Source organism: Babylonia areolata, chromosome 14 (assembly GCF_041734735.1).
Source record: "Babylonia areolata isolate BAREFJ2019XMU chromosome 14, ASM4173473v1, whole genome shotgun sequence".
Classification (NCBI taxonomy): domain Eukaryota; kingdom Metazoa; phylum Mollusca; class Gastropoda; order Neogastropoda; family Buccinidae; genus Babylonia; species Babylonia areolata.
In genome coordinates, this window is record NC_134889.1 from 1,613,290 (window position 1) to 1,670,789 (window position 57,500).

Below are 57,500 nucleotides of genomic sequence, written 5' to 3' on the forward strand. Positions count from 1 at the left end.
TGTGGGTGGATTGCACTGTTCTGTGTGGCTAGAATGTACTGTTTTCTGTGGGTGGAATGTACTGTTTTATTTGGGTGGACTGTACTGTTTGTGGATGTTTTACTGTTTGTGAATGGATTGTACTGTTGATGGATTGATAACACTGTTCTAAGTGGGTGTAATGCACTGTTCTGTGTGGGTGGACTGCACTGTTCTGTGTGGGTGGAATGTACTGTGCAAAGCTTTGCAGCGAGAGAAAATGGAGACTGGCTTGCTTTGACTGTTGGCTGGCTTTCTTTGATGTGCCGTGCTGGTATTGATTCTAGCTGTGTGTGTTGGGAACAGTGAGTGATGCTTCAGGCTTTCCTTTGTTTTCTCTAATTCCTTAGTACAGGACAAACCCAAATAGATTTGACGGAAGAAAAGTTAGTTGTGTGTATTTACACTCTGCACCTCCCAGTGCTTGGGAAATGTGTGTGTGCATACATGTATAATTCACATAATGCACTCTCCCCACCCCCTCCACACACACATCCCCCACCCCAGTCCGCCCATAACCCACCTGACCACCACTTCCTCCTAGTGCCCTGAGGCATGTGTCCTGCACTGGGCTTGTTTTGAAGTGGCCCTGAATTGCGGCCTTCATTCCATTGAAGTCGGTGCTTGTTTTGGCTTGGTTTTGTTTGCCGGTCAAGCGTGTTTTGTTGTTAAGGAAAGTACACTGGTAGATTTGTGGTCATCATGTTTTGATTGTTATTGAGAAACTTGATGAGAGAAACTTGTAAAAGTTGTTTGTGTACGTTTTCAAGTGGGGGAAAAAAGTATATTGTATTCTGAGAAAGGCAAGGGAAGACAGAAAGAACCCATGTGTTGTACATTCTGTTTGAGTTATTGTGACCTGGGTTCAGACCCATCTCAGTCTGTTCAGCGCTGGGGGTGAAAATGGCAAACAGTTCCATAGTGTGGACCGAGTTTCTTTTTCTTGTGGAGGGTTGGCCAAGTGTCAAAGCGCTTGACAAAGAGTAGGAAGTCATTCTCCATGGGTTCAACAGGGATGTAAATAATCCATCCTCTTGTCAGTCTCCACCAAGTCAAGTGGTCTTCAAGTACATTCCCACACACAACATGGATGAAGTAGTAGCAGTAGTGGCCTAGCGGTAACGTGTCCAAGAAGCGAGTGTCCATGAGTTTGAGTCTCATGTACGATCCGGGATTTTGACTCCCCACTCCACTGGTCTGGGTGCTAGTTATTTGGATGAGACAATAAACCCAGGTTTAAACAGAGCATGAACTTAATAAATGTAAAAGAACCCATGGCAACAGAGGGGTTGTCTTTGGCAAAATTGTCCAAAAATCCTCTGATAGTTGACTCTTTCACCACCATAGGCGACCTTAGTTGACGTGACAGTGCACTGTCACAGGAAACGTAAGTCGACATTGAGGGGTCATATTATTCTAAGCTCACCAATGAAACAATGAATAACCTTTGCCTCTTGGTCAAGTTTGAAGTGAACAAGTGCATTGTATCGCTTTGACATGAACGGACTGAGAGCGTTGTATCCAAAATATTTGGCACTGGGGAGCATTTTCACACAGGAACGTGACAGTGAAAGAGTTAAATGATTACCGGTACATAGATTTGCAAATAGGAAGAAGCGGTGTGGAGGGGAGGAGGGGGGTGAGGGGGGGGGGGGGGTTCGTCCTCCACAGTGGTGTACTGTCCCCTGAGAGATATGCCCAATTTTGATAGATATTGTTAGGCCAGGAATTATGATAATGCAGTACAATACAGCAGCACAACACAGCACAACAATGAAATTCAGTGACACAATCCCACACAGAGCACATAGTACACACAGAACTGTGTAGGCCTTTTTTCCTGGCAATGCTCCGTGTTTTTCATTGTGTAACTTGGGCATCACTCTGCTTCACAGTCCACTCTGCTTCACAGTCCACCCTGCTTCACAGTCCACTCTGCTTCACAGTCCACTCTGCTTCACAGTCCACTCTGCTTCACAGTCCACTCTGCTTCACAGTTCACTCCTCCCCTCTCCCCCTGGGCTCTGCGTCTTTCTCTGCCTTTCTCATTGGCTGTTTAGATGTATATGGCCATATATGGTCGCAAGGACGAGGGGTGGGAGGTCACAGACTTGTTTTGTGTGCTCCTAGTGTTCTGTCAAAGTGAATGTTTATTTCAAGTGAAAAGAGCATTGTAATTATTGAGTGTAATTAAATAGTTTTGATTCTTTCTTCATTCCATGAATTGGTGATACCTGTGATCATGTGTGTTAAACCTTTCACTCGATGTCACGCAGTAAAGCTGAGAATTGTTCATGTTTTGGTTACGTAAAGATAATAATCATTTAGTAATGTTGTTCTCTTCTCTGGTTGTGTACATGTACTAATGTAGTGCTGCGCTGCAAGCTTTACTGCTCTAAACTGTGTTTTTAGCATTGCTGCTGTAAACAGGTTGAACTGTAAACTTTGCTGATGTTAACAGATAGAGTTAACAGATTGTTTTGAAAACTTTGCTGCTGTAACCAGGTTGAACTGTAAACTTTGCTGATGTTAACAGATAGAGTTAACAGATTGTTTTGAAAACTTTGCTGCTGTAACCAGGTTGAACTGTAAACTTTGCTGATGTTAACAGATAGAGTTAACAGATTGTTTTGAAAACTTTGCTGCTGTAAACAGGTAGAACTGTAAACTTTGCTGATGTTAACAGATAGAACTGTAAACTTTGCTGATGTTAACAGATAGAACTGTAAACTTTGCTGATGTTAACAGATAGAACTGTAAACTTTGCTGATGTTAACAGATTGTACTGAAAACTTTACTGCTGTAAACAAGTACCACTGTAAGCTTTACTGCTGTAAAGAGATTGCACTGTGTATAGATTGAGATCCATACAGACAGACAGGCACAGAGATAGAGGAATATGATACTGGAGGAAAACAAGCCCAAGTAAGCAAAAACAAAGTAAGTTAGTTGAGGTAAACGAGTCTTCTGCCTGATGTTTCTTTATCAGTGCTTGCATTATGATATATTGACCAGTGATTCTGTGCACTGTCATTCTGTGATGCTTGCTGTTCGGTGAATGTGCACTTTGGCGATCATTTCTGTTCAGTGCATGTGCACTGGGCCGTGTGATTCTCTGTGTTCAACAAATGTGAACCCTGTTCTTTTCTGATGTTGGTCATAATGTGATTTCATGTGATGTTGACCTGTCATTCACACAGACGTTATGACTGTGTGCTGTTAACATGATTGTATTCACGCTGACATTGATCATTGTCATTCACACTGACACAACACACTGACCTGACTGTCATTCACACTGACGTGATGGCTGTGTTCAGTTGACATAATTCTCATATACACTGACATGACTGTCATTCACACTGATGTGATGGATGTGTTCAGTTGACATAATTCTCATGCACACTGACGTGACTGTCATTCACACTTACTCTGATGTGACTTTAGTCATTTACACTGACACTGTCATTCACACTGAGACTGACTGTCATTTACACTGACACTGTCATTCACACTGAGACTGACTGTCATTCACACTGAAATGATGTGACTGTCATTCACACTGACTCTGACATGACTGTCATCCACACTGACTCTGATGTGTCTGACTCTGACGTGATTGTCATTCACACTGACTCTGACGTGTCTGACTCTGACGTGACTGTCATTCACACTGACTCTGACATGACTGTCATTCACACTGACTCTGACATGACTGTCATTCACACTGACTCTGATGTGACTGTCATTCACACTGACATGATTGTCAATCACACTGACTCTGATGTGACTGTCATTCACACTGACTCTGACGTGACTGTCATTCACACTGACTCTGATGTGACTGTCATTCACACTGACATGACTGTCATTCACACTGACTCTGATGTGACTGTCATTCACACTGACATGACTGTCAATCACACTGACTCTGATGTGACTGTCATTCACACTGACTCTGATGTGACTGTCATTCACACTGACTCTGATGTGACTGTCATTCACACTGACATGACTGTCAATCGCACAGACTCTGATGTGACTGTCATTCACACTGATATATCTGTCATTCACATCGAAGTTACTGTCGTTCACACACTCTCGTGACTCTCATCAGGGTTCAAATTTAACCTTTTTGTTTGAGCGCCAGTCAAGCACTGTGGACAAAACATTTGAGTGCCCAGTTGTGGTTTTGGGTGCCAGCATAATAAGATGAAATAAAATGTGCCAAGGAAAGTCTTTCTGCCAGGCTTCATTGTACACGCGCTGGCGCTTTGATTCCTACTCCTGCTGTGTATTCTTTTTGTCATCCTGAGCCCTCGTCTCTGTTTTGGGAGTCTTTCTTTTAACTCTCTCCATACGAACGGCGAAAGAGACGACGTTAACAGCATTTCAGCCCAATTACCATCATCAAAATATTGCAAGCGGAAGGCTCTTATAGTGAAGAGGTGAATGTTGACAAAGAATACTACAATTCTGACGACGGAAGCTAAAGGTTGGGTCATTCAGACACCCACTGGACATCTGAGGGGTCTGTGTAGAGGAGAAGAGAGGACTGGCCGTACTGAGTGAGTTAACATTGAAGATGGGAAACATTGTTTGTCACTAAAGCGCCATATATGTCACCATCTGATCGCGCATGCGCCCAGGTGCTGCTCCGCAAAGTGAGCTGCAGCAGACGACACTTTACATTTCAATCGACCGCATTCGAGCTTGCTTTCTTGATGTGTCTTATATAATTTTCTTTCACCTCTATCAATTTCTGAGTGCCAGCTGGGCACTCTCCACAGAAAATTTGCGTGCCCGAGCCAGCTTCTTGTAGCATTTGCACACGGGCACCTGCTGAATTGGAACCCTGATCATACACACTGACGTGAGTGTTGTGGACCTGACTGTCATCTTGACCATGCCATGTTACACACACACACACACACACACACACACACACACACACACACACACACACACACACACACACACACACACACACACACACACAGTGTGTTGACAAAGCGGTGATGACGCCGCATGTGGTCTGATCCATGTTCCCACCCGGCGGCAGTGCGGCTGGCATGCAGTGTGTGGTGTTTTGCAGCTGAAGCAGTTCCAGCAGAGGTCAGGACGCACACCCAGCCGGTCCCCAGCCCCCTCCGCTCGCTCCAACAAGTCAGGGGGGTCCCAAGACTGTGAGGAGCACGACTCCCGTCGCAGCATTTCCCCTGTACCTGAACAGGTGGGTGAGAGTGCAGGTGTACCTGAACAAGTGGGTGAGAGTGCAGGTGTACCTGAACAAGTGGGTGAGAGTGCAGGTGTACCTGAGAGTGTGGGTGTACCTGAACAGGTGGGTGAGAGGGCATGTGTATTTGAACAGGTAGGTGAGAGTGCAGGTGTACCTGAACAGGTGGGTGACGGTGCAGGTGTACTGTGCAGGTTGGTGAGAGTGTAGGTGTACCTGAACAGATGAGAGACTCAAGAGTGTAGGTGTACCTGAACAGGTGGGTGAGGGTGCAAGTGTACCTGAACAGGTGGTTGACAGTGCAGGTGTACCGGAACAGGTGGTTGAGAATGCTGGCGGTGAAGAGAGTGTGCACAGGGGGTGAGAGAAAAGAGGATGACTGCGGGAGGGGGGTGCGGGTGCAGGGGCCATGAAAGAAAGTCCACAGTGGTGTGTACGTCACAACCCATACTGTTGTGTTCACTGTTGTACATCACTATAAATACTGAAAGAGAAAGAATAAGTATACACACTGTGTGTTGTGCTGTGTCGTCAGTGAAAAAGAAAACACGTGTGATGTACACGTCCCATGTTGTGCTGTGTTACAGACAAGTGGGGAAACGGGCAGCAGAGGCCGAGCGGTCAGCAGGAAGGGGGAGGTGTTGGACGGTGCCAGAAACAACAGCCGTGAGGAGCCAGCACAAGATCACACTGAATGGAGGTACGGTACAGTGGTGGATGGAGGTATGGTACAGTGGTGGATGGAGGTATGGTACAGTGGTGAATGGAGGTATGGTACAGTGGTGGATGGAGGTAGAGTACCATAGTGGATGGAGGTATGGTACAGTGGTGAATGGAGGTATGGTACAGTGGTGGATGGAGGTAGAGTATCATAGTGAATGGAGGTATGGTACAGTGGTGAATGGAGGTAGAGTACCATAGTGAATGGAGGTATGGTACAGTGGTGGATGGAGGTAGAGTACCATAGTGAATGGAGGTATGGTACAGTGGTGAATGGAGGTATGGTACAGTGGTGGATGGAGGTAGAGTACCATAGTGAATGGAGGTATGGTACAGTGGTGGATGGAGGTAGAGTACCATAGTGAATGGAGGTATGGTACAGTGGTGGATGGAGTATAGTACCATAGTGAATAGAGGTATGGTACAGTGGTGGATGGAGGTAGAGTACCATAGTGAATGGAGGTATGGTACAGTGGTGGATGGAGGTAGAGTACCATAGTGAATGGAGGTATGGTACAGTGGTGGATGGAGGTAGAGTACCATAGTGAATGGAGGTAGAGTACCATAGTGAATGGAGGTATGGTACAGTGGTGAATGGAGGTATGGTACAGTGGTGGATGGAGGTAGAGTACCATAGTGAATGGAGATGTGGTATAGAAGTATAGTAACATAGTAGATGGAGCTGACATAGTGAAAGGGATGATATGGTTTCTTTTGTTGATGGTGTGAGAGAGATATGTGTTGGTCGTTTAGATGCTGACAACTTTGAGCTGTCAGTACACGGATGTCTGTAGTGTGAACTGTGTTGGTCGTTTAGATTCTGACAACTTTGAGCCGTCAGTACACGGATGCCTGAAGTGTGAACTGTGTTGGTCGTTTAGATTCTGACAACTTTGAGCTGTCAGTACACGGATGCCTGTAGTGTGAACTGTGTTGGTCGTTTCGATGCTGACAACTTTGAGCCGTCAGTACACGGATGCCTGTAGTGTGAACTTTATTGGTCGTTTAGATTCTGACAACTTGAGCCATCAGTACACGGATGTCTGTAGTGTGAACTGTGTTGGTCGTTTAGATGCTGACAACTTTGAGCCGTCAGTACACGGATGTCTGTAGTGTGAACTGTGTTGGTCGTTTAGATTCTGACAACTTTGAGCTGTCAGTACACGGGTGCCTGTAGTGTAAACTGTGTTGGTCGTTTCGATGCTGACAACTTTGAGCCGTCAGTACACGGATGCCTGTAGTGTGAACTTTCTTGGTCGTTTAGATTCTGACAACTTGAGCCGTCAGTACATGGATGTCTGTAGTGTGAACTGTGTTGGTCGTTTAGATGCTGACAACTTTGAGCTGTCAGTACATGGATGTCTGTAGTGTGAACTGTGTTGGTCGTTTCGATGCTGACAACTTTGAGCCGTCAGTACACGGATGTCTGTAGTGTGAACTGTGTTGGTCGTTTAGATGCTGACATCTTTGAGCTGCCAGTACACGGATGTCTGTAGTGTGAACTGTGTTGGTCGTTTAGATTCTGACAACTTTGAGCCGTCAGTACACGGATGTCTGTAGTGTGAACTGTGTTGGTCGTTTAGATTCTGACAACTTTGAGCCGTCAGTACACGGATGTCTGTAGTGTGAACTGTGTTGGTCGTTTAGATGCTGACTGCTTTGAGCCGTCAGTACACGGATGTCTGTAGTGTGAACTGTGTTGGTCGTTTAGATTCTGACAACTTTGAGCTGTCAGTACACGGGTGCCTGTAGTGTGAACTGTGTTGGTCGTTTCGATGCTGACAACTTTGAGCCGTCAGTACACTGATGTCTGTAGTGTGAACTGTGTTGGTCGTTTCGATGCTGACAACTTTGAGCTGTCAGTACATGGATGCCTGTAGTGTGAACTTTATTGGTCATTTAGATTCTGACAACTTTGAGCTGTCAGTACACGGATGTCTGTAGTGTGAACTGTGTTGGTCGTTTAGATGCTGACAACTTTGAGCCGTCAGTACATGGATGTCTGTAGTGTGAACTGTTGTGGGCTTTCTTCTTCTTCTTCTTCTTTGTTCGTGGGCTGCAACTCCCACGTTCACTCGTATATACACGAGTGGGCTTTTACATGTATGACCGTTTTTACCCCGCCATGTAGGCAGCCATACTCCGTTTTCGGGCTTTGAGTTGTGGCCTTTCTGTTACAGGACCACTGCCTCCACGGAAAGTCTACAACAGCTTTCACAGCAGCTGAATGGCTTGTTGGCTGAGGTTTGTGCTTTGCTTCTCAACATGTGTTTGTTGACGTCTGTGTGTGTGTGTGTGTGTGTGTTAACACATCTGTTTTAATGTGCAGACATATATGTGAGTATTCATATTTGTGTGTGTGTGTGTGTGCATGCACATGTTTTTTGTGTGCAAATATATATATATGAGTATGCATATGCTTGTTAGAAGGTTTGACTGGATGTTATGTGGGAATGTTCACACTCCTGCACAGAACTTTCATGACAAAAAAAGATTCTCACTGTCAGAAGAAAAGCATAATTTGGCAGTTGGATCAATTGATGCAGTTTGACACAATCTTTTTGCCGTAATTCTATTGATTTGAAAAAAAATTAATGTCTCATTTAATGGTTTATGGATGTAATTAACTAATTTATAATAAACTATTTGGTCCGCTATTTGGAATGCCCCCATATATGTTTCTATCACATGTTTAACAAGCATTTTGGAGTTTTTGTGTGAATTGTCCAAGTAGGAAAATGTTAAAGTGTTGATAAAATTAGTCTGGATTTTACAGTAGTATGCTGATGGATTTGGGTTTGCCCAAGTGCAAATGTTCGCATTCTAGTACACAAGTTGTGGTGTCAGTTGCCCTTTCCTTGTATGTCTCACCAGGATTTCTGTCTCTTGTCCACTGCTGTCCTGTCCTTGTATGTCTCACCAGGATTTCTGTCTCTTGTCCACTGCTGTCCTTTCCTTGTATGTCTCACCAGGATTTCTGTCTCTTGTCCACTGCTGTCCTGTCCTTGTATGTCTCACCAGGATTTCTGTCTCTTGTCCACTGCTGTCCTGTCCTTGTATGTCTCACCAGGATTTCTGTCTCTTGTCCACTGCTGACATAGTGTTCATTGCATCACAGCCAAGGTCTTTTTCTGTAGGTTAATGGTTTTTATTTACTTTGCCTGTGTTTTGTTTTAATGTGTGTATGTGTGTGTTGACAGTCGGCAGACGACCCTGGTATATCTGATGAATCAGAGAACTCCACTTTGGAAGAATTAAAGGTTTGTGTGAGTGTTTGGTTTGTGTGTGTGTGTGTGTGTGCGGGCGCATGTGTGTTTGTGTTTCTGCATGTATTTATTTATCTGTTTGTGTATAAATCAGAATCATGTTTATTTGTTGTGAACACACACACACACACACACACACACGCACACACGCACACACACACACACACAGACATGCACATAGTCTCCATGTTTTTTTGGGGCGGGGGAGGTTGTTATTATTGTTATTATTATTGTTGTTGTTGTTGTTATTATTGTGTTGGTTATTTTGTTTTTATTTTTGGGTATAATATCACCAACGAGTCATGGCCAGATCAGAGCAAGGGCATTGACTGACAATTCATTACCTGCTTAACAGTAACACTTCCACATTTGTTTGTTATATTGACTGATTTATTCATGGATTTTCAGGTTGTTGCCACGTTTGTATATGTATAGACTTTGTGATTTTCAGAGTCGAAACAGAGATCTAGCAGCGTTATTAGAGAAACATTCTCAGGCCAGTGAACAACTCAACACACAGAATCAACAGCTGGTAAGCCAACTCTCACTGCCTCTTTCAACTAGATATATGTGTGTGTGTGAGAGAGAGAGAACAGGGGGGGGGGGAGGGGAAGGGTTGGAGGAAATGAAAGTGAAGTGATAGTGAAATGCGTCTTAGGTCTTGGCTTATGCGGCAGTGTTGTAAAAGTGTTAGTTATTAATAGGGGGATGCTTATGCACTTTGTCTTGGCAATAAAGTGATTGTAGCTGTGAGCAGCGGGCTTGCTAGGTGTTGAATCAGAACAGGCACTGCGGAACACCACCAAAACGACTTTCAGTGCAGCATCTCTTCCGGTGTGTGGCCTCCTGGCGACCTAACATTGATAGTTCCTTGTGGTCTGCCAGTGCTGAGACTGCAGCAGACAAACCTGGTGTGGTTGTGCGTGTGAGGTGTGGTCCAGGTATTCCTATCAAGATCTGTGTGTGTGCTGTGTGATCCCACTATCCCATCATGTGTGCTGTGTGAGGTGTGATCCCACTATCCCACCATGTGTGCTGTGTGTCAGAGGGAACAGGTGCAGACCGTGCAGGACCAACTACAGACAGAGCGCGGCAGTCTGAACGACAGGTACAAGAAGGACGTTGCCTCTCTCAAAGAACAGCTCCAGGTAACTGGCCAGTGTGTGTGTGTCTGTTGTGTAGTGTGTGTGAGTGTGTGTGAGTGTGTGTCTGTGTGTGTGTATGAGTGTGTGTGTGTGTGAATGACAGGTACAAGATCTTCTCTCAAAAGACCGCTCCAGGTAATTGGCCAGTGTGTGTGTGTGTGTTGTGTGTGTGTGTGTGTCTGTTGTACAGATTCCCATAGTGTCATGATGTGTGAACAGGTTCATAAATATACTGTAATGATGTCGTGACAGGTGCAATAGCCGAGTGGTTAAAGCGTTGGACTTTCTGGTCTGTAAAGCGCTTAGAGCTTGGTCTCCGACAGTGGGTAGGCACTATATAAGGATCCCTATGATTCATTGATCATTCATGATGTGTGTACAGGTCCACATACAGACGATAGGAATCATTGATCATTCATGGTGTGTGTACAGGTCCACATACAGACGATAGGAATCATTGATGATTGATGATGTGTGTACAGGTCCACATACAGACGATAGGAATCATTGATGATGTGTGTACAGGTCCACATACAGACGATAGGAATCATTGATGATTGATGATGTGTGTACAGGTCCACATACAGACGATAGGAATCATTGATGATTGATGATGTGTGTACAGGTCCACATACAGACAATAGGAATCATTGATGATGTGTGTACAGGTCCACATACAGACGATAGGAATCATTGATGATTGATGATGTGTGTACAGGTCCACATACAGATGATAGGAATCATTGATGATTGATGATGTGTGTACAGGTCCACATACAGACGATAGGAATCATTGATCATTCATGGTGTGTGTACAGGTCCACATACAGACAATAGGAATCATTGATCATTCATGGTGTGTGTACAGGTCCACATACAGACGATAGGAATCATTGATGATTGATGATGTGTGTACAGGTCCACATACAGACGATAGGAATCATTGATGATGTGTGTACAGGTCCACATACAGACGATAGGAATCCTGGTGGCGGAGAAGACAGAACTGCAGTCACAAGTGGGGCAGTCCCAGCGAATCGCTGACCAGAGAATAGGTCAGTCAGTCAGACAGACAGTGAAAGAGAAAATAACAAATAAGCAAAGACACTGTAGGGCTGTAACACAACAAGACAGATGTAATGTAGTCACTATGTCATGAACATCGTAATGACTGCATCATGAACATTGATGTAGGGCTATAATACACAGCAAGACTGAGACGTAATGTAATGACTGCGTCATGAACTTTGATATAGGGCTATAACACAACAAGACAGACATAATGTAACGACTGTGTCATGAACATTCATGTAGGACTGTAACGCACAACAAGACAGATGTAATGTAGTCACTACATCATGAACATTGATGTAGGGCTGTAACACAACAGGACAGACATAATGTAGTCACTACATCAAGACAGACGTAATGTAGTGACTGGTGTGAAATGTAGCCAGTAGCTTTGCTCTGTTGGACAGTTCATGTGGCTGACGCAGTACGAAGGTGGATACCCAGACTTAGGCTTGGCTCAGCCAGATAAACCATGTATGATGGCAGTTTTGTTTTTGTAAGGTAGTGTCCTTCATTATCTTTCGTTATCGGATGAATGATATGTGAACAGATTTATCTTCATGTACAGTAAGTTAAAAACCTTTTTTGCTTCTCTTGCTTTTGTTGAGTAATTGATTTATTGGATGATGCTCCCAACTTTTGACTTATTTTCTTGGTTAACTAACGTATTGAAATCTGATCCCGACGGGCGCAGTAGCCGAGTGGTTAAAGCGTTGGACTGTCAATCTGGGGATCCCGGGTTCGAATCACGGTGACGGCGCCTGGTGGGTAAAAGGTGGAGATTTTTACGATCTCCCAGGTCAACATATGTGCAGACCTGCTAGTGCCTGAACCCCCTTCGTGTGTATATGCAAGCAGAAGATCAAATACGCACGTTAAAGATCCTGTAATCCATGTCAGCGTTCGGTGGGTTATGGAAACAAGAACATACCCAGCATGCACACCCCCGAAAACGGAGTATGGCTGCCTACATGGCGGGGTAAAAACGGTCATACACGTAAAAGCCCACTCGTGTGCATACGAGTGAATGTGGGAGTTGCAGCCCGCGAACGCAGAAAAAGAAGAAGAAGAAGAAATCTGATCCCCAGCAGAGAAAGGAAAGACAGGATCGACTTAGAGGTAGAGAAAAACGAGCGATTGAAGGGGGCCGAGTCGAATGGAGTATACAGAATGTAAGAATACAATAAACACAAGCCGCATGCAGCAAAATAAGGCCAAATGAATACGCTTAATAGCCCAAAAAAGCGTAAGACAAGACAGAGCGTAAACCTGACAAGATGGCGTGGAGAGCCTTGGTCAAAGGAAGGATTCAGCGCTTATAGCTTTTAGAGGCGTTTGATTGGCTAAGAGCGGACCGGGCAAGACGGGTCGTCTTTTCACCGTTAGCCACGCGAAATTTGGCCAAGCAGAGCAAACCAATAGGCCTAGTTTGCATCAGTTTGACATGGTAAGTATATGTATGACCAAACATGGAGTATATTCTTTTATTGATTGACTTTCTTTTCTTCCCTTTCCCAGAGGAGATCGAGGAGCTGAGTGGTCGACTAAAAGCCTCTCGGCAGCGTGTGGCGGACTTGGAACGAAGTCTGTCCACCTCCTCTCAGTCCGGTCAACAGCTGGAAAAGGTGAACATGTGCAGGGCTTTACCGGCCTGCTTTTCTTCTTGTCTGTCTGTCTGTTGATTATTACTAGTCTGTGTATGTTCTTCTCAGTAAAGACTGTCGGTTGCAAGGGAATGATTTGTGAAGGTGGAGAAATATTGGACCGATTTACTGACGCTCACAGTATTAACGGCAACCAGTCCATTTTTTCAGCTTCATGTGACCCAAGTTTAGACATAACAGAATAGAGTAGCTGATTATCTGTCCACTAAACAAATGTGCGAAACTTGTTATGGACGATTATGTAATCAGTCCATGAATCAGACTGATCACTGTGAGATGGTTAGACTCATAATCAGTCAGTGTATCAGGTAAACGAAACAGGAATGACTTAGCAGAATGGAGACTTCAACTGGATTTTGTTACATACATGCAACTGTGATACGCTGCGTCATAATGGACAGATACTGGACTGACGTATATTCATACAACTTGATATTCTGTGTTGAACTGTGGACTATATATTGTTTTTCTTTTCCTTTTTTTTTATTTATTTTTTTTTTATAACAGCTGGGAAAGGTAAGTTCAACAGCACACTTCCCCAACACCTCACCATATTTTTGTTTTGTTCTTTTATTCATGTATAAACATATTTATATATAGAGCGTGTGATAATTAACTGTCATATATGTGTCTGTGCTATGTTTGTCTGCCTGTTCCATGCCGGTATCTGAAGTGAACTGGAAACAGTGGTGGTTTCTTGATCACTACTCTTTTAACTACTCCGACTTAATTTGTCACAGTTGTTGTTTATAAACTGGGATTTGTTCATCAAATTTGGTGCAGTTGTAGTTCATAAGTGGGTTTGTTTTGTTAAATGTAGCGCAGTTGTAGTTTATAAGAGGTCTGCTTTGTCAGATTTTGCACAGTTTTTAAGTGGATGAGTTTGTCAGATTTGGCACAACTGTAGTTTGTAGGTGGATTTCTTGTTAAAGTTGACACACTTGGTGTTCACGAGTAGCATTGTTTGTCATATTTGGTACAGATGTAGTTTATAAGTGGGTTCATTTCTTAAATTTGACACAGGTGTAGTTTAGAAATAGGTTTGTTTGTCGAATTTGGCACTCAATAGGTTTGTTTGTCGAATTTGGCACTGTGAGTTTGTAAGTGCTCTGTGTAGGAAACATGTGGCGCAGTGATGAACATTCAGAGAATTTATGTCATGTTATCGATAACTATACTGTTTGTTTAGACGGTATCAGGCAGAGTGACACATGGATTTGTTCATTTTCTCAATTGCAGTAAAATGGAACACAACACAGCACAGTGGAACACAACGCAACACAAGACAACACAAGACAACACAGCACAGTGGAACACAACACAACACAACACAACGCAACACAACACAGCACAGCACAGTGGAACACAACACAACACAACACAACTCACCTACAACCCACTCCACCCCACCCCACCAGCACGACTGTAGATGGTGGTGGGCGGGACTGTTACACCAGTATCAGAGGCTTTACTGCTTGCATCTTGTTTCCGTCAGTGGCACAGAGGTCATGTCAGTGGTGCATAGGTCATGTTAGGGGTCATTGGGTCATGCCAGGGGTCATGGAGTGACAGGGTCATGTCGAGGGTGGGGTTCATGTCAGTGGTGCGTGGGTCATGTCGGGAGTCATGGGGTCATGCCGAGGGGGTCATGTCAGTGGTGCATGGGTTATGTCAGGGGTCATGTCGAGGGGGTCATATCAGTGTTGCATGGGTCATGTTGAGGGGTTCATGTCATGGGGTCATGTCGAGGGGTTCATGTCAGTGGTGCATGGGTTATGTCAGGGGTCATGTCGAGGGGTTCATGTCAGTGGTGCATGGGTCATGTCAGGGGTCATGTTCAGGGGTCATGTCAGGGGTCATGTCGAGGGGTTCATGTCAGTGGGTCATGGGGTCATGTTAGGATCATGGGGTCATGTCGAGGGGTCATGGGGTTGTGTCAGGGGGTGGTGGTGGAGGGGGAGGTGGGGGGGTTGTCGTTCAGTGGTGCAAGGGAGATGAAAAGTGTTCAGACAGACAGACAAGGTCAGGGATGTCAGTGAATAGTGCCTGTACCAGCAAATAGGTCTGGGTTATCTGTGGGCGTGTGAGCCGCTCTCCTTTATGTATGCACACAGCAGTAGTGACCTTGCCAGTAGTTTCTATCTCTATACGCACAGTACTCTTGCTGATTGTGGGAACAAAATTTTGCTTGTAAGATGATTTTTTCCCCCCTGTTTTTTGTTTTTGTTTTTTTGCTGTTTTTTTGTTTTTGTTTATTCAAATTAGCTTAGCAGTCAGTAGTAGTGAGTGGGTAATCTTCTTCCTGCTTAGCTCCGGTATACAGCATGCCACGGTATGTATCATGAGTTGTCCATTATTCAAAAGTAAGAGGTTTTTGGTTCATCATTGTATATCGTGGTTGTCTCTAATCTAAAGGGTACGGTGCTGGAATTGAAAGGCAGGAACTTTTTTTAGTTTTCCTTTGTGTATCTTGGTTTTCCTTTCGGAGTAGATGTTTCTCTACGGTGTGCCCATCTTTTGTCAAACAGGAGTGGAGGATAATTGTATTACCTTGAAGTTGTACCTTTGTTGTTATCCTCTGTTTTGGAACTATAGGGGAAAGCACTGGTTTGAGATATTGTGCATACATAAAAGGTTTGCTTAGATTTGATGTTCAGCCTGGTGTTTTCACTGATAGTGAATTATTTATGTGTAGTGTGGCTATGTGTGTGTATTGTATCTCTGTGCATGTTGTGTATATGTGTGTATGTGTTGTGTATGTGAAGTGTGTCTGTATGTCTGAGTGTGTGTGTGTGTGTGTAGTGTGTCTATGTATGGGTTGTGAGTCTGTGTATGTGTAGTGTTTGTGATTTTGTAGTGTGTATTTCTGTGTATAATATGTCTATGTCTCTATGTATGTGTAGTGTGTCTTTATGTGTAATGTGTCTGTATATGTGTAGTGTGTCTGTGTATCTATGTATCTTTGTATGTGTAGTTTGTGGATGTGTAGTTTGTATGTCCATGTATGTGTATTGCATTTGTGTTGTATTTGTATGTATGTATATGTGTAATGTGTCTCTGTGTGTATGTGTTGTATGTATGTCTCTGTGTGTATGTGTTGTTTGTATGTCAGTATATTTTTGATGCATGTGAACCTGTGTTCATGTATGCATTATTTGTATGTCCACATATGTGGATTGTGTCAGTCGTTTTCAGACAGATTTTGTTTCTTCACTGGCAACAAACTTACACATGTAGTATGTCTGTGTGGCTGTGCATGTGTGTTGGATTTTTTATATAACAGACGTTTGGTTTTTTTGTCTTTTCAGTCCAATAAAGAAAACACCAAAGAGATTGACAGATTAAAACTTGAGCTATATAAAACTTCGTAAGTATATCTTGGAACTGTCTTTCTTGTATTGATAAGTTGTATAATTATGAACGATAACCATGAAATTACTGTGTCTTTGCTGAATAATCTTTCTATAAATATATGGTGTTTTATCGTGGTAAGTGAGCCATCATATTTCTGTCTCAATTTCTCAAAGTTTATCAGCTGCTGCTGTTAACACCTCATTCCCACCCCTGTCCCTTCTTAAGATGATTATTGTTGTTGTTTTTTTAATGTTATATGTCTGTCTGAGAGTGTATGTTTGTGTGACTGAAACCTGATTGAATGACACAGGAAACCAATGATGAGCGCCCAGTGGCAGCTGTCAGTCAGCTCTACCCAGGTAGGCAGCCTGTTGTGCAAATGACACCATGTTTAGAGCTTGGTCTCCCACTGAGGATAGGTGCTATATAAGTATCCACATCATTCATAATTCATTTACTTTTCAGAGTTTTGTTTGTCACTAAGGATTTACCTGTGTGAAATTCTGGCTGCTCTCAGTGCAGCTCCACCCATTTTTTCTGCCAGCAAGTGCACTTGTTTTATTATCACAGTGGATTTCTCTTAAGAAATCTGCCAAGGAACAACCTTTTTGTTGCCATGGGTTCTTCCATGTGTGCAAAATACATGCTGCACAGGGGACCTGGGTTCACTGTCTCCTCAGAATGACCAACATCCAGACCAGGTCAGGGTCTAGTGGAGGGGGCTGGGGGTGATCCAGTGTCTGGTTTCTGGGATTTGAACCTGTGGTGACAGGCGCAATAGCCGAATGGTTAAAGCGTTGGACTTTCAATCTGAGGGTCCCGGGTTCGAATCACGGTGACGGCGCCTGGTGGGTAAAGGGTGGAGATTTTTACGATCTCCCAGGTCAACATATGTGCAGACCTGCTAGTGCCTGAACCCCCTTCGTGTGTATATGCAAGCAGAAGATCAAATACGCACGTTAAAGATCCTGTAATCCATGTCAGCGTTCGGTGGGTTATGGAAACAGAACATACCCAGCATGCACACCCCCGAAAACGGAGTATGGCTGCCTACATGGCGGGGTAAAAACGGTCATACACGTAAAAGCCCACTCATGTGCATACGAGTGAACGCAGAAGAAGAAGAACCTGTGGTGACACCTGCTTCCTAGCTGGGGTGTGGTGAGTTGCATGGTGTGTCCCGACCCCAGAGCTGCTATCCCAGCCAGTGTATAGTGGGGCAGAGTGTGTTGGTCTGCCGTTCAAACCATTCCCGTGGTGGTGGGTTGTATAGTTTTCTGTTTCTTGTTCCAGAAAATACAACGAGGAAAACCAACAACAGATTTCTGAATTGACAGAAAAGCTGAGCTCAAAGGTGAGTGCTAACAAAACGTCAAACGTTCATACTTGAGCGAGAAAATAAACAAGACGTGTAAATGCCTGTAAAACGTAAAAAAGGAAAAAAAGGAAAAAGAGCATGATTTGTCCATCATAATGAAAACATACATGTGTGTGTAAGTGTGTGTGTATGTTTACATGTAGAATTAAGTGTTTATTTATTCAGATACATAGACGTCCTGGAAACTCGCACAGACATGGAAAAGCGTATTGATACAGCGTTGCATGTAAATTAACATAGTCATGGAAACAGAATTATACACACTCACAGAGCACAACAAGGAAACATAGACGAACACTGCATAACATGGAAGCTGAATCATGGTGAAAGGAAAACATATGGATGTATACACACACATACGTGTGTGCGCATGCACTTACATGCACAACACAACACACACATACATCTGTGTGTAGCAATTTATGTATGTGTACATATATGTAGATATATATATATATGTGATTTTTGTCTTTTTTCAGACGTCAGAAGCCTCTGCTCTAGAAGACAGCGTGGAGGATCTGAAAAAGAGATTAGAGATGGCAGAGATTTATGCACAGCAGGTAGGGCAGTCTCCCTGTCTGTCTGTCATGGTCTGTGGCTGTCTGTGTGTATGTCTCCAAAAGTCTCTGTGTCTGTCTCCGACAGTCTCTGTGTCTGTCTCCAGCAGTCTGTGTGTCTGTCTCCGACAGTCTGTGTGTCTGTCTCTGACAGTCTCTGTGTCTGTGTCTGTCTCCGACAGTGTCTGTGTCTGTCTCCAGCAGTCTCTGTGTCTGTCTCCAACAGTCTCTCTGTGTCTGTCTGCAACAGTCTCTGTGTGTCTGTCTCTGACAGTCTCTGTGTCTGTCTGCAACAGTCTCTGTGTCTGTCTCCGACAGTCTCTGTGTGTCTGTCTCCGACAGTCTCTGTGTCTGTGTCTGTCTCCGACAGTGTCTGTGTCTGTCTCCGACAGTCTCTGTGTCTGTCTCCGACAGTCTCTGTGTCTGTCTCCGACAGTCTCTGTGTCTGTCTCCAACAGTCTCTGTGTGTCTTGTCTCCGACAGTCTCTGTGTCTGTCTCCAACAGTCTCTGTGTCTGTCTCCAGCAGTCTCTGTGTCTGTCTCCAACAGTCTCTGTGTGTCTGTCTCCGACTGTGTGTCTGTCTCCAACAGTCTCTGTGTCTGTGTCTGTCTCCGACAGTCTCTGTGTCTGTCTCCGACAGTCTCTGTGTCTGTGTCTGTCTCCAACAGTCTCTGTGTCTCTGTCTGTCTCCGACAGTCTCTGTGTCTGTCTCCGACAGTCTCTGTGTCTGTGTCTGTCTCCGACAGTCTCTGTGTCTGTCTCCGACAGTCTCTGTGTCTGTGTCTGTGTCTGTCTCCGACAGTCTCTGTGTCTGTGTCTGTCTCCGACAGTCTCTGTGTCTGTCTCCGACAGTCTCTGTGTCTGTGTCTGTCTCCGACAGTCTCTGTCTGTCTCCGACAGTCTCTGTGTCTGTTTCCGACAGTGTCTGTGTCTGTCTGTGACAGTCTCTGTGTGTCTTTCTCCAACAGTCTCTGTCTGTTTCCGACAGTCTCTGTGTGTCTGTCTCCGACAGTCTCTGTGTGTCTGTCTCCGACAGTCTCTGTGTCTGTGTCTGTCTCCGACAGTCTCTGTGTCTGTGTGTGTGTTATTCCAGTCTCAGTGTTGTCACTGGCAGTCTGTATGCATCACTGTCTCCCCTTTCTACCCCCCTCTGACCCAGTCTCTTTCTTGTCGCTGTTGACACTGAAGGTGACGTGGATGTTGACTTTGGTGTTGATGTTAACATGGATGTGGGTGTTAAACATTGTTGTGGGTGTTGACACAGGTGTGAATGTGGACACTAATTGTAGGTGTGGACATTGTTTTGATGTGGGTGTTGACTTTGGTGTTGATGTTAACATGGATGTGGGTGTTGACATTGTTGTGGGTGTTGACACAGGTGTGAATGTGGACACTAATTGTATGTGTGGACATTGTTTTGATGTGGGTGTTGACTTTGGTGTTGATGTTAACACGGATGTGGGTGTTAAACATTGTTGTGGGTGTTGACACAGGTGTGAATGTGGACACTGATTGTAGGTGTGGACATTGTTTTGATGTGGGTGTTGACTTTGGTGTTGATGTTAACACAGATGTGGATGTTGACACAGATGTGGGTGTTTGACATTGACATGGTTTTTGACACTGGTGTCGATGTTGACACTGACATGGGTGTTGACACTGACATGGTCATTGACACGGGCATGGATGTTGACACTGACCTGGGTGTTGACGCTGTGGGTGTTGACACGGGTGTGGGTGTTGACACTGTAGGTGTTGACATGGGTGTTGACACTGGTGTGTGTGTGTGTGGACAGCTGTCAAGTGAGAGTGAGAACTCTGCAGGCAGCATGAAGATGATGACGGAGCTGCAGGCAGAGAGGGACGCCCTGCTGCTCAAAGTGACTCAGGTCAGTTGTCTGCCCCTACACTGATGTGCTGATAACACACGCGCGCGTCAAGCATGCATGGACACTTGCACACACTAAAACACACTTGCCTACATGTACGCATGCGTTCACGCACGCGGGAACATGTGCACATACATGCGCATGCACACACACTTACACCACACACACTTACACACACACACACACACACACACACACAGAGACTCGATCAGTTTGTTTAATGTTATCATGTGGACTGTTGTGTGTCATGTGTGTGTGTGTGTGTGTGTGTGTGGTGGGGGCAGTGTGGGTGTATATGTTGTGTGTGTGTTATGTGTGTGTGTGTGTGTGTGTGGTGGGGACAGTGTGGGTGTATATGTTGTGTGTGTGTGGTGGGGGCAGTGTGGGTGTATATGTTGTGTGTGTGTTTGTGTGTCATGTGTGTGTGTGTGGTGGGGACAGTGTGGGCGTATATGTTGTGTGTGTGTGTGTGTGTGTGTTATGTGTTTTTGTGTGGGTGCATGTCTATGGTGTGTGTACTTTATGTTGTGTGTATGTGTTGTGCAAATGGTGTGTGTGTGTGTGTGTGTGTGTGTGTATTCTGTGAATGTTTGTTAATCTGTGTGTGTGTGTGTGTGTGTTACTCTGTGTATGTATGTGTATGCATGTATATGTATGTGTGTGAGTATATGTGTGCGCGCACGTTAATCTGTATGTGTGTACTGGTGTCCATACCTGTGTGTGTGTTGCACTGTGTGTGTGTGTGTGTGCATGTTCAGTTGGAGGAGGCGGTGGGCAGCGTGCGGCAGGAGAGGGACCAGGTCAGTGAGCACTACCAGCACCACTCCCAGCAGCTGTCGGACCAGGTGCAGCACCTCACACAACAGGTCAGCCACACCTGCCCCCCCTGCCCCCTGTCCCACCTCACCCCTCCCCTGCCCACCCTGTCCCCTGTACACACACAGGTGGTTGGATATCCAAAGAGTTAAGAGTTCAGCAGATAACAGTGTCAGAATCAGTGGTATATACCGTTTGTCACAGATTTCATCATTGTCATGTGGTGTGTGTTACATGGCTGAGTGGTATATACTGTTTGTCACAGATTTCATCATTGTCATGTGGTGTGTGTACATGGCTGAGTGGTATATACTGTTTGTCACAGATTTCATCATTTTCGTGTGTGTGTGTGTGTGTGTGCATGGCTGAGTGGTATATACTGTTTGTCACAGATTTCATCATTGTCTTGTGGTGTGTGTACATGGTTGAGTGGTATATACTGTTTGTCACAGATTTCATCATTGTCATGTGGTGTGTGTACATGGCTGAGTGGTATATACTGTTTGTCACAGATTTCATCATTTTCATGTGGTGTGTGTGTACATGGCTGAGTGGTATATACTGTTTGTCACAGATTTCGTCATTGTCTTGTGGTGTGTGTACATGGTTGAGTGGTATATACTGTTTGTCACAGATTTTGTCATTGTCATGTGGTGTGTGTACATGGCTGAGTGGTATATATTGTTTGTCACAGATTTCGTCATTGTCTTGTGTGTGTGTACATGGCTGAGTGGTATATACTGTTTGTCACAGATTTCGTCATTGTCTTCTGTGTGTACGTCGCTGAGTGGTATATACTGTTTGTCACAGATTTCGTCATTGTCAGAAGAGAGGGAGCAGCTGTTGTCCAAGCACCGTGACATGGAAGGGGCTTTGTTGGAGCTGCAACGGAAACTGGGTCAGTACTTCCCATTTGTGGTGTGGTGTGATGCGTTGTAATGTGCTGTGTGATACTGTGTGTGATGCGGTGTGACAGAAGCCATTGGGGTGGAGACCAGCATGGCACTATCATGTTGTAATGCGCTATGGTTTGCAGTCTGATGTGGTAATTTGGTGTGTGTGATGTGGGGTATAAGGTGATGTATATGATGTGATGTGGGGTGTAAGGTGTTGTGTAATGTGATATATGTAATGTGGTGTGGTGTGTACTGTAATGTGTACTGTGGTGTGATGTGACAGAAGCCAGTGCAGCAGAGCCCTTCATGGCACAACCGTGTTGAAATGTAACGTGATGTGTGATGTAACATGGTGCGCAATGTAATGTGGTGTAAAGCATAATTTGTGGTGTGTAATGTGTGGTGTGTAATGTGTGGTGTGGTGTGACAGAGGCCAGTGCACCAGAGCTCCATGTGGCACTACTACGCTGTATTGTGGTGTGTAATGTAATATGTTGTGTGTAGTGTAATGTGTGTAATGTAATGGCTGGTGTATCGTGTAATGTGTGTAATGTAATGTGTGGTGTGATGTGTAGCCCAGCGTGGCACTACCATGTTGTAATGTGGTGTGTAATGTAATGTGTGGCGTGGTGTGACAGAAGCCAGTGCAGCAGAGCTCCAAGTGTAACCACCATGTTGTAACGTGGTGTGTAGTATAATGTGGTGTGTAGTGTAATGTGTGATGTGGTGTGACAGAAGCCAGTGTAGCAGAGCTCCAAGTGTCACCACCATGTTGTAACGTGGTGTGTAGTGTAATGTGTGGTGTGGTGTGACAGAAGCCAGTGCAGCAGAGCTCCAAGTGTAACCACCATGTTGTAACGTGGTGTGTAGTGTAATGTGGTGTGTAATGTATTGTGTGATGTGGCGTGACAGAAGCCAGTGCAGCAGAGCTCCAAGTGTCACCACCATGTTGTGACGTGGTGTGTAATGTAATGTGTGATGTGGTGTGACAGAAGCCAGTGCAGCAGAGCTCCAAGTGTCACCACCATGTTGTGACGTGGTGTGTAATGTAATGTGTGATGTGGTGTGACAGAAGCCAGTGCAGCAGAGCCCCGTGTGGCCGAGTCATCAGGTGTGGACCCTGAGGCCCACAGACAGGTGGTGGAGGAGGTGGACCAGCTCCGTCAAGACCTGCAGGACCTGCAGCATCGCCATGACGCCCAGATCAGAGACAACGCACAGCTCAGCAGGTACACCGTTTGGGTCACTTTGTAAGATACTGTGTGTGCTGCGTTGTGCATGTATGCAGATCTTGACTGTGATCGTTCTTATCTTTGTTGTGTACTTTGGTGTGTGTGTGTGTGTGTTGGAGTCGTGTGATTTTCATGACTTTTTTTCATATGTTTGTTTCATCTTAATGCATTTATTCGATTCATCAGTGATACACAGGGGTGGTGATGGTGACAGTCACCATCACCACCCCTGTGTATCACTGTCACCACCCCTGTGTATCACTGTCACCACCCCTGTGTATCACTCACCATCACCACCCCTGTGTATCACTGTCACCACCCCTGTGTATCACTGTCACCATCACCACCCCTGTGTATCACTGTCACCGTCACCACCCCTGTGTATCACTGTCACCGTCACCACCCCTGTGTATCACTGTCACCACCCCTGTGTATCACTGTCACCATCACCACCCCTGTGTATCACTGTCACCATCACCATCCCTGTGTATCACTGTCACCACCCCTGTGTATCACTGTCACCATCACCACCCCTGTGTATCACTGTCACCGTCACCACCCATGTGTGTCACCACCCCTGTGTATCACTGTCACCATCACCACACCTGTGTATCACTGTCACCGTCACCACCCCTGTGTATCACTGTCACCACCCCTGTGTATCACTGTCACCATCACCACCCCTGTGTATCACTGTCACCACCACCACCCCTGTGTATCACTGTCACCACCACCACCCCTGTGTATCACTGTCACCATCACCACACCTGTGTATCACTGTCACCACCCACCCCCTGTGTATCACTGTCACCACCACCCCCCTGTGTATCACTGTCACCACCACCACCCCTGTGTATCACTGTCACCATCACCACCCCTGTGTGTCACCATCACCACCCCTGTGTATCACTGTCACCACCACCACCCCTGTGTATCACTGTCACCATCACCACCCCTGTGTGTCACCACCACCACCCCTGTGTATCACTGTCACCATCACCACCCCTGTGTATCACTGTCACCACCACCACCCCTGTGTATCACTGTCACCACCACCACCCCTGTGTATCACTGTCACCATCACCACCCCTGTGTATCACTGTCACCATCACCACCCCTGTGTATCACTGTCACCATCACCACCCCTGTGTGTCACCGTCACCATCACCACCCCTGTGTATCGCTGTCACCATCACCACACCCGTGTATCACCGTCACCACGCCTGTGTATCACTGTCACCGTCACCACCCCTGTGTATCACTGTCACCACCCCCACCCCTGTGTATCACTGTCACCGTCACCACCCCTGTGTATCACTGTCACCATCACCACACCTGTGTATCACTGTCACCGTCACCACACCTGTGTATCACTGTCACCACACCTGTGTATCACTGTCACCATCACCACACCTGTGTATGATTGTCACCATCACCACCCCTGTGTATCACTGTCACCATCACCACCCCTGTGTATCACTGTCACCATCACCACCCCTGTGTATCACTGTCACCACCCCTGTGTATCACTGTCACCATCACCACACCTGTGTATCACTGTCACCATCACCACCCCTGTGTATCACTGTCACCATCACCACACCCGTGTATCACCGTCACCACGCCTGTGTGTCACCGTCACCACACCTGTGTATCACTGTCACCGTCACCACCCCTGTGTATCACTGTCACCATCACCACACCTGTGTATCACTGTCACCATCCCCACACCTGTGTATCACTGTCACCATCACCACTCCTGTGTATGACTGTCACCACCCCTATGTATCACTGTCACCATCACCACACCTGTGTATCACTGTCACCATCACCACACCTGTGTATCACTGTCACCATCACCACCCCTGTGTATCACTGTCACCATCACCACCCCTGTGTATCACTGTCACCATCACCACACCTGTGTATCACTGTCACCATCACCACACCTGTGTATCACTGTCACCACCCCTGTGTATCACTGTCACCATTACCACACCTGTGTATCACTGTCACCATTACCACCCCTGTGTATCACTGTCACCATCACCACCCCTGTGTATCACTGTCACCACACCTGTGTATCACTGTCACCATCACCACACCTGTGTATCACTGTCACCATCACCACACCTGTGTATCACTGTCACCATCACCACACCTGTGTATCACTGTCACCATCATCACACCTGTGTATCACTGTCACCATCACCACACCTGTGTATCACTGTCACCACACCTGTGTATCACTGTCACCACAGGTTGCTGGAGGAGAGAGAAGTGAGAGTGCTGACACTGGAACAGCAGGTGGAGCAGATGGGGTCGCAGGTGGAGGATCGAACCTCGCTACTGGAGAGCGTGCAGAGCGACCGCACGGCCCTGTCGCGCGCCTTGTCCCAGAACAAGGAGCTGAAGGCCCAGTTGGCAGAACTGCAGAACGGCTTTGTCAAGCTGGTGAGTCACATGGTAGTGTGTGTGTGTGTTTGTGTGTGTGTGTGTTTGCATTTATGAACAATGTGTGAATGTTCATGTGTATACATCTGTGTGTATGTAAATGTATGTGTGTGTATGTGTATGTGTGTGTGTGCATATAAATGTGTGTGCATGTGTACATATGTGTTTGTGTGTACATAGGTGTGTGTGTGTGTGTGTACACATGTGTGTGTGTGTACATATGTGTTTGTGTGTGTGTTCATCTGTGTTTGTGTACATTGTGTGTGTGACAGAGTAACGACAACATGGAGCTGGTGACGAAGCAGCAGGCGTCCCAGCACACCACCAATGACCTGTCGGCACGACTGGCCCAGCAGGAGGATGAGCTCACCGACCTCAGAGACCAGGTTCTCCTTCTCCCCACTTCTCTCTCTCCTCCTCCTCCTCTGTCTCTTGCTGTGTGTGTGTGTGTGTGTGTGGGTGTGAAGGAGGCACCTTTGAGAGAATCGGTTAACTCACTCAGTACGGCCAGTCCTCTCTTCTCCTCTACACAGACCCCTCGGATGTCCAGTGGGTGTCTGAATGACCCAAACTTTAGCTTCCGTCATCAGAATTGTGGTATTCTTTGTCAACATTCACCTCTTCAGTATAAGAGCCTTCCGCTTGCAATATTTTGATGATGGTAATTGGGGTGAAAAGCTGTTAACATCGTCTCTTTCGCTGTTCGTATGGAAAGAGTTAAGCCTTCTGATCCAGTGTTCAACAGTGTACAAGCAAGGTTCAGGGCTCTGCTTTTGGAGTGGTTTTGTGTCTGAGGAAGGCACAGAGAGAGGATTGGGTTCTGCCATCCTTGGCAGTGTCCTTGACACAGGTAAATGGAATTCACTGCCTGTGTGTCCTTGACACAGGTAAATGGAATTCACTGCCTGTGTGTCCTTGACACAGGTAAATGGAATTCACTGCCTGTGTGTCCTTAAAGGCTGTGGGACCTTGAACTTGCACTGTCTGTGCTGTTTAGCTCTGGTGACTAGGTAGTGAAGTTGGAAATTCCTCAGTGTTATTTGCCTGTATGGCCTTGTTATGTATATTTTGTTTGGCTTTGAAGGTGGTTGTTTTTTTTAATGATTTTTTAAAATATTTTGTAATGTGGGGATGATAAATGAAGCAGAAGGGCTGACATCCTCAGCAAGGCCAAGTCCTGTTTGCCCTAAGGAGCTAAATGGTTTACATGTGTCATGAATTGTGTTTTGTTGGTCAGTCTTGTTTTGTTTTTGTTCGTTTTTTTTTGTTTGTTTTTTCTTTCTTTTTTGGTATTTTTATGTTGATGTGACAGTTTTGTGTTGACACGGTTGAGCTTTTGCGTGGTTTGACAGTCCTGATGTGGCCCCGTGCGGTCGGCTGGACTGTAAGCTACAGTAAACCACCATAAACAAAGACACAACAAACCAACAAGCACAGAACACCAACACCACACACCGCCACGCCCCCCTACTGACCCCAGTTGGCGCGGCGGGAGGGGGAGGTGCAGAAGACTTCAGATGGCTGCTGAGGATCATCATGATCGTCATGATTTGATTTGATTTGATGTGTGTGGCGCGGCGGGAGGGGGAGGTTCAGACGTTGCGTGAGGCGAGGATCTAAGCACCATGATTTGATTTGATTTGACATGCCCCCAGTTGGCGCAGCAGGAGGGGGACGTGCAGACGTTGCATGAGGCGAGGATCTAAGCACCATGATTTGATTTGATTTGATTTGATGTGCCCCCAGTTGGCGCGGCGGGAGGGGGAGGTGCAGACCTTGCATGAGGCGAGGATCTAAGCACCATGATTTGATTTGATTTGATGTGTCCCCAGTTGGCGTGGCGGGAGGGGGACGTGCAGACGTTGCGTGAGGCGAGGATCTAAGCACCATGATTTGATTTGATTTGATTTGATGTGTGTGGCGCGGCGGGAGGGGGAGGTGCAGACGTTGCATGAGGCGAGGATCTAAGCACCATGATTTGATTTGATTTGATGTGCCCCCAGTTGGCGCAGCGGGAGGGGGAGGTGCAGACGTTGCATGAGGCGAGGATCTAAGCACCATGATTTGATTTGATTTGATGTGCCCCCAGTTGGCGCAGCGGGAGGGGGAGGTGCAGACGTTGCGTGAGGCGAGCCAGGCAGCCCAGAAGCAGCAGTACCAACAGGACCAGATCCAGGACAGACTGCGGCACTACGAGGCCCAGGCACACCTCGTCGACACCCTGCAGAACGAACTGACGGCCGCTCAGGTGGGGGCTGGTGATGTACTGTGGTGGGGGATGTGCTGTGATGTGCTGTGTTGTGATGTGATGTGGTGTGGTGTTTGTGGGATGAGTGGTGATGTGGTGTGGTGTTTGTGGGATGAGTGGTGATGTGGTGTGGTGTTTGTGGGATGAGTGGTGATGTGGTGTGGTGTGGTGTTTGTGGGATGAGTGGTGATGTGGTGTGGTGTTTGTGGGATGAGTGGTGATGTGGTGTGGTGTTTGTGGGATGAGTGGTGAAGTGGTGTGGTGTTTGTGGGATGAGTGGTGATGTGGTGTGGTGTTTGTGGGATGAGTGGTGATGTGGTGTGGTGTTTGTGGGATGGGCGGTGATGTGGTGTGGTGTTTGTGGGATGAGTGGTGATGTGGTGTGGTGTTTGTGGGATGAGTGGTGATGTGGTGTGGTGTGGTGTTTGTGGGATGAGTGGTGATGTGGTGTGGTGTTTGTGGGATGAGTGGTGATGTGGTGTGGTGTTTGTGGGATGGGTGGTGATGTGATGTGGTGTTTGTGGGATGCGTGGTGATGTGGTGTGGTGTTTGTGGGATGAGTGGTGATGTGTGGGATGGGTGGTAATGTGATGTGGTGTGGTGTTTGTGGGATGAGTGGTGATGTGGTGTGGTGTTTGTGGGATGGGTGGTGATGTGATGTGGTGTTTGTGGGATGAGTGGTGAAGTGGTGTGGTGTTTGTGGGATGAGTGGTGATGTGGTGTGGTGTTTGTGGGATGAGTGGTGATGTGGTGTGGTGTTTGTGGGATGGGTGGTGATGTGATGTGGTGTTTGTGGGATGAGTGGTGAAGTGGTGTGGTGTTTGTGGGATGAGTGGTGATGTGGTGTGGTGTTTGTGGGATGAGTGGTGATGTGGTGTGGTGTGGTGTTTGTGGGATGAGTGGTGATGTGGTGTGGTGTTTGTGGGATGGGTGGTGATGTGGTGTGGTGTTTGTGGGATGAGTGGTGATGTGGTGTGGTGTGGTGTTTGTGGGATGAGTGGTGATGTGATGTGGTGTGGTGTTTGTGGGATGGGTGGTGATGTGGTGTGATGTTTGTGGGATGAGTGGTGATGTGATGTGGTGTGGTGTTTGTGGGATGAGTGGTGATGTGGTGTGGTGTTTGTGGGATGAGTGGTGATGTGATGTGGTGTGGTGTTTGTGGGATGAGTGGTGATGTGGTGTGGTGTTTGTGGGATGAGTGGTGATGTGATGTGGTGTGGTGTGGTGTTTGTGGGATGAGTGGTGATGTGGTGTGTGTGACATGGCATGGTGTGACATAACGTGTGATGCGTCACTGGACATAATGTAATAACAGGACCTGATTTGACATGGTATGTGATGATGAAACAACAAGACCTGATTTGACATGGTATGTGATGATGTAACAACAGGACATGATGTGACATGGTATGTGATGATGTAATAACAGGACATGATGTGACATGGTATGTGATGATGTAACAACAGGACATGATGTGACATGGTATGTGATGATGTAATAACAGGACATGATGTGACATGGTATGTGATGATGTAATAACAGGACATGATGTGACATGGTATGTGATGATGTAATAACAGGACATGATGTGACATGGTATGTGATGATGTAACAACAGGACATGATGTGACATGGTATGTGATGATGTAATAACAGGACATGATGTGACATGGTATGTGGTGATGTAACAACAGGACATGATGTGACATGGTATGTGATGATGTAACAACAGGACATGATGTGACATGGTATGTGATGATGTAACAACAGGACATGATGTGACATGGTATGTGATGATGTAACAACAGGACATGATGTGACATGGTATGTGATGATGTAACAACAGGACATGATGTGACATGGTATGTGATGATGTAATAACAGGACATGATGTGACATGGTATGTGATGATGTAACAACAGGACTTGATGTGACATGGTATGTGGTGATGTAACAACAGGACATGATGTGACATGGTATGTGATGATGTAATAACAGGACATGATGTGACATGGTATGTGATGATGTAACAACAGGACATGATGTGACATGGTATGTGATGATGTAACAACAGGACTTGATGTGACATGGTATGTGGTGATGTAACAACAGGACATGATGTGACATGGTATGTGATGATGTAATAACAGGACATGATGTGACATGGTATGTGATGATGTAACAACAGGACCTGATGTGACATGGTATGTGATGATGTAACAACAGGACATGATGTGACATGGTATGTGATGATGTAATAACAGGACATGATGTGACATGGTATGTGATGATGTAACAACAGGACCTGATTTGACATGGTATGTGATGATGTAACAACAGGACATGATGTGACATGGTATGTGATGATGTAACAACAGGACCTGATGTGACATGGTATGTGATGATGTAACAACAGGACATGATGTGACATGGTTTGTGATGATGTAACAACAGGACATGATGTGACATGGTATGTGATGATGTAACAACAGGACTTGATGTGACATGGTATGTGATGATGTAACAACAGGACCTGATGTGACATGGTATGTGATGATGTAACAACAGGACATGATTTGACATGGTATGTGATGATGTAACAACAGGACATGATTTGACATGGTATGTGATGATGTAACAACAGGACATGATGTGACATGGTATGTGATGATGTAACAACAGGACCTGATGTGACATGGTATGTGATGATGTAACAACAGGACCTGATGTGACATGGTATGTGATGATGTAACAACAGGACCTGATTTGACATGGTATGTGATGATGTAACAACAGGACCTGATGTGACATGGTATGTGATGATGTAACAACAGGACCTGATGTGACATGATATGTGATGATGTAACAACAGGACCTGATTTGACATGGTATGTGATGATGTAACAACAGGACATGATGTGACATGGTATGTGATGATGTAACAACAGGACCTGATGTGACATGGTATGTGATGATGTAACAACAGGACTTGATGTGACATGGTATGTGATGATGTAACAACAGGACATGATGTGACATGGTATGTGATGATGTAACAACAGGACATGATGTGACATGGTATGTGATGATGTAACAACAGGACCTGATGTGGCATGGTATGTGATGATGTAACAACAGGACATGATGTGACATGGTATGTGATGATGTAACAACAGGACATGATGTGACATGGTGTGTGATGATGTAACAACAGGACATGATGGAGGCGCTGACCACCCAGAACAGTGAGCTGCGCACAATGCTGATCAAGGCCACAGAGGTCAAGCCCAGGTCAGACGGCGAAGACCAGAACGGTGACAAGTCCCAGACAGACGATCTGGTGAGCCCTGACTTACCTCCCTGTCCTCCTTCATGTCTCGCTTGTCTCCCCTGTCACAGCACAGCACAGTGAGAAAGAGACTGTGGGTATCGGTATCTGTCATCATTGTTGACAAAAGATGAGACCAACAGTGTCAGCATACAGTGATGATGGTAATTGGTGGAGGGGTCGCTTGCTGGTAATGCGTCCAATTAGGGAGCCATAGTCCAAGGCGTCCTCATGTTGGAATCCTATACTGTATATGGATCAAGATTTTTAACCCCCCCTCTCTACTAGACTTGCATGGTCCGGGTGCTTGTCTTTCAGATGAGACAATGAACTGAGGTTCTCTATGTATCATGCTCTTAGCTCTCATAAAAGAAGCTGAGGCAGCTAAAGGGTTGTTGCCGACAAAATTGTGTATTTGTATTTGTATTTCTTTTTATCACAACAGATTTCTCTGTGTGAAATTCAGGCTGCTCTCCCCAGGGAGAGCACGTCGCTACACTACAGCGCCACCCATTTTTTTGTATTTTTTCCTGCGTGCGGTTTTATTTGCTTTTCCTATTGAAGTGGATTTTTCTACAGAATTTTGCCAGGAACGATCCTTTTGTTGCTGTGGGTTCTTTTTCGTGCGCTAAGTGCATGCTGCACACGGGACCTCGGTTTTTCGTCTCATCCGAATGACTAGCGTCCAGACCACCACTCAAGGTCTAGTGGAGGGAGAGAAAATATCGGCGGCTGAGCCGTGATTCGAACCAGCGCGCTCAGATTCTCTCATTTCCTAGGCGGACGCGTTACCTCTAGGCCATCACTCCACATGTGGAAAGATTGACTTCATTAGTTAGACAAAGGAAAGGCAAGAACAAAAAGTGTTGCTGCATTGTGACAGCCCAGTCTGTCCCCTGGGAGAGTAACCCAAATTTCACTGACGTCTTTTGCTGCTGCTGCTGCTGCTTTGTGCGTGGGCTGCAACTCCCACATTCACTTGTATGAACACGAGAGTGATGTTTCAGATCGACAGTCTCTCAGCCACCATCAAACAGCTGGAGACGGAGCGAGGACAGCTGTACGAAAGCCTGAAGGAGCAGCGCCACCTGTCGGACGACCTGAGTGTCAAGGTCGCTGACCTTCAGGAAGAGGTCATCAGGAAAGGTCAGTGAACTTGTGGGGAGGTCAAGGCAGTGAGTTTGCGTCACACTGAAAAACTGGCTGCTTTGTGTCTGCCTTGGGTGTGAAATGTGAAATGATATTAGATGTTGAAATGTGCCCAGTGATTTGATGGAGGTTGTCAGTCATCCCCAGCAGGCGTTGACCATGACTACAAATGCTTTGGTTCAGGCCAGGAGGGAGTCAGATTAACAGAAACATGGCAGGACAGCCGTTAGTTGTTCAGCTGTACAAACCTGGAGGTCACTGCCTTTTTCAGTCCATTACTGTCCTTCACTCTCATCCTTGAAATCAGTTCTGAATACATTCCTTGTCAAACAGTTTCTACGTAAACTCACTCGGGACGACAAGTTTTCTCCCTTGCTTTTCCCCACAGATGGCCCATTTGTAAGGGTTTGGAAAAAAATTACAAAAAATACAAAATACAGAGTGAGAAAATGAAACTTTCAGAACTGGTTTATTACTTGTTGAGCTATTACATATGAAAACAAATCTAATTTCTCATCATTTTTACAATTTTGCCATATGTAGAAATTACTGCCAATTTTTCACCCCAAATCACCATACCCATGCTTGCTTTCTGCATTAAATTCGCTTTCTTCTTTGTCATAGACGACCGGTCAGTGACTTTGTCAGCGTGTGTGCGAGACAGGCTACACATGCCAGGCTGACCAATCACACTGTTCGATTGTGGAGTGACCCAGAATAGCGCACTCTGCTTGGCTAATCACAAAATCACGTGTACAGCGCGTGATGGAATTTTACTTTTGGAGAATGCTGTTCCATTCCTTCGTCCGAATCTGAATACGTTTTGTGTAGGAATGCGTGAGCATTCCTTTGTCCTGAGAGAGTTAAGGCACTCCATTTCATACGCGTATTCTGTGGATCCACATCTGTTTCTTCCATGTGTGTGGCTGTGTGTGTGTGTGTGTGTTTCTGTGTGCTTTGTGTCTGACCGATGTGATGCTGTAGAGAGGTTTGAAGATACTATATAGACATACTGGTGTTGGTGTTGTTAAGTAACGTCAGCTTGATCATGTGTGTTATTGCGTGTGTGCAGCCTCCGAGTATGTGGACACGGACAAGATCAGTCGGTCAGAATACGAACAGATGAAGACAGCAATGGAGATGATCCAGGTGGGTGTCTGTCAGATAATTAACAAGAGGATTTCCGAGTCAAAACGAGTACACAGAATGTAAGAAAAATATACAGACAAGCCGCATGCAGCAAAATAAGGCCAAATGAACACGTTTAATAGCCAAAAGAAAGCGTAAGACAAGACAGAGCGAAAACCTGACAAGATGGCGTGGAGAGCCTTGGCCAAAGGAATGATTCAGCGCTTATAGCTTTTAGAGGCGTTTGATTGGCTAAGAGCGGACCGGGCAAGAAAGGGCATCTTTTCACTGTTAGCCACGTGAAATTTGGCCAAGCAGAGCAAACCAATAGGCCTAGTTTGCATAAGTTTGACATGGTAAGTATATGTATCACCAAACATGGAGTATAATACAAACTCCTCCTATTTATGGTTAACATTATGTCAGTCCCTGTCGGTTGATTCACATTCAGAATTGTAATTAATATGATGTTGGTTCCTGTCATTTAGATAACATTCAGAGTTATAATTATTATGATGTTGGTTCCTGTCATTTAGATAACATTCAGAGTTATAATTATTATGATGTTGGTTCCTGTCAGTTAATTGACATTCATGTGACAATTTGTGTGATGTGATTATGTGTAGCGTGTGTGATGTGACATTGTGTAATGTGTGTGATGTGACAGTGTGTGATGTGACAATGTGTAATGTGTGTGATGTGATAATGTGTGTGATGTGATAATGTGTGTGATGTGACAATGTGTAATGTTTGTGATGTGGTAATGTGTGTGATGTGACAATGTGTAATGTTTGTGATGTGATAGTGTGTGATGTGACAATGTGTAATGTTTGTGATGTGATAATGTGTGTGATGTGACAATGTGTAATGTGTGTGATGTGACAGTGTGTGATGTGACAATGTGTAATGTTTGTGATGTGATGTGTGTGATGTGACAGTGTGTGATGTGATGTGTGTGATGTGACAGTGTGTAATGTTTGTGATGTAATGTGTGTGATGTGACAGTGTGTGATGTGATAATGTGTGTGATGTGACAATGTGTAATGTGTGTGATGTGTGTGATGTGACAGTGTGTAATGTGTGTGATGTGACAGTGTGTGATGTGATGTGTGTGATGTGACATTGTGTAATGTTTGTGATGTGATAATGTGTGTGATGTGACAATGTGTAATGTTTGTGATGTGATAATGTGTGATGTGTGTGGTGTAATGTGTATGATGTGACAATGTGTGTGTGGGATGTGACAGTGTGTGATGTGACAATGTGTGATGTGTAATGTGTGTGATGTGACAATGTGTATGTGTGTGATGTGACAATGTGTATGTGTGTGATGTGACAATGTGTGTGTGTGATGTGACAATGTGTATGTGTGTGATGTGACAATGTGTGTGTGTGTGATGTGTAATGTGTGTGATGTGACAATGTGTGACAATGTCTAATGTGTGTGACGTGACAATGTGTGATATGTGTGATGTGACGATGTGTAAAATGTGATGTGACGATGTGTACATGTGTGTGATGTCACAGTGTGTAATGTGTGTGATGTGACAATGTGTAATGTGTGCTGTGTGATGCGGACCCCAGGAGAAGTACACACGTGTGATGCGGGACAAGGCAGAGCTGACAGACAAGGCAGACCAGCTGGAACACCTGGTGGTACAACTACAGGGAGAGACGGACACCATCGGTCAGTTCCCTGTCTGTCTGTCTGTCTGTCTGTCTGTCTCAGCACTCCTCTCTTCCTCTCTCCTCTTCCTTTTCTGTCTCTTTCTGTCTGTCTGTCTGTGTCTCTGGCTGGCTCTGTCTGTCTGTCTGTCTTTCTGGTTGTCTCTTTGTGTCTGTCTGTCTCTCTCTCTTTGTCTGTTTGTCTGTCTCTGTGTCTGTCTGTCCTTGTCTGTTTCTCTCTGTCTCTCCTGTCTGATAGCAGAGTTTGGTGGTCTGTCACCTGGCGCCCTGCAGGTCCAGTTGTTCAGTGTTGGTGTTGTGGAGGTGTCCTTGTTGGAGGGGTGTTGGTGTTGTGGAGGTGTCCTTGTTGGAGGGGTGTTGGTGTTGTTGAGGTGTCCTTGTTGGAGGGGTGTTGGTGTTGTGGAGGTGTCCTTGTTGAAGGGGTGTTGGTGTTGTGGAGGTGTCCTTGTTGAAGGTGTGTTGGTGTTGTTGAGGTGTCTTTGTTGGAGGGGTGTTGGTGGTGTGGAGGTGTCCTTGTTGGAGGGGTGTTGGTGGTGTGGAGGTGTCCTTGTTGAAGGGGTGTTGGTGTTGTTGAGGTGTCTTTGTTGGAGGGGTGTTGGTGTTGTGGAGGTGTCCTTGTCGAAGTGGTGTTGGTGTTGTGGAGGTGTCCTTGTTGGAGGGGTGTTGGTGGTGTGGAGGTGTCCTTGTCGAAGTGGTGTTGGTGTTGTGGAGGTGTCCTTGTTGGAGGGGTGTTGGTGTTGTGGAGGTGTCCTTGTCGAAGGGGTGTTGGTGTTGTGGAGGTGTCCTTGTTGAAGGGGTGTTGGTGTTGTGGAGGTGTCCTTGTTGAAGGGGTGTTGGGTGTTGTGGAGGTGTCCTTGTTGAAGGGGTGTTGGTGTTGTGGAGGTGTCCTTGTTGGAGTGGTGTTGGTGTTGTGGAGGTGTCCTTGTTGGAGGGGTGTTGGTGGTGTGGAGGTGTCCTTGTTGGAGGGGTGTTGGTGTTGTGGAGGTGTCCTTGTTGAAGGGGTGTTGGTGTTGTGGAGGTGTCCTTGTTGAAGGGGTGTTGGTGTTGTGGAGGTGTCCTTGTTGAAGGGGTGTTGGTGGTGTGGAGGTGTCCTTGTTGAAGAGGAAGGTGGAATGCTTCCTTTGTTGTCTGTCTGTGTGTGTGGGTGATGTTGTGGTGAAAACGATGCTAGTTGCGGTGCAAGAGACTGGCAGGTCATTTCAGTCAGTGAACACACAACACTTGAAGAAGGTGGGGATGGAGCGGGGGGTACGGGCCAAGAAAACCAGCATCAGGCATCACCACACAGGCCCTGACACACAGAACCCCCGAGAGACAGAGACGCTGACCAACAAACACCTGGCCAAGACACCTCCGGGCAGACACCAAGAAGACAGGCCACGCCTGGAGCCAGCCAGAGACACAAGATATAGGACTATGGAGGTGTCTTGTTGACGGCCTGTAGCTCTGGAGGGGTGAAAGGTCCAAGTAAATATGCATACCTCCCCCCCCCCATACACACATGTCCGAGTACTCATCGATGTTGCAAGACGAGGGTGTGTGAGTGATTGTGAAAGATGTGCAGGACATTGGTGTGTGTGTGAGGCGTGCAGGAAAAAGGGTGTGTGAGTGATGTGAAAGAAGGGTGTGTGAGTGATGTGCGACCTCCCAGTGATGGTGCCGGGTTGCAGGGGAGTACATTTCCCTCTACCACCACCAGAGAGCCTTGCTGCAGCAGCGAGAGCTACAGAAAAACGACTACATCGCCCAGCTGGCCAGGGACAGAGAGCAGCTTCAGGTCAGTGTTGGTGTGTCAGTGTTGACAGTGTCCGTGTTGGTGTGTCAGTGTTGCTGTGGGTGTTTTCAGTGTCAGTGTTGCTGTGGGTGTTTTCAGTGTCAGTGTTGCTGTGGGTGTTTTCAGTGTCAGCACTGTGTCAGTGTTGCTGTGGGTGTGTCAGTGTCGGCACTGTGTCAGTGTTGCTGTGGGTGTTTTCAGTGTCCGCACTGTGTCAGTGTTGCTGTGGGTGTTTTCAGTGTCAGCACAGTGTCAGTGTTGCTGTGGGTGTTTTCAGTGTCCGCACTGTGTCAGTGTTGCTGTGGGTGTGTCAGTGTCAGCACTGTGTCAGTGTTGCTGTGGGTGTGTCAGTGTCAGCACTGTGTCAGTGTTGCTGTGGGTGTGTCAGTGTCCGCACTGTGTCAGTGTTGCTGTGGGTGTGTCAGTGTCAGCAATGTGTCAGTGTTGCTGTGGGTGTTTTCAGTGTCAGCTCTGTGTCAGTGTTGCTGTGGGTGTTTTCAGTGTCAGCTCTGTGTCAGTGTTGCTGTGGGTGTTTTCAGTGTCAGCACTGTGTCAGTGTTGCTGTGGGTGTGTCAGTGTCAGCAATGTGTCAGTGTTGCTGTGGGTGTGTCAGTGTCAGCAATGTGTCAGTGTTGCTGTGGGTGTGTCAGTGTCAGCACTGTGCCAGTGTTGCTGTGGGTGTGTCAGTGTCAGCAATATGTCAGTGTTGCTGTGGGTGTTTTCAGTGTCAGCAATGTGTCAGTATTGCTGTGGGTGTGTCAGTGTCGGCACTGTGTCAGTGTCAGCATCGTGTCAGTGTTGGCACTGTGTCAGTGTTGCTGTGGGTGTGTCAGTGTCGGCAGTGTGTTAGTGTTGCTGTGGGTGTGTCAGTGTCGGCACTGTGTCAGTGTCAGCACCGTGTCAGTGTCGGCACTGTGTCAGTGTTGTTGTGGGTGTGTCAGTGTTGCTGTGAGTGTGTTGCTGTGAGTGTGTCAGTGTCGCTGTGGGTGTGTCAGTGTTGCTGTGGGCATGTCGGTGTTGGCAATGTGTCAGTGTTGCTGTGCCAGTGGATTTGTCAGTTATGCTTTGTCAGTGGATGTGTTAGTGATGCTGTGTCAGTATGGCAGTAGGTGTGGCAGTAGATGTGTTCGTGTTGGTGGTGTCATTGTGGCAGTGTTGCTGTGTCAACATATGCACACACACGCATTTTTGGCTAATGTTTGTGTCTATGTAAGAACCCTGTGTTTGAGTTATGTGTGACTGCTTTGCTGGCCAGGTTCTGGTGAAACTGTTTGAAAGAAGTCACATGATTGTGATGGTGATGATGATGACAATGATGGTGATGGTGGTAGTGATGATGATAATGATGACGACGACAGTGATGATGATGGTGATGGTGATGATGATGACAATGATGGTGATGGTGGTAGTGATGATGATAATGATGACGACGACAGTGATGATGATGGTGATGATGATGTCTGTCGCACACAGGACAAGCTAGGGGAACTCCAGGCACTGTTGATGCAGTTGCTGGGGGAACGTCACATGATGATGATGATGATGACAATGATGGTGATGGTTGTAGTGATGATGATAATGATGACGACGACAGTGATGATGATGATGATGATGATGTCGTTCACACACAGGACAAGCTAGGGGAACTCCAGGCTCTGGTGATGCAGTTGTTGGGGGAATGTCACATGATGATGATGGTAATGATGATGATGGTGATGGTGATGTCTGTCACACACAGGACAAGCTAGGGGAACTCCAGGCTCTGGTGATGCAGTTGTTGGGGGAACGTCACATGATGATGATGATGATGATGATCATGGTGATGTCTGTCACACACAGGACAAGCTGGGGGAACTCCAGGCACTGGTGATGCAGTTGCTGGGGGAACGTCACATGCTGCACAGTTACCACCAGGAGGCCTCCACCCCCCACACTCCCCTCAACGGCCACGGCCACGCCCACACCCACGCCCACGCCCACACCAAAGGGGACATGGCGGCCTCTGCCCTGACCCAGTCCCTGGCTAACGGCCCTGTGGAGAACAACTACTCTGGTCAGTACTGCACCTGTCTGTGCCTGTCTGTGCATCTTCTGTCTGTACATCTTCTGTATGCCTGTCTGTGCATCTTCTGTCTCTACATCTTCTGTATGCCTGTCTGTACATCTTCTGTCTCTACATCTTCTGTATGCCTGTCTGTGCATCTTCTGTCTCTACATCTTCTGTATGCCTGTCTGTACATCTTCTGTCTCTACATCTTCTGTATGCCTGTCTGTACATCTTCTGTCTCTACATCTTCTGTATGCCTGTCTGTGCATCTTCTGTCTCTACATCTTCTGTATGCCTGTCTGTGCATCTTCTGTCTCTACATCTTCTGTATGCCTGTCTGTACATCTTCTGTCTCTACATCTTCTGTATGCCTGTCTGTACATCTTCTGTCTCTACATCTTCTGTATGCCTGCCTGTACATCTTCTGTCTCTACATCTTCTGTATGCCTGCCTGTACATCTTCTGTCTGTACATCTTCTGTATGCCTGTCTGTGCATCTTCTGTCTCTACATCTTCTGTATGCCTGTCTGTACATCTTCTCTGTGTGTGTGTGTGTGAGTGAGTGTGTGTGGGGGGCATAGTTTGTGTTTCTTTTGGTCTTACTTGTTCACATTTGCAGTTCGTTGTATTGTCTTGACGGATATGGATTTTTATTCTGTCTTGTATGTTCTCATGCGCTGTTGTATGCTGCTATGCACTGGTGTTTGTGTACTGTTTCATGTGAGGCATTTAGAGCCAAAGGGGAGTGTGCACCATATTAGTTTGATGTATTTCTAGTTATTATTACACTGGCGCTTACAGCACTGATCAGTATCCTAACCTTTAGGCCTCGGTGCATATATATTTCTATTCCTATCAGAGTGGATGTTTCCAGCAGGATTTTGCCAGAGGACAACCTTTTTGTTGCCAAGGGTTCTTTTTCTGTGCACCAAGTGGGTGCTGTACACAGGACCTCTGTTAATCATCTCATTGGAATGACTAGAAGCTTAGTTTGATTTTTTGTTGTTGTCAACTTGGGAGAAAGGCTGAGAGCAGGATTCGAACCCAGACCATCAGAGACTCTGTACTGGCACAGAAGCATCTTAACCACTCTGCCCCCTCCCTCCTGTGTGTGCAGAGTGGCCAGACTACACCAGCTCCGACTCGGACGCAGACAGCGAGGTGGAGCCCATTGTGGGGGGCGCCGAGATCCCCCCTTCCCCCTCCTCGGACACCTCCACTCCGCCCTCCCTCCTGCCCAACTCGGCGGACCACGCCCACAGCCACGCCCACCACCCCCACCCCCAGGGGCGGCGGCGCACACATTCCACACATTCCACTGCCTCTCACCGCTCGGGGGCGGAGTCGGGGGCGGGGCCAGGCAGCCTGCCGGAAGATGACGAGACGGCTCACCGCATCCTCAACCTGCTGTCGGAGATCGGTCATTCCAACCTCGTCAACAAACTGTCCTTCACTGAGCGCAACTTTCTCCCCTGTAAATACTGCAAGGGGGCCGTGCAGGTCGTCTAGCCCACGGCCCGGGTTGGGGAGGGGGTGGAGGGAGGGGGTTATGTGTTGGGGGGTGGGGTGGGGGGGGGTGGAATGTGTAAGTTGGGTAGATAGAGGTAGAGAGACACAGAGGTGTCGTCGTCTTATCACTGAACACCTTTTTCTTTTCTCTGTGAAACCGATGCTGTGAAGGGGACCGGTCCATCACGACCAAAGTGTATAGATACCATGGATTGGACAGAAGTCACTAGTACGGGAGGAGACTGGCTCAAGTGTTTGAAGGCACAGGTACAAGCAAAACCAGGTGTGAGAAGGCACAGGTGTGTGAAGGCACAGGTACAAGCAAAACCAGGTGTGAGAAGGCACAGGTGTGTGAAGGCACAGGTACAAGCAAAACCAGGTGTGTAAAGGCACAGGTACAAGCAGGACCAGTTGTGTCAAGGCACAGGCGTTTGATGAAAACAGGTGTTGATGGAAACAGGTGTTAAAAGGCACAGTTGTTGACATACACAGGTGTTTATGAAGACACAGGCATATGCAAGAACATGTATTCAAATACATACGCACATAAGTTAGGTTGTGTAAACTGCAGGTTTTGACAGTAACAGGTGCATACAGCCACATGTATAGGTAGGGACAACAATAATAGTAATTTATTCTTATATATAGGACTATAATAAAAGTAGATAACTAACAGGTGTATACAGCCACAGATAAATGTAGAGACAACAATACAATTTACAAAAATTATTCTTATACAGCGCTGTAATAAAAAAAAAAGAAAAAAAAAGAAGCACAACAGTTGAATACAGCCACATAAAAAGGAAAGGACAACAATAATTGATTTCTGTATAGTGCTGTAATAAAAATAGAAGCACAACAGGTGAATGCAGGTGTTGGCAAGGCCAAAGACAGATGTATGATGCAGGCATAAACCCCTCTGCCAGCCATGCGTTGTGAGCACTGCTCAGAGCTCAGTGTGTTCCCAGGGACCACAGAGAGGGGGGAGGGAGAGGGTTGACATGGTGGGAGAGGGGATAGAAGAATGTGCACCTGAGGGTGTGGGAGTGGGGGGTGGGGGGGTTCACAACCAGTCCCTATCGGGAGGAATCATGAGCTCCGGGCCTGGGAGAGTCTCTTGCCGAGTATCCCTCCCAGCATCATGATCCCTGCCTTCATAGGATGGCATACGAGGCATGGTACCGCGCGTAGGCACCCAGCGAAAATTCGATCCCCAACAGAGAAAGGAAAGACAGGATCGACTCAGAGGTGGAAAAATACGAACGAATCGAGGGGGCCGAGTCGAAACGAGTACACAGAATGTAAGAAAAATATACAAACAAACCGCATAAAACAAAATAAGGCCAAATGAACACGCTTAATAGCCAAAAAAAGCGTTAGACGAGATAGAGCGAAAACCTGACAAGATGGCGTGGAGAGCCTTGGCCAAAGGAATGATTCAGCGCTTATAGCTGTTAGAGGCGTTTGATTGGCTAAGAGCGGACCAGGCAAAGAGGGGCGTCTTTTCACTGTTAGCCGCGCGAAATTTGGCCAAGCAGAGCAAACCAATAGGCCTAGTTTGCATCAGTTTGACATGGTAAGTATATGTATCACCAAACATGGAGTATAATACAAACTCCTCCTATTGCTAAGAATTTTCCAGCCTATGGATATGGAAGGACGTGGCTATTAATAGAGCACCTATGTTCTGTCATCGACCAAGCTTTACCAAGAAAGTCATTTGCACAACAGGGTGCTTACCTGCGTAGCGCCGGCTGACTGCTGCCATTGAGCGCTCAGTTACTGGTTTTCTGTGTCGTTCAGTCAGGTTTTAGTCGTGCACACACGCACACACACTCACACAGATATGTAACATTTTATGTGGATGACTGTTGTTTATTTACCTCACCATACAGGCAGTCAGACTCCATTTTTAGCGGTGTGCATGCTGGATGTGAACTTTTTTTTCCAGAACCCACTGAATGTTGACATGGATTTAGGGATTTTTAACATGCATATTTGATCTTTTGCGTGTGTATGCGCATGATGGGGGTTCAGGCACCAGCAGGTCTGCACATATGTTGACCTGGAAGAGTCTCCACCCTCGACCTTCCAAGTATGACAGGGATTGAACACACAGGGAGGAATCCAGCGGTCTGACCATTAATGTTGACCACAGCACCGGTCAGAAGTAGTGTAGATTTGGGGGGAAAACTCTCACCGCTGAACTAACTTGGTGCAGTAAAGATGACTTACATGCCGCTGCCCTATTGCCCACCTTCACAGAGCTTGGTCACCTGCTAAGGGGATCAGTGTGTCCTTTTGTGCACAGTGTGCCGCTTTCACCTTCACTGTGGGATACAGTCATCATGGACATCATTGACGTCAGCGTCATCATCATTAACATCATCATCATCAACAACATAGCATCAACATCGTCAACATCATCATCAACAACATAGCATCATCATCATCATCATCATCAAGTGAGGGGAAGGAGTTGACAGCTTCAGTCTGCATGACACAGCTTTTACCTCCCTTTTGGGAAAGACACTTCTGGCACTTTTTGCTTCAAGTACACGTGGAGCTGTGTGCGTGTGCAAGTTTCTGTGTGACTGTGTGTGTGTGAGTGTCTGGGAGCATGTGTGTGTGTGTGTGTGTGTACACGCTGGGTATCAATTCTGGTCCAAGGGGATATGATCAGTAGCATTATGTCATGATAAAAAAGGAAACAAAAAAAACTTAGAGATTAAGACCCATGTTTAGTTATCCATGTCTTACGTGACCCACTGGTGCAGACTCCAGCAGGAGTTTGATTTCCTGTCGTGTGAAAACTGCCACTACCCCCGCTAAAGGGGAGAGAATGAAAGTAGATGCAGTCTTCTGGCATGCACAGGGGAAGTAATCTGTTGAGAGGGAGGTAACTAGCTGCAACTACTTTCATTTAAAAGCAATTTCTCAGCAAACTTTGTGCTCACTTTGATGTATGTGGGTTGGTTTTCTTTTTGTTTGCTTGTTTTGTTTTTTTTCTAAAGGAAGAATTTGTTGAACATTTACTATGAAACTCTTAGATAAAGGCTTCAAGCTGACATACTGTATACTGTGCATGTGTGTGTGTGTTGTTATACGGTATGAGTGTTTATGGTTGGGCGTGTGTGATTGCTGTGTTGATAACAACATGATAATGGAAGAAACCCACATAATCACACCTGGTGGTTGTGTCCAATACATTTGCAGTTAGTTCAGTCCCTTTTCCACCCATTGACTTGGATTTCCTTTTTTTTTCTTTTTTTTTTTCTTTTTGATATTTTGTTCTTTTTTTTCCCTTCAGTTCTTGTTTATATTCTCATAATGGTGGGTTATCTCATCCTGTCAACATTGAACATGTGATAATTGTATTTTCCATTCATTTTCCTTCAATAAAACATGTACTCTCACATACTTTCAAGTATTATTTGATTTTTCTTCTGTATTTTTTCTGTGCAGTTAATATTTTTTTTGCATAAATGACAGATTGAAGTGTATTGGGAGTCAAAGGGTTAAACGCTTAGCATAACAACATTGTCAGCATGGGAAGGAAAGCAGAAATAGAACTGATAATTCTGTTCAGGTCTGACTGTATATGTTCCAATCTTCACCTTCCTCTGTGATGTTTTCACTTCCCTTGTGTGACCGACAGACTCTTCCTGGACAGAGCAGAATACTGCTCATCATTTTTGACTCACTTGTGTAAACAAAGTGAGTCTATGTTTTAACCCGGTGTTCGGTTGTCTGTGTGTGTGTGTGTCTGTGTGTCCATGGTAAACTTTAACATTGACATTTTCTCTGCAAATACTTTGTCAGTTGACACCAAATTTGGCATAAAAATAGGAAAAATTCAATTCTTTCCTGTCATCTTGTTTAAAACAATATTGCACCTCTGGGATGGGCACAAAAAAATAAAAAAAGAAGCCTAATTATATGCAAAGTGCATTTACTGTTATATTTATATTTTTGGTATTCTCTAAACTTGGTACTTTGATCTGATATTCTGACCCAACAACAAGAGGAGTCATTATTATCATTTTTTGTTCAAACAGGAACTTCTTTTGCTAAGCATGGAATTTTTATTTATTTTGCAAACGTTTGGTGCAGAAGTAAAGATGGGAAATTACTCTGTAATTAATGCTAGGGGACTTAATTTATCACAAGTGAGTCTTGAAGGCCTTGCCTCTCTTGTTCTTTCTTTTTTTTCTGAAATCTTTGCTGCATTGTTGGTTGGCGTACATGCGGGGTGGTGTCATCAGTGAAGATGCGGGGTGGTGTGTTTTAGCGCTGTGTTGGTCTGCGGTTGTCGCTTCTCAGCGTGTGGATACCATCACTGGGCTGAGAGAGGTGGGAGTTTGTCACTTCTTACTGTTACTATTTTTAGGGAGTGACAGGTCGGGTCTGGGGGAGTGGGGAGGGGGTCTTTCCTCCTTGTCTGTGTGTGTGTTTCTGTACAGGCTGGTTGTGAGGGGGGTGGCGAATGTCTGTGTTAAGGGTGCCAAACATTTTTGAGGCAGACAGATGAACAGCTATGCAAAGCAAACAGGAGAGGCGTAAACAATGGACTGTGACCCTGGACTCTTTTTTTTTTTTTTCCTTGAGGTGTGTGGGAATGGTTGTGTGCATCCAGGACAGGTCTTCACCACTCACACTTTAGGGCCCACTGCAGCAAAAGATTCCAGGTCTAGCTTCAGCTTACCATTTGTCGTGCCGGCCGGAGACTCCCCCATCATCATTCATCGGTTTGGGTTGTCCAGCCTCTCCTCAGTACACGCCGGCCTGTGGGCCGCACGCTTTTGCTGACACCTGCACTGATCTCTTCAGATACCTGCACGACACTTCACACTTGGGGGATATTCACCTGTGTGGGAGAGCTGGGCATGAGGGGCGGGGTGTTGCCCTGACAGGGAATATCAACAGGATGGGGGTGGGGAGAGTTCTGACACCTGCACAGCCTTTAGGGGAATTTCCACAGGGGGGTTGTGGGATGTTTCTGACACCTGCATGACCTTTAGGGGAATTTCTACAGGGGGGTTGTGGGATGTTTGTGACACCTGCATGACCTTTAGGGGAATGTCCACAGGGGGGTTGTGGGATGTTTCTGACACCTGCATGACCTTTAGGGGAATGTCCACAGGGGGGGTTGTGGGATGTTTCTGACACCTGCATGACCTTTAGGGGAATGTCCACAGGGGGGGTTGTGGGATGTTTCTGACACCTGCATGACCTTTAGGGGAATTTCTACAGGGGGGTTGTGGGATGTTTCTGACACCTGCATGACCTTTAGGGGAATTTCCACAGGGGGGTTGTGGGATGTTTGTGACACCTGCATGACCTTTAGGGGAATGTCCACAGGGGGGGTTGTGGGATGTTTCTGACACCTGCATGACCTTTAGGGGAATTTCTACAGGGGGGTTGTGGGATGTTTCTGACACATGCATGACCTTTAGGGGAATGTCCACAGGGGGGTTGTGGGATGTTTGTGACACCTGCATGACCTTTAGGGGAATTTCTACAGGGGGGGTTGTGGGATGTTTGTGACACCTGCATGACCTTTAGGGGAATGTCCACAGGGGGGTTGTGGGATGTTTGTGACACCTGCATGACCTTTAGGGGAATGTCCACAGGGGGGTTGTGGGATGTTTGTGACACCTGCATGACCTTTAGGGGAATTTCTACAGGGGGGTTGTGGGATGTTTCTGACACATGCATGACCTTTAGGGGAATTTCCACAGGGGGGTTGTGGGATGTTTGTGACACCTGCATGACCTTTAGGGGAATTTCTACAGGGGGGGTTGTGGGATGTTTGTGACACCTGCATGACCTTTAGGGGAATGTCCACAGGGGGGTTGTGGGATGTTTGTGACACCTGCATGACCTTTAGGGGAATGTCCACAGGGGGGTTGTGGGATGTTTGTGACACCTGCATGACCTTTAGGGGAATTTCCACAGGGGGGTTGTGGGATGTTTCTGACACCTGCATGACCTTTAGGGGAATTTCCACAGGGGGGGTTGTGGGATGTTTCTGACACCTGCATGACCTTTAGGGGAATTTCCACAGGAGGGTGGTGGGATGGGGGGGGGGGGGGGGGGGGGGGTCAGGGGGGGGGGGGGGTTCTGACACCTGTATGACCTTTATGGAAATATCCATATGATGGTGTTCTTACACCTGTACAACCCCTTATACCAGGGGAATATCCACAGTGGGGGGTTGTGAATCGACAGTGACACCTGCTCTGATCCTGCACACTGATAGAAAGGTTGTACTGATGACAGCAGTGATCACATTTCATGCACAGCTTGACCAAGTACAGTCATGGGTTTGGGTATATCTGTATTATACAGATGTCCACTTAGGTATTTTGGCTTTTTTTTTTTTTTTTTTTAATATCTCATTGTTTTCCTTTGTTTTGTTTCATTTTGATATTAGAACATGCATGATGGTTAAGAACCCCCTGGACCTAACCACAAACTTTTCAGTATCATCCGCAGAAGATGTGTACAGTGGTGACAGCAGTAGCTTTATTTTTTGCAGAATACTGGTAAACCATATTCTTCCTGGGCATAGCAATATGTACATTTCATGCATTTCAGTACGTGTGTATTAAACACAAGCTAGTGACCCAGGCTTTGACACACAGCCTCTATGTATGGAGGAATCTGGTGAAGGGTGGTTCTGTGTGGTGCGCCAGTGACTCTTCACAGACAGAGAGGAGGGGGAAGAGGAGACATTTCTGTGGTGCAAAAACCTGTTAAGACACAGTTGTGGACATGATGGTAACTATGGGAACACATTCAATCATTGTAGTTGTATTTATGAACACATAAGTGGTGACAGTGTCATACATTGCATTGTACTGTGTGAATAAATGGACTGAATACATGTGACTACGACAGAAAAACTTCATGTGTGGGATTGTTGTTGGTGGTTTGAGGGGAAAATGAATCAGTGCGATTATTTCAGGTGCGTGCATTCTTCATTAAAAAGAACACCAATGAGAAAGAGAGGACGGAACACACACACACCTGTATGTTTCTCTCCAGGCATTTAGATCCTCCGAGAATGATCACTGGTACTGTGGCAGTGTATGACCCGTCCTCGTGTTTTGGAGAAGGTGGCCGGTGTTAGCCTGGTGTTTGCGACCGGCCCGCCTCCCCGAAAAGTGTGACTTTGGGGTACCTGTCCTGTCCGGGGTGCCGGGGCTCTCTCTCTCTCTCAAAGGGAGGGGGGTCCGTCGGCCTTCTCGGCAGGGGAAGCTGTTGGGTGCTGTACCAAACCCAGTGGTAGCTCTCGCTCGTCCGGGCTGGCGCCCTTCCACCTGGCGAAAGTTCAAAGAGCCCCCCCTCCGGCCTCGTCCGGGGGGGCCGCCCCCCCTGGCTCTTTTCTCGTTACCTTTAAGCGCGTTGGGTTACGCTGCTGGTCAGGCATCTGCTTGGCAGATGTGGTGTAGCATATATGGATTTGTCCGAACTCAGTGACACCTCCTTGAGCTACTGAAACTGAAACTGTGGCAGCATGTAATGTTCTGGTTCCTGTCACTGTCTGGCTGTCTGACAAATGTCAATGTGCCTGTCAGGCAGGCAGACAGCAGCAACTGTCAGTCTGACCGTCCAGTCAGTTCAGGACAGTGTGACCACCTGGCAGGTAAATGATGGCAAACAGGTTGTCACTGATGTCGCCAGTGGCTGATGACAGGAAAAGACAGGGATGTTGTCAGTGATACTGTAAACTGTCTTGTAGGCACCCAGTATCTAGTAAACACCCACCCAGCATGAAGAAAAACATTATCAAATGATTCAGTTTGCCCTGTGTCATGGTGTTGCTGTAGAAAGCAGTGCAGATTCACATCCCGAGATGAAGAATAGAACATCTCCATGAGATGTGGATGTGTCATTGAAAAAAGTGAGAGCATGACATCACTCCTGTGATGCGGTGTTTTGTTTCAATGGCTGTTGTGTTCTCACTCTCCCCCCAGCCTGTGCTGTGTGGTGAAACTAAGTAAGGGAATTAACTCCCACAAAGGGTAACGTACCCACTAATCGCCCACCCCCAACTTTAGGGTGAAATTCGTACAAAGGCAGGTTGGGGTATGGGGTGGGGGGGCCACCAACAAGTTAGTTCACAGTAATTTCAGTGACTTCTTCTGACTTGGGCACTTCACGCGCCAGTCGGAGCGAAGAAGTTTTGCTAAGTCAGTCTGCTGGCTTGAGAAATACCACAGTCCATTGGTAGAGACTAGATATAGTAGTAATACTGTTGTCTGCTTTGTCTTGTAGATCATGAATGTCCAATGTTGTCTGCTTTGTCTTGTAGATCATGAATGTCCAATGTCTGCTTTGTCTTGTAGATCATGAATGTCCAATGTCTGCTTTGTCTTGTAGATCATGAATGTCCAATGTCTGCTTTGTCTTGTAGATCGTGAATGTCCAGTGTTGTCTGCTTTGTCTTGTAGATCATGAATGTCCAATGTCTGCTTTGTCTTGTAGATCATGAATGTCCAATGTTGTCTGCTTTGTCTTGTAGATCGTGAATGTCCAGTGTTGTCTGCTTTGTCTTGTAGATCATGAATGTCCAATGTCTGCATTGTCTTGTAGATCGTGAATGTCCAATGTCTGCTTTGTCTTGTAGATCATGAATGTCCAATGTCTGCTTTGTCTTGTAGATCATGAATGTCCAATGTCTGCATTGTCTTGTAGATCGTGAATGTCCAATGTCTGCTTTGTCTTGTAGATCATGAATGTCCAATGTCTGCTTTGTCTTGTAGATCATGAATGTCCAGTGTCTGCTTTGTCTTGTAGATCATGAATGTCCAATGTTGTCTGCTTTGTCTTGTAGATCATGAATGTCCAATGTTGTCTGCTTTGTCTTGTAGATCATGAATGTCCAGTGTTGTCTGCATTGTCTTGTAGATCGTGAATGTCCAATGTCTGCTTTGTCTTGTAGATCGTGAATGTCCAATGTCTGCTTTGTCTTGTAGATCATGAATGTCCAATGTCTGCTTTGTCTTGTAGATCATGAATGTCCAGTGTTGTCTGCTTTGTCTTGTAGATCGTGAATGTCCAATGTTGTCAGCTTTGTCTTGTAGATCATGAATGTCCAGTGTTGTCTGCATTGTCTTGTAGATCATGAATGTCCAATGTTGTCTGCTTTGTCTTGTAGATCATGAATGTCCAATGTCTGCTTTGTCTTGTAGATCATGAATGTCCAATGTTGTCTGCTTTGTCTTGTAGATCATGAATGTCCAATGTCTGCATTGTCTTGTAGATCATGAATGTCCAATGTTGTCTGCTTTGTCTTGTAGATCATGAATGTCCAGTGTCTGCTTTGTCTTGTAGATCATGAATGTCCAATGTTGTCTGCTTTGTCTTGTAGATCATGAATGTCCAATGTCTGCTTTGTCTTGTAGATCATGAATGTCCAATGTTGTCTGCTTTGTCTTGTAGATCGTGAATGTCCAATGTTGTCTGCTTTGTCTTGTAGATCGTGAATGTCCAATGTTGTCTGCTTTGTCTTGTAGATCATGAATGTCCAATGTCTGCATTGTCTTGTAGATCATGAATGTCCAATGTTGTCTGCTTTGTCTTGTAGATCATGAATGTCCAATGTCTGCTTTGTCTTGTAGATCATGAATGTCCAATGTCTGCTTTGTCTTGTAGATCGTGAATGTCCAGTGTTGTCTGCTTTGTCTTGTAGATCATGAATGTCCAATGTTGTCTGCTTTGTCTTGTAGATCATGAATGTCCAGTGTTGTCTGCTTTATCTTGTAGATCATGAATGTCCAGTGTTGTCTGCTTTGTCTTGTAGATCATGAATGTCCAATGTTGTCTGCTTTGTCTTGTAGATCGTGAATGTCCAATGTCTGCTTTGTCTTGTAGATCATGAATGTCCAATGTCTGCATTGTCTTGTAGATCATGAATGTCCAATGTTGTCTGCTTTGTCTTGTAGATCATGAATGTCCAATGTTGTCTGCTTTGTCTTGTAGATCGTGAATGTCCAATGTTGTCTGCTTTGTCTTGTAGATCGTGAATGTCCAATGTCTGCATTGTCTTGTAGATCATGAATGTCCAATGTTGTCTGCTTTGTCTTGTGATCATGAATGTCCAATGTTGTCTGCTTTGTCTTGTAGATCATGAATGTCCAATGTCTGCTTTGTCTTGTAGATCATGAATGTGCAATGTCTGCTTTGTCTTGTAGATCATGAATGTCCAATGTCTGCTTTGTCTTGTAGATCATGAATGTCCAATGTCTGCTTTGTCTTGTAGATCATGAATGTCCAGTGTTGTCTGCTTTGTCTTGTAGATCATGAATGTCCAATGTCTGCTTTGTCTTGTAGATCGTGAATGTCCAATGTTGTCTGCTTTGTCTTGTAGATCGTGAATGTCCTGTATGGTCTGCTTTGTTTCACTTGTAGATCATATTGGTGAAATGTTATCTCCGTTTTTTGTCTTGTGCATGATGTAAGGTTGTGGAATGATGCGGATTGAGGCCCAGAGTGGGGCAGCCAGTGTGCACTAAATGGGTGGTCTGAGGAGCTCTGGGTGTGGTTGAACTGTTAGTCCTTGGGCGACCTGCAATCCAGTCCTCTTATGTAATTGACAGTCTTTGTGAAATGTATTTTAGACTGTCACAGACACACAATTTCAGCTGTATGCATGCAGTCTTTTTTATTTTATATTTATTTTTTTTTTTTTGTGGTAGATCAACGTTTAATACCCTTTCTGTGATGTGTATACTGAGTCATCCGTGTGTGTGTGTGTGTGTGTGTGTGTGTGTTCTTCAGTTTTACATCTGTTCACATAGTGTAATTTTAGACGTGAAAGAACTCAGAACGCATTTAAAAAAATATATAGATTATTGCAGGATTAAGATCTTAGGCATGGCCTATTCTTCCAACCTGTCCTTGAGAGAGAGAGAGAGAGAGTGTGTGTGTGTGTGTGTGTGTGTTCTGATATCAGTGTGTAAGCATGTGTTCTGATATTTGTGTGTGTGAGTGTGATTGCGCATTTGACACAGAGGTGGTCTGTTACGTTGAGCCATCAGAAGTGTCCACAGGACCAGATATATTTATTTCTTTTTCATGAAGGCTTTTCAGCTTGGGGGCCTTACGTGACTGGGACATGTGATGATGATAATAAACATTACTGACTTGCACTGACTGGAATTCACTTCCTGTGGCGCTGTTCTGTGCTCGTGACTAGAAAGTGCTCACCATCTTATTGTTTTACTCTTTTTGTCTTTTTCTCTCTGTCCCTGTCTCTGTCCCTGTGTCTGTCTCTGTCCCTGTGTCTGTCTCTGTCCCTGTGTCTGTCTCTGTCTCTGTCTCTGTCCCTGTGTCTGTCTCTGTCCCTGTGTCTGTCCCTGTGTCTGTCTCTGTCCCTGTCTCTGTCTCTGTCCCTGTGTCTGTCCCTGTCCCTGTCTCTGTCCCTGTGTCTGTCTCTGTCCCTGTCTCTGTCCCTGTGTCTGTCCCTGTCCCTGTCTCTGTGTCTGTCTCTGTGTCTGTCTCTGTGTCTGTATCTGTCTCTGTCCCTGTGTCTGTCTCTGTCCCTGTCTCTGTCCCTGTGTCTGTCTCTGTCTCTGTCCCTGTGTCTGTCTCTGTGTCTGTCTCTGTCTCTGTCCCTGTCTCTGTCCCTGTCTCTGTCCCTGTGTCTGTCTCTGTCCCTGTCTCTGTCCCTGTGTCTGTCCCTGTGTCTGTCCCTGTCTCTGTCCCTGTGTCTCTGTCCCTGTCCCTGTGTCTGTCTCTGTCCCTGTCCCTGTGTCTCTGTCCCTGTCCCTGTGTCTGTCCCTATCCCTGTCTCTGTCCCTGTCCCTGTCTCTGTCCCTGTCTCTGTCCCTGTCCCTGTCTCTGTCCCTGTGTCTGTCCCTGTGTCTGTCCCTGTCCCTGTGTCTGTCCCTGTCCCTGTGTCTGTCCCTGTCTCTGTCCCTGTTTCTGTCTGTCCCTGTGTCTGTCCCTGTCTCTGTGTCTGTCCCTGTCTCTGTCCCTGTGTCTGTCCCTGTGTCTGTGTCTGTCTCTGTCCCTGTCTCTGTGTCTGTCTCTGTCCCTGTCTCTGTCCCTGTCTCTGTCCCTGTGTCTGTCTCTGTCCCTGTCCTTGTGTCTGTCTCTGTCCCTGTGTCTGTCCCTGTGTCTGTCCCTGTGTCTGTCCCTGTCTCTGTCCCTGTGTCTGTCTCTGTCTCTGTCCCTGTGTCTGTCTCTGTCTCTGTCCCTGTCCCTGTCTCTGTCCCTGTGTCTGTCTCTGTCCCTGTCTATGTGTCTGTCTCTGTCCCTGTGTCTGTCTCTGTCTCTGTCCCTGTCTCTGTCCCTGTCTCTGTGTCTGTCTCTGTCTCTGTGTCTGTCTATGTCTCTGTCCCTGTGTCTGTCTCTGTCCCTGTGTCTGTCTCTGTCCCTGTCTCTGCCCCTGTGTCTGTCTCTGTCCCTGTGTCTGTCTCTGTCCCTGTGTCTGTCTCTGTCCCTGTCTCTGTCTCTGTGTCTGTCCCTGTGTCTGTCTCTGTCTCTGTCTCTGTCCCTGTGTCAGTCCCTGTGTCTGTCTCTGTCCCTGTGTCTGTCCCTGTGTCTGTCTCTGTCCCTGTGTCTGTCCCTGTGTCTGTCTCTGTCCCTGTGTCTGTCCCTGTCTCTGTCCCTGTGTCTGTCCCTGTGTCTGTCTCTCTCCCTGTCTCTGTCCCTGTGTCTGTCCCTGTCCCTGTGTCTGTCCCTGTCCCTGTCTCTGTCTCTCTGTCCCTGTCTCTGTCCCTGTGTCTGTCTCTGTCCCTGTGTCTGTCCCTGTGTCTGTCCCTGTGTCTGTCTCTGTCTCTGTCCCTGTCCCTGTCTCTGTCTCTGTCCCTGTGTCTGTCTCTGTCCCTGTCTATGTGTCTGTCTCTGTCCCTGTGTCTGTCTCTGTCCCTGTGTCTGTCTCTGTCTCTGTCCCTGTCCCTGTCTCTGTGTCTGTCTCTGTCTCTGTGTCTGTCTATGTCTCTGTCCCTGTGTCTGTCCTTGTCCCTGTGTCTGTCTCTGTCCCTGTCTCTGCCCCTGTGTCTGTCTCTGTCCCTGTGTCTGTCTCTGTCCCTGTCTCTGTCTCTGTGTCTGTCCCTGTGTCTGTCTCTGTCTCTGTCCCTGTGTCAGTCCCTGTGTCTGTCTCTGTCCCTGTGTCTGTCCCTGTCCCTGTGTCTGTCCCTGTGTCTGTCTCTGTCCCTGTGTCTGTCCCTGTCTCTGTCCCTGTGTCTGTCCCTGTGTCTGTCTCTCTCCCTGTCTCTGTCCCTGTGTCTGTCCCTGTCCCTGTCCCTGTGTCTGTCCCTGTCCCTGTCTCTGTCTCTCTGTCCCTGTGTCTGTCTCTGTCCCTGTGTCTGTCTCTGTGTCTGTCTCTGTCCCTGTGTCTGTCTCTGTCCCTGTCCCTGTCTCTGTCTCTGTCCCTGTGTCTGTCTCTGTGTCTGTCTCTGTCCCTGTGTCTGTCCCTGTCTCTGTCCCTGTCTCTGTCCCTGTGTCTGTCTCTGTCCCTGTGTCTGTCCCTGTCTCTGTCTCTGTCCCTGTGTCTGTCTCTGTCCCTGTCTCTGTCCCTGTGTCTGTCTCTGTCCCTGTGTCTGTCCCTGTCTCTGTATCTGTCTATGTCTCTGTCCCTGTGTCTGTCTCTGTCCCTGTGTCTGTCTCTGTCCCTGTGTCTGTCCCTGTGTCTGTCTCTGTCTCTGTCCCTGTGTCTGTCTCTGTCCCTGTGTCTGTCCCTGTGTCTGTCTCTGTCCCTGTCTCTGTTCCTGTGTCTGTCCCTGTCTCTGTCTCTGTGTCTGTCCCTGTCTCTGTCCCTGTGTCTGTCCCTGTGTCTGTCCCTGTGTCTGTCTCTGTCCCTGTGTCTGTCCCTGTGTCTGTCTCTGTCCCTGTGTCTGTCCCTGTCTCTGTCTCTGTCCCTGTGTCTGTCCCTGTCTCTGTCCCTGTCTCTGTCCCTGTCTCTGTCCCTGTGTCTGTCCCTGTCTCTGTCCCTGTGTCTGTCCCTGTGTCTGTCTCTGTCCCTGTCTCTGTTCCTGTGTCTGTCTCTGTCCCTGTGTCTGTCTCTGTCCCTGTCTCTGTTCCTGTGTCTGTCCCTGTCTCTGTCTCTGTCCCTGTCTCTGTCCCTGTGCCTGTCTCTGTCCCTGTCCCTGTGCCTGTCTCTGTCCCTGTCTCTGTTCCTGTCTCTGTGTCTGTCTCTGTCCCTGTGTCTGTCTCTGTCCCTGTGTCTGTCTCTGTGTCTGTCTCTGTCCCTGTGTCTGTCTCTGTCCCTGTCCCTGTCTCTGTCTCTGTCCCTGTGTCTGTCTCTGTGTCTGTCTCTGTCCCTGTGTCTGTCCCTGTCTCTGTCACTGTCTCTGTCCCTGTGTCTGTCCCTGTCTCTGTCCCTGTGTCTGTCTCTGTCCCTGTGTCTGTCCCTGTCTCTGTCTCTGTCCCTGTGTCTGTCTCTGTCCCTGTCTCTGTCCCTGTGTCTGTCTCTGTCCCTGTGTCTGTCCCTGTCTCTGTGTCTGTCTCTGTCTCTGTCCCTGTGTCTGTCTCTGTCCCTGTGTCTGTCTCTGTCCCTGTGTCTGTCCCTGTGTCTGTCTCTGTCTCTGTCCCTGTGTCTGTCCCTGTCTGTCCCTGTGTCTGTCTCTGTCCCTGTCTCTGTTCCTGTGTCTGTCCCTGTCTCTGTCTCTGTGTCTGTCCCTGTCCCTGTGTCTGTCCCTGTGTCTGTCCCTGTCCCTGTGTCTGTCCCTGTGTCTGTCTCTGTCCCTGTGTCTGTCTCTGTCTCTGTCCCTGTGTCTGTCCCTGTCTCTGTCCCTGTCTCTGTCCCTGTGTCTGTCCCTGTCTCTGTCCCTGTCTCTGTCCCTGTGTCTGTCCCTGTCTCTGTCCCTGTGTCTGTCCCTGTCTCTGTCCCTGTCTCTGTCCCTGTGTCTGTCCCTGTGTCTGTCCCTGTGTCTGTCTCTGTCCCTGTCTCTGTTCCTGTGTCTGTCTCTGTCCCTGTGTCTGTCTCTGTCCCTGTCTCTGTTCCTGTGTCTGTCCCTGTCCCTGTCTCTGTCCCTGTCTCTGTCCCTGTGCCTGTCTCTGTCCCTGTCCCTGTGCCTGTCTCTGTCCCTGTCTCTGTTCCTGTCTCTGTGTCTGTCTCTGTCCCTGTGTCTGTCTCTGTCTCTGTCCTTGTGTCTGTCTCTGTGTCTGTCTCTGTCCATGTCTCTGTCTCTGTCTCTGTCCTTGTGTCTGTCTCTGTGTCTGTCTCTGTCCCTGTCTCTGTCTCTGTGTCTGTCCCTGTCTCTGTCTCTGTCCCTGTGTCTGTCCCTGTCTCTGTCCCTGTGCCTGTCTCTGTCCCTGTCTCTGTCCCTGTGTCTGTCCCTGTGTCTGTTTCTGTCCCTGTGTCTGTCCCTGTGTCTGTCCCTGTCTCTGTCCCTGACTCTTTGTCTGTCTCTGTCCCTGTCTCTGCCCCTGTGTCTGTCTCTGTCCCTGTCTCTGTCCCTGTGTCTGTCCCTGTCTCTGTCCCTGTGTCTGTCTCTGTCCCTGTCTCTGTCCCTGTGTCTGTCTCTGTCCCTGTGTCTGTCTCTGTCCCTGTGTCTGTGTCTGTCCCTGTCTCTGTCCCTGTGTCTGTCCCTGTCTCTGTCCCTGTGTCTGTCTCTGTCCCTGTCTCTGTCCCTGTGTCTGTCTCTGTCCCTGTCTCTGTGTCTGTCTCTGTCCCTGTGTCTGTCTCTGTCCCTGTGTCTGTCTCTGTCCCTGTGTCTGTCTCTGTCCCTGTCTCTGTCTCTGTGTCTGTCTCTGTCCTTGTGTCTGTTTCTGTCTCTGTTCCTGTCTCTGTGTCTGTCTCTGTCCCTGTCCCTCTGTGTTTGTCTCTGTCTCTGTGTCTGTCCCTGTGTCTGTCCCTGTCTCTGTCTCTGTCTCTCTGTCCCTGTCTCTGTCCCTGTGCCTGTCTCTGTCCCTGTCTCTGTCCCTGTGTCTGTCCCTGTGTCTGTTTCTGTCCCTGTGTCTGTCCCTGTGTCTGTTTCTGTCCCTGTGTCTGTCTCTGTCCCTGTGTCTGTCCCTGTGTCTGTCCCTGTCTCTGTCCCTGTGTCTGTCCCTGTCTCTGTCCCTGTGTCTGTCTCTGTCCCTGTCTCTGTCCCTGTGTCTGTCTCTGTCCCTGTCTCTGTGTCTGTCTCTGTCCCTGTGTCTGTCTCTGTCCCTGTGTCTGTCTCTGTCCCTGTGTCTGTCTCTGTCCCTGTCTCTGTGTCTGTCTCTGTCCCTGTGTCTGTGTCTGTCCCTGTCCCTGTGTCTCTGTGTCTGTCTCTGTGTCTGTCTCTGTGTCTGTCTCTGTCTCTGTCCCTGTCTCTGTGTCTGTCTCTGTCTCTGTGTCTGTCCCTGTCTCTGTCCCTGTCTCTGTCCCTGTGTCTCTGTCCCTGTCTCTGTGTCTGTCTCTGTGTCTGTCTCTGTCTCTGTCTCTGTCCCTGTGTCTGTCCCTGTGTCTGTCTCTGTCCCTGTGCCTGTCTCTGTCCCTGTCCCTGTGTCTCTGTGTCTGTCCCTGTGTCTGTCCCTGTGTCTCTGTGTCTGTCTCTGTCTCTGTGTCTGTCTCTGTCCCTGTGTCTGTCTCTGTCCCTGTCTCTGTCTCTGTGTCTGTCCCTGTGTCTGTCCCTGTCCCTGTGTCTGTCCCTGTGTCTGTCTCTGTCCCTGTGTCTGTCTCTGTCTCTGTCCCTGTGTCTGTCCCTGTCTCTGTCCCTGTCTCTGTCCCTGTGTCTGTCCCTGTCTCTGTCCCTGTGTCTGTCCCTGTCTCTGTCTCTGTCCCTGTCTCTGTCCCTGTGTCTGTCCTTGTCTCTGTCCCTGTCTCTGTGTCTGTCCCTGTCCCTGTGTCTCTGTGTCTGTCTCTGTCTCTGTGTCTGTCTCTGTGTCTGTCTGTCTCTGTCCCTGTGTCTGTCTGTCCCTGTGTCTGTCTCTGTCCTTGTCTCTGTCACTGTCCCTGTGTCTGTCCCTGTCTCTGTGTCTGTCTCTGTCCCTGTGTCTCTGTGTCTGTCTC

At 46.9% G+C, this 57,500-nt stretch overlaps 1 protein-coding gene across 1 annotated transcript; it reads left to right on the forward strand.

Annotated features, from left to right (window-relative positions):
* Positions 1-3,591: 3,591 nt before the first annotated feature.
* Positions 3,592-41,590, forward strand: LOC143289402 (golgin subfamily A member 2-like). The gene is made up of 26 exons (XM_076598366.1): positions 3,592-4,056; positions 5,114-5,251; positions 5,842-5,954; positions 8,155-8,218; positions 9,175-9,234; positions 9,692-9,772; positions 10,287-10,388; positions 11,347-11,440; positions 12,975-13,081; positions 16,429-16,487; positions 17,768-17,828; positions 18,332-18,412; positions 20,207-20,299; positions 21,058-21,165; positions 21,926-22,013; positions 23,084-23,240; positions 25,505-25,697; positions 25,970-26,083; positions 27,787-27,945; positions 31,161-31,286; positions 32,282-32,420; positions 33,496-33,572; positions 35,136-35,238; positions 36,908-37,014; positions 38,851-39,064; positions 40,176-41,590. Exons 1-26 carry the CDS (start codon positions 3,592-3,594, stop codon positions 40,565-40,567), a joined length of 3,495 nt encoding a protein of 1,164 aa, XP_076454481.1. The 3' UTR covers positions 40,568-41,590.
* Positions 41,591-57,500: the final 15,910 nt, after the last annotated feature.

Coding starts and splice junctions, on each gene's coding strand:
- LOC143289402 (XM_076598366.1), top strand. CDS start 3,592: ATGACTGTCATCCACACTGACTCTGATGTGTCTGACTCTGACGTGATT. Junction 8,219..9,174: donor TGAATGGCTTGTTGGCTGAG/GTTTGTGCTTTG, acceptor GTGTGTTGACAG/TCGGCAGACGACCCTGGTAT. Junction 25,698..25,969: donor AGAACGGCTTTGTCAAGCTG/GTGAGTCACATG, acceptor TGTGTGTGACAG/AGTAACGACAACATGGAGCT.